This window comes from Mya arenaria, chromosome 5 (assembly GCF_026914265.1).
Source record: "Mya arenaria isolate MELC-2E11 chromosome 5, ASM2691426v1".
NCBI classification, from domain to species: domain Eukaryota; kingdom Metazoa; phylum Mollusca; class Bivalvia; order Myida; family Myidae; genus Mya; species Mya arenaria.
The window spans coordinates 7,455,592-7,527,022 of NC_069126.1; the positions used below are offsets into that span (position 1 = coordinate 7,455,592).

Here is a 71,431-nt window from a genome sequence, read left to right on the forward strand (position 1 = left end):
ATGGGTAAATCCCTGCCAAATGACCCGCACCCAAGAGACCTAGGTGAGGCCCATTTCCCGCTATATTTTGCGCGAAGACAAAACCACCGCATCCACCCGGCACTGCGGGGCCACCTGAATGGTAAAACACGGCCCAATTCCCCGGGTATCCCCGGTATACCCCAGACCTGGGAGGGGGGGGGGCTTGGTTACAATTGGCTGGTGCATGAATGAATAGAAACGGATACGATTTTGAATTAATTCGATATTTAATACGGCACTTTTAAAATGAGTGAAAAATATGATTTTGAAACACTTTTGAGTATTTCTGTGATAAAGGTGCAGGCCAAAATATCACAAGAATACTTAAGTCCTATCTCAACCGAAAACAATTTGAAAACTTTTATAGCATTTAAAAGAATGAAAATAAATGTGTATTTATCAATATTGAATATCGCAAGTCTGTGTTTGATCTCTGAATGAGTGCAAAAACTGTGATTAAAAGAATTCAGCGAAGTTTAAAAGGTATTTTTCACGTATTTATTTTTGTTCAAGAATGAATTTTCTTCAACCTATTGAGCTTTTATCAATATAGTACATAAGATTTTAAAATATTTTTAAAATGGTAAAATTTGAATTGTGCCATCTTGTTATCGTGGAACAAGACGAAAGTCTTTTCGTGTAATCGCGGGCACGTGTGTGCTTTCCAATCTCTTCAGCAGGTGCACGTGTTTTTCATGTCAGACTTCTATACCTTCTTGTAGTATTTTATCCCCTTTACGCTTGGGTCCCCCTTTACACACGTTGTCTGCAAGGAAGAAAAAGAAATGTACTGCGAGCGCGGACTATCTGTCATACAATGGCCCGATCGTTCAAAACTTTGTTAATTTTTTCAATGTTATTAACGACATCGTAAACTATCTATATCTGAATAAAAACAAGTACAGCTTAAACACTTGGCTTTATTAATGCCGTACATACTGTAGAATATAAGTGTATTCATGAAACTCTCAGAGCAATACAGATTTGATTTTTTTTGCGAAAATTTAAAATTAACAATTTTATTAACTTTATCAAGTCTGCAGTCGGCCCAATATGTACATTCCTGGTTTATGCAGCATGTCCGTAGTGTGTTGTTAAGACAGTTGACAGTAAACTCACGGAACACAGACTTTACCCCTGCCTCACCATTGAAACACTTTTTACCGTCTTCCGGCAGAGATTATTGCAACGTTGTATTTCGACGCGGATTACCTATTTAATACAATGATCATGTATACTGCTGACACTCTTATCATGTTACCATGCACCTGCGTTTTTATGTTTTTTCGGTTGCAATAATTGAAGAATAAGTTAATTTAACAGAACGTTTGCATACTTGAATGTCGATAATTAAAATGAAACTCATCGCATATCTGTGATCAATAATGCGAGTTCAAATTCAAGCACAAGTTGTCGCATGACGCATACTTGAAGGTCGAGGATTACAATGATCGTCACATATCAGCTTCATGCAAGTTCAAAATCAAGCACACGTTGTTCAGAACATAATCTCGTAAACTCTACTTGGTTTTGATATATCGGATAATGTTATCAGGTAGAAATGATTCGTCTGCAGATTTTATATACATGACTCAATAATATCTCCCTCTGTCAATTTCTTATCATAGATTAATCAGTGCTAAAATTTGCACGGATGAGGCGATGTTAAAGTTCTGGTCAGGTAGTATTGAAATATGGACGATTGAAGTCATTCACATGTTCAATATCATATTGAAATGTGATTTAAGCAATGCATCTTGGCAAATTATAATATACACAAATCGAAGCAATTTAATCAACAACGATTTGTGAGTCGAACATTTTCCACTTGAATTTACTTTGATTTTATATCGAATCTCTTATTTTTACAACGTAACATTTGCCTCCCGCTTAAGAATCCGTAAAAGGGGATAGGGTTCGCTAGACCATGTATAATATACCTACCGTGACCAAATAATCTCCCTCCATCTTGCCATCCACGACAAGGTCACATTTTCCGGGCAACTGGGAATAAATCTCTTGCACAAACACGCCGTTGGTGAACGATGGCTTCACCTGCAAATATCAGTAGAATGATTAAACATCATGTGAAGACAATTTTACAAAGTATCATCACCGTTACCAAGGCTGTTCCTGACGTATAGCTTTAACGTACTATTTGCGTAAACAGTCACACTCTATCAGTGGTTATGTTTACATTTGTGTTGCACCTCTATGTTTAGAGATGTAAATCGAAACATAGAGGACCATCTCTTTTTCTTTTGCCTTTAAGAGTCCGATAATGACAAAATATGTACTAGATAATGGGTGGATTCAACTTCAATTTTAAGAGAATGTGAGCAAAACTGTAGTGTATAAAATTCTCCTTCAATTACGATCAAAGCTTAAACAAAGAGAGTACAACAAATGATTTACAAATGTAGAAATTTTGACCAATTATCATTGCAGTAGTATATGTTTAGGATATGTCCTTCTATCTAACATAGAATACTACTGGGTATATCTCGACCATTTAGCCGATTTCACATCTAGAGCAGTGTCGGCAGAAGGGAGAAAACCGCACTGAATGAATTGTTTTTGTTTATCTCAATCGCAACTGTTGTATATTATTTATAGAATTATAATGCAATTTATAGTTCCTTTGAGTTCAAACCCATAACTGCAGGGAGTTTTCCAGCTTATAGGAGTTTTCCCTTTCATATCCGTATGACTAACTGTTAATATACGCAACATATTGCATACTCCTACATGAACTTATTTTGTAAACAAACATTATTCCAGGTATGTTTCACGGACTTAGTCTCATTGAAATCTGGTACTTTCGAGTATGATGTTCAACTCCAAGTGGACTCATGAATTTTTGTGGTCTATTACAAACTCTTGAGTTAAAGTCTAAAAACCATTGACCTTGTTATGCCATCGGGGCGGCTCATTGGTGTCCCTGGACTCGTACTCCTCACCGAACTTGATGGTGGCGGAGATTTCGACCCCGGGGGCGAGGCGGTACGTCTGCAGGAACGAGTCTCCCTTCCGCTGGAACAAGATGTCAGGGGAGATATTCATGAGCATCTGCTTGTCCTCCGGAGACATCTCTGAGATGGTTCAAGATATTTTTATTTAAGGTAATTAAGGTTCAGAGCATTTTAGAGATTAATTTAGTGGTTGACCTAGTTATATGCTGGTTTCACATTAAGGTTTTTCGTTTATTTCATTTAAAAGGAGCTTTTTTTATGGATTCAAAAATATTTGTGTGCGGTTACCCTGCTGTCAGGTGTTTGAGTAAATCGATGAATACGGTTTGGTATTGTTATATACCCTCTCCCTGTAGTACACACCATTTGGCTATTAACGCCCCTTTGTAGAAAAATAGAGGGGAAAAAGATGCTGACGACCAACACATTTTTGAGTAGGGCAGACGTTGTTGCGTCGGTCATGTAACAAACAAACGCCTTTTAAGGGTGGTCTTACCTACATGCATGCTTTAATCTAGATCAGACATTTCACATGTATTATCATTCATTTTCCCAATGTCAAATTGATAACCTAATTTAGAGTTACGGATTTAAGGAATGAAATATCACATACTTGCGTTGTTGCAAAATTCCTCTGCATTTTCAGCTTTATCGAATTTCCATTCTCCACAAAATAGTTTCTCAAACTGATCGTAAGCCGACATGATTTTAAACGTTCTTGTCTCTCCGAGTACGGTACGTTCAATGTGAGAATGTAAATATACGGGTCTGTAGGTCTGGGTGGTCGGTATATATTGACTATCTAGTATCTTTATTAAAGGGACAGCAAGAGATCCAAACGCAGACATACTTTTTTAATGATTTCTGTAGACATGTTTGCATTGTTAATATTTGTAATATTTCCATGCCAAACGCACTCAAGCACACACGCACGCAAAACATAACCACATATGTAACAAAAATCAATTAAGTGCAGTGTTTCTCCGTATTGCAAATGGGCAGAGTTGTTTTACTATGAGACATATTTATCTCCAATATTTCATATTATACAAAGTGGCATACACAATTAATCTGTGCATTAGGTTGTCCGGTTAGCTTCTCACCTTGGCGACCCGGGTTCGATTCCCGGCTTCGAGTGAGTTTGGTTTATGGTCACCAAGACGGACAAGTGTGTTTTCTCCGGGTTCTCCGGTTTTCCCCTCAACACAAGACCTCACTCTCGCGTAAAATCGTGCCAACGAGAGTGATACATATAATCTTGTAATAACTTGTTTGAAAATCGTTGTAAAATAAATTTGTTTAAACTAATCTGTACTTGTGACATCTGGTCAATCAAATTCTTATGTTCTGAATTAAGAGAGTGGATCAATTTTGCAAATATTCGCTTATTTACACATTCGGAGCTTTACATGTTTGGTTTTAGAATATATATATTAGCTTAAAGGCCCATAACATGCAATTTGTATTTAATTAAATAAATGGAGGGTAACTGTTCGATACAAATCCATTTCATACAGGGTCGGATGTGTTGTTACGCCACAGCCATATGACCACGCCCCCCCCCCCCCAAAAAAAAATAAATAAATAAAAAAAATAATAAAAAATAAATAAATAATATTCACAGGCTTGTGACTAATTACGTGGGAACTGTTACTGGTAAAAACTAACAATAACTATATTTTATACTATTAGTTTATAATCTGTGTAGCATGATACTTGATATTGAAAAAAATCATATATACAACGATTCGTTAAACTACGTTTATTTTTAACGTTGTAATGCTCTTAAATATATTATTTACTTCGACGAAGACCCAATCAGTATACTTCTACCCACAGTACACACTTTTCTAATATACGGCTATATCCAGTACACAACAATACTATACCCAGTCTATAAAATGTGATAATATCATGGTTACATCTTGATAGGGGGATTATTTTCACAGACAAGATTTGGCATAAAGCTACTTTTGGAGAAAAAGAATAATTTTAACAAGTCAGAATTTTATGTCAATGTACAGTTCAACTTTAAATCAGACGTATATTGAACACGTGTGTAAATTTCAAGCGAGCTGCTACGTTCCAAAAACGAATTGCACTACTTGCAAACAAATCCGAGCAGAAGTATCATGTAAAATCTTACCTTTTGTACACATAAATATTGCCATATCGCGTTGTTTACGTCTCGCAAAGGCTACTTTATCCGGTGAAAGTCGATCCACCGTCGATTACAAGGTGAATTTTATTACGATCTTACATTGAAATAAACATTTTTACTTGTTTAAAATAATTTTAATTGCACTTTATTAAAAATACGGGCCAAACTAATTGCGGACATAGCGTCATTTCGGAAGTGACGGCGTTGATATTGTGGCCCTGCCTTTTGTGCTCTGCTATTTGATTTGAATGCAGAACGGGCTTATATTTAAAAACCGTGAAAAATATTGAAATTTTCTGTGTTTGAAACAGTGAAATATCATTATTATTTCACTGATAAATCTCTATAAACCACCGTATGTATATATATTAAATTAAACTATTCTTCTGTAAAGATAACAAAAATCTGCCGGATACAGGATTTGGACCGATGTCCTCTATAAACACAACTTACAATTGCGGCGGAATTTGAAAACATTGAATAAAAAAATATCAACACTTGGATGATTGTGGTATCTGTATTAGTTGAATTCCGACGTAAGTACTATACATAATACTTACATTTGTATGCACCAGAATGAGCCTATGGTGTGGGTAAGCAACGAATTGTACTTGATAAACATACCTAGTTTTGTATATAGTATATATGCACTGTGCTGTTTGTGGAGTTTTGTGCTGTTCTTCCATGTTTCTTGTTTGTGATTTTTTTGGTGTTTTTTTTGTTCTATGTCTTTGGCGTTTACCCAGCGCCATTAAACCGGGTTTATGTTTTAAACATTTTACTACTGAGCTTGTTTCTGTAGTTATTCACATTTATATGTATTGTTACGAATGTAGGATTTTCGATAAACATCAATTATGAAATTTTGGTATGAGCAAAATCGACTGTGTTGGCCTATTCGTTAAAGACAATAACTCCTAAGCGGATGAGCTTCTTTCTCCGTTTCTGATATTTTTTGTATCTTGTTGAAAGATTTTTGCGTAGCACCATTATTATCACTGATGACCTTAACACCAATTTCTTCACCAGCTTTTGCAGTAAAGCAGTTAAAACAAAATAAGCAACGTAAATGTGTTTGATTTTAAAGTAGATAATTTCATGATGAATGGATCAGTTGAAGAAATATTAAATGACAATGATGACGACTTATTTCGGAATTTGGAATTGACATTTGGTAAAAATAAGGCATCTGACAAAACACGAAATCGAGGATATGAAACAATAACATATTGTAGTGCACCCAGCAACGTCAAGAAGAAAGAGCTCAGTTAAACACTAAGTCTTCTCGCGTCCTCTGGCTCCTTCGGACTCCATCCAACAGCCCCATTGCATACCATACCCAAATAAAATGCAACATGTCGAATTTTAATCCTTAAATATATTTGTGTGTATTCTCTATATGGTGTTTGTTTTTGTGTATATATGTTTGATATATGTTTGTGTCTCTAGTTCATTGTCGTTTTCGACCCTTGTGTCGTACCTCTAAAGAGGGTTTATTTCATTCGGAGCGCCTTGGCCATTATTATCGAAAACAACCTCGGATGTATTTAGACGGTTTACATACTTAATAAGCGGTACGTTTAAGTCCGCTGCAAGTTGATCGCGTGGTGATTTTTTAGCAGTTAAACTTTATTACTAAACTCTTGGGAATCTTAATTATGTTTGCAATAATATACTTCACCTGCAATTTTAAACTTAATTCAATTTATACAACTCTAAAACACAACATTACATTAATGATATAATTCAAAAATCTACGAACTACTTCAACTGATGTACCGGCAAACATCCGAGGTTGTTTTTAATAACAATGGCCGAGGAGTTCCGAATGGGTTTATTTTTGAAAATTGAATCTTGGGCTTGTCCCTGTTGTTTTTATTGTATTATTTGTATATATGGACAATATGGATTTTATGGAATATTTGAAATGGCTGTACATTTTTAGAGTAATTTCTATGTGCATTTTGTTGTTATTATCAATCTTGTGTATATTCTTGTAACAACATACTTTTTAGGTAAGGATTATTTGTTTGCTTAGTTCCTCGTGCAGCATCTCATTCGTTTAAAAAATGTATTATGATATATCGCTAATCGTTTTTTGATATATAAAAGGATGCTGTAGCAACTAGTCATTATTTTTTCTTGGCCTTATTTAAAGCTGATTTTTTAATTGTAATCTACATGGAACCTTTGTTGTCATTTGTTTCTAGTGTTGGTATTTTTTTGTTAAAGTTAAATTTCCGTTGACAAATGGGAATCTTGATTGCATATCTTTACATGTGCATCATGGTATTTCTCTTTGATGTGTCGGATGACTATGTGCTTGCCAAAGAAAGTAGGTTGACCCCTATAGAATAACGACCCTATTCTTTAGAAAAAATGCTTTTTTCTGTAAAACATTCAACCCCCCATCCCACCCAACCGCCCTATAAAATGACTCCCAACACTTGTGTCTATAAAATAGTGAACCAATGTACAGATCAATATTTCTATATTGTAGTATTTTTTCTTCATCTACTGCTACTACATCCTCTGTAAATAGATACCTGTTACGATGAATACATTAATAACAAGAAGTATTAAAAAAAAAGATACTCGGCCATGGTAAACCAGTGGGATGACTAGTGTCGGAATGGTTTAAATGTTAGACGTGTAAAAATAGATATTTTGGGTTTAATAGGGTAATTCATGAGCCAGTGCAGCTTTTTGAAAGTAGTATCGTTACTATGCACAGTAGTACAAGTTTTACATTGTTTGACTAAACATGTGTTTTTTTTCAATACAGAACTGTTTAAACCGTTTATTGGTTGCGAAACGCTATGTGATGTAATTTTAGATTTATTGTAGGATGTCAATATGACAAACAGGAACTTAATTTTTGAGAACATTAGTAGCATTATCAATTTTTTATTTGTCAAGCTAATAGTACAGAATAAAACCTAAAATCGCTCACCGTACTTCTTTCATTTTCACTAGCAAGAATTTCCTTCTTAAATTCATGCATAGCAATTGGTCAGCATAATTCTTCTACTTCTTTTTCGTCAGCTTATTGGTCAGCACGGTAGCACGACCCGAAATGACGTTGTTGGTAAATAGGCAACAAAAGAAATGAAAATGAAGCAGGACTTATTGCACCAAAAACAGTCTCGTGTTTACCATTTAAGAAAAAAATCGCTTCCGGGAAAATAATTTTAATTTTTAAACGATTAGGGATCTAAAGACTTCGTTTCCAATACTCCTTTACATAGACTAAGTATAGACTAACTATACAATGACCTAAAATTTCCAGTTTAAGTTTATATTGATAAATGAACCCTAATTTTATTAAATTTATTTCTGTTAATTTTACAGGAAGGCAAAGTGATATCTGAATAAAATAAATCATATTACATTCATTTAAATCTCTATAAAAACAATCTTCCTTTCAGATAAAGTAGAAGGTTCTTGATACATAAGTATAACCGTAGCCATTTGTCTTTATTTTTATCGATCGAGGAATCGTTTTTCTATGGGGTCGAAATTCTTCGTAGAATCACGACACCCGGGTCATCAATCCATAGAAATAGTGACCCCGATTACAATTACGACTCCCTCCTCCTACCTCGCCTACACAGTCCCCCAGTTCTCAGAAACCCCGCCTCAATATCCCCCTTAAGATTACCACGTCTGGAGTGTAGAGGACAATGAAAACAGCTTCTCGGAAGGCGAAGTAAAGTTAACTTAAAACACTGATCTGGTTCTTAACACTGTAAATTTGAATAATCTAAGCATGTTTGAATCCTTCATTTACAATGATTAAGAATTGTAAAGTTACTCTTTCAAATAAATACTTTTACATTGAAGTAATATCAGTCTGTGAAATTGTATTTTTAATTTGGCATGCGATAGTGAATCATCCATTGATGTGTTATCCTTATTGCAGACGGCAAATATAACAATAATGTCAGGCTGAATTGCATTAGTTTATAAATTATACATTTTACAACGATTGTGAAGAAAGCTATTATAGCTTATACTAAGTCACTCTCGTTGGCACGATGTTGCGCGAGAGTGTGATCTTGTTTTGTGGGGGAAACAGGAGTACCCGATGAAAACCCACTTGTCCGGCTTGGTGACCACTAACCAAACTTACATGCGTCCAGGCCGGGAATCGAGCCCGGGTCGCCTTGGTGAGAAGCGAGTGTGCTAACCACTGGGCTAACCGGACAACCAATGCTGATTTGCATTGGTAGGAGTGTGGTTTAAAAAGGGCTGTACTTCGCTGTTCCATTCATTGGATACAGTGAAGCGTGCTTCCCCTTTGTAATATTGAGCGTTTTTTAATGGTTTCGGGAAGAATTGGATTACAATTAAGTCTGCAGAAAACTTGTAATATAAGGGTGAAAAGTCATTTGGGGCATTAATGCAATCTTGAATGCCACGCTAAAAATGACAATTTACCCATGAAGCACTTCTTGTGAATTACCATTTTTGAACGGGATATTAAAGATCTCATGAATGCCCCGAAATAAACTTAAATCTCTTAAACAACGTTGAAGTTCCAACGTTTAGATAAGATTTTCACGTTGACGTTGTATCAACTTTGAAATATCGTCGGTGTTTTTATCGTCGATTCTCTTGATTGATAAAAATCAACACTTAGTCCTTCTTAAGTGCAACTTCAGTTAGGTTTCGTTAGAAATAAACATGTATTTGCCTTTTCCCAAAATAGCTTATACTACGGTGAAACAGATGCTTTCGTGGCGCATGCAAAGAGTGGTATCGGCCATTATTTACATTAAAAATACAGACGACAAAAGGGTGATTCACATTTAAATGTTTAAGTAATTTAAAGTGTCTTCATTTAAAGTTGCATGTGAAATTTGTAGAATAATACTTTAAAATTACAGCGCATTCGTTAAGTCAGTAATCAACCATTCTGCATTACATATTAAGATTTAAAAGGTTTTGGTTCACTCTCCAAGATATTCATTTTGTTTATTATAATCAATGCAAGAAAGTTAATTTATATGGACAAGCATGTGATTATAACACTTAGTTTCCGTTCAAAATATTCATTAACGTCCTTGAAAGGAAGGTTTTTTCCTTAAGACGTGCCAACATGTCATTATAACAATGTTTCCGTTTAAACAAAGCTAAGCTATGGTGGCATATAACTGCCGTAAGACAACCTTCGCGAATAATGCAACTTATTAAGTGGAATTCGCAAACCATAATAAGATAACCAGTTACTTATCGGAGACAAAAATGCATTTTAGATCAGCGGTAACACGAATATTATCTAGTTTACCAGTTATTATGTAACTTATTACGTCGAAATCGCAAACAATAACAACTTGACCTGTTAGTGTTGTATAGCTCAAAAGGGTAATAGGTGTATTATTATCATTTTTTGCATTATATTTTGTTGCAAAACATTGAATAATAATAATGTCTTTAGTATATATGTATCTTAACTTCTTAAATTCTGGATAATTCCATCATATTTAGAATGAAAATGATTGTCATCTTATAAGGATTTCGTTAATATTTTTTATAATATTGTACCTTTAAATTATATGCAATATTAGATCCATTTTGTTTATTTCCTTTAACATCTGAAGGGTTTCATAATGTTTTCATTCTAACAAACTGTTATTTCTGGTGTCTATATTTTCCTATATTTTTAGCACCTTTATTATATTATGCTCCAGATAATCTTTATACAAAAGGCTTGACTAGAAAAGTTTTGATAGCTAAGCCTGAGTGAGACATTTCAAAGATTCCTGTTATTTATTAACCTTTTAAAACAACAATATGTTGGACATAAAAGCGTTTTTAATGGTCACTTTAAAAAACCCCCGTCGAACTGTATGGTGTTCCATTACATTTTTTAAGACTTTGTGTGTTACCAAAGCAAAGACAATTAATTTGTGTTACAAATACATTTAGGAACAGTTTAATAAGGCATTAAATTTGTGTTACAAATTTATAATACTTATACACTTGTGTTACAAGACAATTTTGATAACTTTGTATGATTTATTTCTATTGGTGTTCCATAGAACTGCATACATATGTTTATATCGTGGAGAATAATAACACTTTAAAAACATTCATTGTGAGTTGCGTCAGGACTGAAAATTAAGTGGTTAAAAAAGTCGCGATCGCTATTAGGTTATCTTATGTCAGTAATATGCCACCATACAGAGATTATTACGTTTCAAAATCATATTAACGTCCTTGATTTTGCATAAAAAGATTGATGAATAACACATTAAAAGATTCCCACCTGCTTACGCATAATATATCATATTTCTTTAAAAATTTGTATTTTATTACATTATCATTGGAACAGTTGGATATATCGAACATAATACAAACATGGAGTTTTTGATAATTTTTCTGTTTGCATCCATAATTTTCAATGTCAGTGTTGTGGCGGAAGACCTTGCTGTATCGGTCACGGCTTCTGAGACTGAGCAAAACAAAAACGTGTGCCATGGATCATGTCATTGCGTCAACAGGAGCTTTAGACTCGTTGTTGATTGTTCACATGGTCAGTTTCAGGCAATACCCACAGATCTACCAGAAAACACGACAGAACTGCAGTTTTCGTATAACAAGCTCAGTGCCTTGAAGAGATCAATGTTTTATAGTCTTATGAAGCTTAAAATATTGAACTTAAGTTTTAACGAAATAGATGATATTGAGCCGAATACATTTTCTGACCTAGGAAATACCCTGACTTCTCTCGACCTAACATGTAACAAAGTTCCATACATGGAAAGGTTTAGGAAAGCGTTAACACCATTGTTACGTTTAAAATCCTTGTATATACAGCAATGCTTGAAAGGCATTAAAGACGGTGAAATGTTTCCAGCGCATGAATTGGAGCAAATGCCACATCTCACTAATCTTTCAGTGGATTTAATAAATAAAGAAGGGTTTCCTTTACACCTGGACAGCCTTAAATATATGGACATCAAGTACCATAAACTTAGCCCAGTCGAGGCAGATCCACATTTCAGAGGAACTAAAAGATGCAACTTGCCAACACTCACTAGGGATGTGCTTGCCAACTTGAAAAGAGTCCGCTTGCTGCGCCTGAACAGCTGCAATATTTCAAAAGCTGATATTGAGTGCCTTGTGGATTTTAACAATATAAAAACCCTAGATCTTTCGTTCAATGTGAACTTGGGGTTTACAGCATTGCCAGGAATAATGTCTGGACTTCAAAATAAAGACTTTAAGGAATTAGTAATTCATCAAATCCATGATACATTTGGTGACTGCACACAAATAACCAAAGAACAACTCAAATACTTCCAAAATGTTACAAGCTTACGAAAAGTAATAATGAGCTCGAACAGATGGTCATCATTTGAAGAAGATTCGATCAAGTATGTCCCAAAGGAGTTTCAATATCTTGATCTTAGTCAAAATTTAATGTTATTGGGGAATTATATTAAAGAGTTATTATCTGGAAAATATTTGTTAAACATGACATTTGTCAACATTTCTTCCCAAAAAATAAAATACGGCATTAACCCATCGTTCTTCAGCCAGTCTTTCTTCGTCCAAGATATGTTACAGAATCATGCGAATAATAAGCTCTGGTTTTGCGTACCGATACCGAAGCAAATTGAAATATTAGACATAAGTGAACTTGACATGGACATTTGGGTTCTCAGATTGTGCATGCGTGAGCCAAACAGTCTAAGGGAGTTTTACATGCGGCAAAACAAATTCAGAACAGTTGGTGGTCCGCTGACTGGTATGAAACATGTCCACCTACTTGATTTGTCGAACAACTTTTGCGCAAATTTATCTTTTGATGCGTTTCATTTGCTTCCTAATTTGAAGCGGTTGTTTTTGTCAGGAAATTTGCTAGGTTATTCATTGGGACCTGACAAAGCTGGAATAACATTTCAGAACTTGAATCTGCTCCAGGAACTTGACCTTTCGTCAAACAAATTGCGTTACCTTCCATCTGATATATTTAAGGGTTTGACAAGTTTGGAAATCTTGAAACTGAACAATAACGAAATGAAGACGTTTCTAGTTAATGTGAAGATGCTGACAAGCCTGAAAATATTACTCCTGAATAACAACAATTTGAGATATATCCTTGAACTTCAAATGAAACAGATCGACAAAATCATACAAAGTAGATCGCTGCTAATAAACTTGGCGAATAATAAGTTCAAATGCAATTGTACTGACATTGAGTTTGTACGATGGATTCAGCAAAGAAATGTGAGCCTTGTGGATGTTGAGACCTACATATGTACAAACACAGACGACATTACTAAAAATCTTACCGGTAAAAGCCTCGTGCACGATCTAGAAAAAGAATGTGCCAGCTACACCCTCATCATAGTCGTGGCATCAATTCTCGTTTCAGCGTTTCTGAGTATTTTGACTGGCGGCATCATATATCGGTATCGTTGGGATCTGCGATATTTGTATTATTCCGCGAAGTTCCGTGTCAAAGGATATAGGCCGGTCGACGATGTTGAAGATAGGTTTAGATATGACGTATTTGTTTCATACAGTGACCAAGAAAGACATTTTGTCGTTGTTGATCTGGTGCATGAGTTAGAGGAATCACGGTCTTTGAAATTATGCATCCACGAGCGAGATTTCTTTCTCGGTGGCGTGGTGACTGAAAATATCGTCTATGCCATCAACAACTCTAGAAAAACTCTGGTTCTTCTTTCAAGTGGGTTCATGGAAAGCCACTGGTGCATATACGAGTTGAACATGGCCAGGATGGAGGCGATCAAGACTGGAAGAGATGTTATGTGTATCGTGAAGATGGAAGAAATCATCAATGACAACCTGTCATTGGAAGTGATTGACGTCATTAGAAATCATACCTACATCCAACTTCCGGAGGAGAGAGAACACATGGACATGTTTTGGGACAGGCTTCATACAGCAATTACTGAATGAAGTTTATTTACCGTTCTTCAACAATCAACTTCTACACCACATGTTAATTCTTCTATTGAAAGACAGAAGAATGATGAAAGCATTTATGCTTACTTTTCGATTCAGAAAATGTGATTACCTATATAATAGCTAGTACATAAATATATATAAATATATATATATATGTGTGTGTAAGTGTGTGTGTGTGCGTGTGTGCGTGCGTGCGTGCGTGCGTGCTGCGTGTGCGTGTGTGTGTGGGTGTGTGGAGCTTATTATGTAATTAAAGTAAATATTCAACAATAATATTGTTTGGCTGGTTGTGCTTTGCTTAAATAAAACAATAACATCTAAATTTGATTTGGTATTTTTCTTTTATAATATGTGCATTTATTTTGCCATCTTAAAGACATTTTTGGTTCTACGGGTTAAACTGAATCATTTTAAGGTACGTATGCGTGTTGGACGGTGTATAACTTATGGTGGAAAATTACTGCCGTAAGATAACCTGATAGCGTTCGCGAATTGTTTCGTGTTAACCAATTAATTTTCGCGATAATTATGTAGCTAAGCAGTAAATATTCGCGATACCTTTTTGGTAAGTTAAATATCATAATACCAAAAACAGGTTTGAAAGTGCTTAGAACTGCCGCTTATTACCCTTTTCAGCTAAACAACACTAACTGTTTAACTAGTTATGGTTTGCAAATTTCACTTAATAAGTAACATAATAACTGATTAACTAAATAAAATTCATGTAACCACTTATCTATAAATGCACTTTTGGCTTCTAGCAGTAACTGCTTATCTAGTTATGGTTTGCGAATTCCACTTAATTAGTAACGTAAAAACTAGTTAACTTGATAACATTCGTGTTACCAATTATTTATGAATATATTTATACTGGTTATCTACTTATTATTTGCGAATTTCACTTAGTATGTGGTAACCAGTTAGAACGTTACTTATTAAGTGGAATTCGCAAACCATAACTAGACAACCTTCTAGTGCCTGAATCAGGAAGGTATTTATAGGCAAATGATATCATGAATATATGAACAAAATGGGAACTTATAAATATTGAAATAAAAGAAAAGACCATTGAATTTGCAAACAAAAATCAAAAAATATCCGAGATCTAGTAGTAAATGGTATAAATAATGACGAAATTAATAAGTTACAAACGAATGTTGAGATATTGTATACAAAGCTAGGAATGCTCAAATAAGATCGCATACAATTTCAAGAAGAAGGGGAGAAAAATACAAATTATTTTTTGTCTCTAGAAAATCCTAAACAAACGAAGTAAAATCGGACAAAATTAAATGTGGGAGGCCATTATATAATTATATAGAATCAAAATCCAATAAATTCGAAAAAATGATATTAAATATTATATTTATGATACAAATTATGTGATCAAAGTATTATACAAAATCATATTTAGCTTTCTGTGTGATAACAAAAATGAAAAAATAAAAATAAACGATACTGCTGCAAAATGTCAAATATATCAAAATGCAAAAGGTTTAAAAATGATAGATTTAGAATCTTATATTCATTTCAATGAAAAAATGGGTAGAATCTTTAATATCCGAAGAAGCGCACTGGAAAGGTATACCAAAATATATGATGCAAAATTTTAGGAGGGAATTACTAGGTTTTTTATGAATTTAAAGTGTCCCTATAGCATAGCAACAAATCATTTATCTGACTTCTATCGACATTTGATCATGCTTTTGATAAGGCTTAAAAGGTTAAACCTGAATTTCTACAGAATATTTTTGCCATCAGAAATTTTTAGTGCAAAAAATTCATTAAGTTTCACAAGAAATTTACACAGTTTTTTAATTGGATTAATTCTGACTTACTTCATGTTAATGATATCTTAAATCAAGACAGTAAAATTTGTGAGGAAAAAATACATATTTTTAAACATACTTGTCCCAAACATTGTTTACGTATAACCACTAGCGAAATATCAAAATAAAAATCAAGAGTTTCAATAAATAAGAATATTACAACCAATTCTACTCTGATAAACAAGGATATATATATTCGTATTTGATTGAAGACGATGTTATTAAGCCTTATACATATATATAAAACGTTCATCGCTTTGGAAACATTACCTTGATTAACAAATAGCTTGGATTTGATTTGATAAAAATATATAGGCTGCCAGTGAACGACAACAGAACAAAACAATTCAAATGTAAAGTCTTTAACAACAGTTTTCCTTGCAATGATATAAAGAATAAGTGGAGTTTTGTCGACTTCCCAAACTGCGGTATTTGCAACACATGTGAGACATAGGAACATGATGTTCTCATAGAATGTTCATCAGTATACAGTTGTTGCATGGGTATTTGTGTAACAGTCAAAACTGTTGTCCCGAGGTTAAAGGGAATATTTCTGAACTGTTTTCCCGGGGCAACAGTTTAGAATGTCATCCCCAACACCGAGGGACAACAGGTTTGACTGTTATCTAATTACCTGATTATATAGTTTTGTTCAAACACAAAAAAGACAAAAACGTTTGTAAAGCGAATATATTGAAGTTTCACAACAAACAACAATATCACATGAGAAATATTCACTTCATGTACAACTGCTATTTTTTTGTTTACGTCTGGTAATCTTGATCATATAGACAATTGAACGCTTGTAATTTCTTCGGTATTCTCCGTGAACTGATTAAAATCACAAAACCAATACCGGAAATTCACGATTTTTAGAATCTCGATAAATCACCTGAATTGACCTGCTGACTCAGCATTTTGTGTAAGGCCAGGACTGGCCAGGCCAGGCCAGACTTTATACGTATTGAGAGCAGAAGCTCTGATTATATACTGGAAAAAAAGATAAAACTTTATTTAAAGATTAAACTGCATATCTAATATAAAAATTTAAAAAAAATCTGAGTCATATTTGGATAAAAAAAATATGTACTGTTAATTGAATGCATGGGAATATTTAAAATAGTTAAATAAATTTTTGCATAGTGCATAGATCTGAGTTTAAAACTCAATGTGATTATATATTATACTTGTGATGATTTCAAAATTTATCTTAAATTTAGATGTAGAATGTCCATCTTATGGTTCATTTAGTTCAACATGAAGTATTCAAAACCACATCAATGGTTCAATTAAAAAACATGATGTTCATATAAGTTAATTATGATGGCTTTTAATCCCTCGGCCTCAGACTGGAAGGTTGAAAATAGTAGAATTCATGAAAGGTAATGAAATGTGCAACACCTTTCATGGCCCCTAGCACCGGTTAAAGCAGAATTTTATTTTTATCCATCCAAAGTAAGTTAAAGGCCCTAGCTCGGATGTGTTTGATCTGATATGGATGTTCAACTGCAAACGATTAAAATAGCTGAATTTATAAAAGCAATGCTCTCGATGGCCTTGAATACCCTTAAAGTTAGAACCTCGCTGGTGATCTTGGGTTAGCAGTGGTAAGGAAGCAGGTAGAGAGAACAATCAAGCGCATAGTCAATGACATTCCCCTTGAAAAACGACTGTTGTCAAATTATAAAGGTTAAAAAGTATAAATCTGGTGTAATTGGAAGATTTATATTGAATGATCTCAATAGCTCACCGATTTAGGCGGACAGAAAGGCAGACACATAGATGAAATTCACAATTCAATAACCGTTGGAGTTGTTGCAATCCACTTTCAAAATTAAGTCATTGCTTCTTTGGTAAATATGACAGTTTACTCGTAAATGTATTGTCGTTATATCAGTTTCCACTTGCAGTAGCTTATCATGTTATCTATTTCTTTAAATTATATTTGTTGTGGTTGGAAAAATAACTGTAACGGTAGCTAAAAGTCTTTCTCTTTTTAATTATAGTGTATTTAATTACAAAGCAAATAATAAAAATAAATTAAAAACACAGCAACATTTTAATGCAACAACTACATCATAACAGCCGCAAAACCATTTTGGAGGTCCTTAATAATGCATTGCGACAGCGGGTATAATTATTAGTCAGTGATTGCACGGACTTGTAAGGAGAGGTAGGGGTCAATTCTAGGGTCAACATAAGTTAACCTAACATGTTCAATTGATCAAAACAAACTTTATAATTTACTTCTCAAAGTTAATAAAATAATTATTATGTAAAACGGTTTTAAGAAGAACGTAATTACTATAAACAGTGCATTTTTCACTTGTTGTAAACATATTAAGATGACATTAAACATCATTTGATATTTTCACCAGACAAGAGAGAAAGCATATGTCGTACTTATTAGCACACGTTTTATTGGAATGAAAATATATACTTGATGGCTATGCTTGTTTAACTCTATTTTGTAGATATTCTCTTGCTCCTTTTGTAACAAGTATTAGATCTGCTGGTGGCACTGTATAACCGTTTGCTTAAAATTTGTTATTGCACCCATAACTTAGCTTTGATAATTATTACTTTCCTTATTTGTAACACAGTCATCAATATTAGATGTAGCTTTAAAAAGAATTCAATTCATCCACCTTATATTCCTTATATTTGTCATTGATCTGAAGTAACGCTCTACCAAAAATCTGGCTTCATCAAGTTGACTATTTACAGTATGGTGTAAAAGTGCGACTGCCTCAATCGGATTCAGTCTTTCCCATTTTAAATTCCTTTAGGTAAAATAACTTATACATTCATTAGCATTTTGATTGAACATACTTGGGGGAAACTCAAGTCCAACCATTGATCTTATCTTTGCGGGCATTGATTGTTTTATCAGGTCATTTTATAGGTGATAAAATATGAATAGAAATCCTCACCATTTGGATGCCTGTTGCACCCTGTGGCTTTAACATTTCCAACTTGTTGCTGAAGTTTTCTGCACACAAACTATGTACTAAACCTGGATGTTTTACTTCACCTATTTGCTTTCCAAATATGTCTGCATTATAACTCTTTGATGATTCTGTATATATATAAATGTTCAAATCAGACTGTTTATATATGGTATTGTCTCGCATATAAACATCGCAGAGTTAGTGTTTTGCAGAGCAAAAACAGGTATCGAATGAATCTGTTATATTTTTCTCCCCATCGCTTCCATACACAATCTAATGTCTTTAATCTGGACAATATTTTATCATTCCAGATGGAAGTGGAAATAGCTCTCAAAACAATCTTTTTTGGTGCAATAGGGCTTGACCAACAAATACAGGGTGACATCCAGATTTTGTTGTTTACATAAAATTTCTGTATGTTGTAAGTGCTAGGTAATATTGGCCAATGTTGAAAGTTGCATCTACACCCAAGACACAGCATTTTTTTTTGAATTTGTGCAATATCGTTTCACATCACTGTCTTGAAAACATGGAATTCAGCCGATCTAGTCACTTCTCTTACAAGCACAGAAATGGGCGTAAAAGACTGTGTTTTACATAACTCCATTAATTATTATAAAGGGCCAGAACTTCGTGAACTGTCTGTATTTCTGAAATTCGATACTTGTTTTTGGTTCCTGACATGATCTCCTAGATTATCTATTTCTTCTTCTTTCTTCAATACTGTATGCACGGTAGATTTGGGCGAGCTGTTTTTATTAGAATGTATATATTGTTTAATTGCATCTTTTGTTGATTCTGCTGTTCAAGTGGTTTATTCGTCTTTGAATGTCCATGTGAAGGCACACTTACATAATGTGGAGACCTCTAGTATAAATATTGCAATAAAGCAATGCTATGCAGCACTTCTAATTCACCGGTATGCAGCCATACATAAAGAACAACTCTGTGAAAATCAATTGCTGCTGAATGTCTTTGAGACATTCGTCTCGATTTGATGAATGAAGTATTTCTATACTCAAATTCACTTGATGGGGTGTAATAGTCACCCATCCTCTTGAAATATTTGACCTTTGTAGATGGCTGGTGCCAGGTACCATTTCCGTCCGCAGGAATGTCCTTCTCATGCCCCAATTTATCGATATTTATAAGGAATGCAGCGACTTAATTTACTCCTATTGGTATACTTTGACAAAGGTCACTCGGGTTTTCCCAGCATTTAAGGCAAGACATTCCTTGTATCCACTCCTTTTCTCAAATCGTTTGAAAAAAACAGGGATACTGCTATCATCCATGTAAGAATTGTCTGGTTCTTCTTTATTTAGCAACTCATCACATGATCTAAAAACATACGAAAAATAATAATAATAATAATAATAATAATAATAATAATAATAATAATAATAATAATAATAGCATTAATACATTTAACAAAGAAGTACAGGTTACAAACCACGGAGCACTTCGTTGTCCCATTGCGTCACGTCATTTACAGTTTTTCAAAATACGCTCCTTCTGCACGTACACACTTACGGTGAAAATCAACTCATTGCTTGAATATCTGTCCGTACCACCATTTTATGATATTATGAACAACTGTTCTTTTTAGCTGAACGGATTCGTCAATTTCCCTCTCTGTCCTCAGCCAGTCTTCTTGTAACATGTCCTGCACTGAATTTACGTCAATTTCACTCACGACTGACGGTCTGCCGCTCCGCTTCTAATCGCACACATTTCCATGCTCGTCACTGAAACGTCCATACCAGCGAAATACCAAAGCCCTTGAAAATGCTGGCTTTGATTTATCCCGTGTTAGAAACGTATAGGTATTTGTAGGAGTTATTCCGCTGCGAACACAGTGTTTGATCATAGTGCGCTGCTCCGTGCGTGACGTTAACGTTGTTTTTTTTCCGACATCTTCGAAATACCTCTCAACTTTCGCTGATCGTTACAACCATGTCTACTGTTAGATTGCGTCAATAATTTGCTTAGTGATGCAGCTGACGTCATCCTGTCGTCATATGTTTTGACGTGACGTTTTGGCGTCTATTATTCAGACGGAGTAGTATATATGAATTGTGAACAATTTTCAGAAAACGTCAATTTCAAAGTGCTCCGTGAAGCGCTAGATGGGTTGTCTTGACAACCATTTCCTTCCTTAATTTGAGATTATTTATTTTTCAAAAGGAAATTCGTGAATAGTCTATATACACAGCTGTTTATTGTTTGTTGATTTATATTAAAAACATTTTAAAATATAGACACAGTCTCAAAACTTTCCGGACAACCCTCGTATTATCAAAATATTAAAGCCTACATGACGTGAACGAATTGTGAGTCAAAAACCCCATATTTCCTTCAAAATCATTATAATTCAACATACAATTATACAATGGAAGCATGAGCTCCGGTCAACAGAAACTGAAATCGGACATTATTTAGCAAATCAGTTTAAATAAACCATATTTACAAACGCATTTTGAGCAACGTGACATGACTAAGATAAAGAGACATGTCTCAAGTGTATTGATAAGGGCTACCTCCCGATAAGTGTACGACGTATATATTTATATTAAATATGAAATATAGAATCAAAGCAAAATCTTCTGTTTTTCTCAGAAACAATAAGCTCGGCACTGGTTTCCCTTTCCCTGTACACGTTCATCAGGCCAAGACCTGACGGACGCCCAGTACCCTTTGTTCTCCTGAGTTATGTCGTTAACCCGTCGTATCACTGAAAAAGACCGTAAGATAAACTGATAGCGTTTGCGAATTGTTTCGTGTTAACCACTTAATTTTCGCGATAATTATCTACTTATCTAGTTAATACTCTTGATACTTTTTTTGGTAAGATAAATATCATAAGACTAAAAACAGGCTTGAAAGTGCAAATAACTGCCACCTATAACCCTATTAAGTTATACAACACTAAATTCATAACTAGTTTTGATTTGCGAATTCCACTTAATAAGTAACATTATAACTGGTTTACTAGAAAAGATTTGTGTTATCACTTATCTATAATGCACTTTTGGCTTCTAGCAGTAACTGGTTATCTAGTTATGGTTGGCGATTTTCACTTAGTTAGTAGTTACACGAATCTTATGTAGCTAACCAGTTAACATGTTACTTACTAAGTGGAATTTCAAACCATAACTTGATAACCTGTTAGCGCCTGAATCTGGAATACATGTATAGGTAACTGGTTACACGAATCTTGTCTAGTTAACCAGGGCCAGAGTTTTTTATCTTTAGATTTACGGGAGATTTTTCAAAAAGTTGGGTAAGGAGGAGGAAATAAAAATAAAAATAAAATGCATAAAATGTCCCAAAGGAGAAATAAATAAAAATAAAACGGATTTTTCTCCGATTTTTTTTTATTTTTTAAATCTTCTTATATCATGAAGACAAAACACACCTTACTTGTGTCAGCTATTTCATAGACTGAAAAAATGGTGATAGATCACCATAAAGTTTCAAAAGCATAATTAAAAGATCCTTTTAATGACTGAAAATATTGACCTCAACACTGTGAGTTCAAGGGCTCATTGAAATTAATTGTATATATTTGTTCGAATGCATCTATGCATATGAGGTGCATATATTATCAACCCATGGATTTTATGAAACATGTCAGTGTAATAAAGAAGTTTAAATGGCCAATTCTAACCTTTTGCCCACAATATAAGCATATCCTTTCCATTGTGAAGTAATCAAACATTGAACACAGTTTCAGACACGGTATAATAAGGAGGTCAAATGTGTTTTTCTGTCTTTAACGAAATAGCACCGTGACAATTTACCGTGATGTGGTTTTTATATAGAAAATATAACCAAAAAAAGTAGAAGCCCTGATGGAAATTCCTCTTCACTTCAAAGTTTGACAGGGTTTACGGATACACAGACAGTCAAAATCTACATTTATGTACTTCACCAAAGAAAATTCGGGAGCATTAAGATAAATTTTACAAGTGTTATATGTTTCAAAAAACCAGGTCTAAGAACTGATTTTAGAATCAGTCCTGAAAAATATCCTTCTAATTCCAGCTATGATCGTAAGTTATACAGTGAGACAGTTTTTAACACTGTATACTGCCACCTCTGTAAATAATATACTAGAGTATGTACGTAACAAGGCAATTGAAAAAGTGAATAAAGGGTTTATATTTCGTGGGATCTTGAATTCGTGGATCACCCAACCCACGAAAACCACGAACATTAATGCCCCACGAACATTAATGATTTCACAGTATGCCCGTTGGCAATAAGCAACAGATAAGTTTGACTTCTTGCACTGACTGCCAGATATCTTATGTTCAGATTTTTTCTCTTTTATCGGAAACACACACTATGTTATTATTACATCATTTTCAGTATTCTATAACGATTTAAATACTAAATCATTATTAAACTAATTAACAACTACGAATATCACGATACCTTGTGTTTTTCTCTTCAAATATGTGAATGTGAAGCAGTGTGTTCAATGCTCCCCAGAGTCAAATTCAGACAAAAATATCCATTTTGACTATGATGAACACGATATCATTTTGCAGTTTGTGTTTGTCAGAAGCTATACATTTTTGCGCTGTAATCCAATTCATCCTTGTTAATATACGACGTGCGCCAACGACTTTTAATAGACAATACAACCCACGAATTTCTGTCTCCTTATTTTGACCGGAAGTTTCGCAATCATTCCACGAAACGCGAACAACATACTGAATCTACAAAAAAATCACAATAAACACGCTCTAAGTTCACCACGGTTTTATTTAAATAATGAAACATAAACATCGGAACGTTTTTGTAGTAAAACATTTCTATATAGCTGCAGAAATTGTGAGAAATAAGGGGTATGACAAAAAGTACTTTCACTTTTGACAGGACGTTGTTATGGTAACGGGTACCTGTTCTGTTTCCCCGCGTATTTCCGACTGGTTTACGTGGTTTGTGCAGTAAAAAGACCGATAATGAATGACAATTAGTACACCAGTTGGTTCTGAGATATGGGTTATAGAACACTAATTTTATTTTTTTCTTAACCTTGGAGCAACGTTCGTCGGAAAAAATAAAAATAAAACTACGAAAATTAATTTTATTTTTATTTGGGTTTTGCCATATTTAGGTACGGCGCTCCCGTAAATCTAAAGATATAAAAACTCTGGCCCAGTTAGTAAGTTACTAACTAAGTGGAATTCGCAAATCATAACTAGATAAACAGTTAAAAGACAATTTACCTGTATTGCGATTCACGTGAACTACCATTTGTGAGCGGGACATTTTAGATCGCATGAATGCCACGCATTGATTTTTAAGCCTTAAAAAAACGTCAAATTACAACGTCTAGAAATGAGTTTCAAGTTGACGTTGTTTCAACTTTGATATTTCGTCGCTGTTTTTACCGTTGATTTGTTTTTGCTTTGAAAATGCCATCATTCATTCCTGCTTTTGTGTTACTGCAGTTAGGTTTCGTTAAGAAATAAATATAAATAAACATGTATTTGCCTTTTCCAAACAAAGCTTATTCTATGGAAACGAATGCTTTCGTCGCGCACGCGCAGAGTGGTATCAGTTAATATATCTTTAAAAAGAGACCACAGAAGGGTGATCATCATTTCATTATTTAACAATAATTTAAAGAGTCTTTTGTAAAGTTGCATACGAACTTAGTAGAATACATTAAAATTGCAGCACATTCGTTAAGTAAATAATCACTTCGCTTCAAATATTTAGAAGTAAAAGATTAATGCCCACTTGACCAGATATATATTTCTTGTTTATTATAGTCAATGCATGGAAGTTAATTCGTTTTATATGGACATACATGTGTTTATAACAATAAGTTTCCGTTCAAAATTTTATTAAAGTCTTTGTAAGGAAGTTTTTTTCCCGGATAATCATGTCATTATTATATGTTTCCGTTCATTCAAACACAAGTATACATTTCAAAATCCTATTAACGTCCTTGATTATGCATTGAAAGATTCATGAATTACTTATCTGTGTCACACATTCAAACAATCCCAACTGTTTACGAATAATATATCATGTTTGCTTAACAAATTTGTATTTAATTACATTATCATTGGAACAGTTGGATATATCGAACATTATACAAACATGGAGTTCTTGATATTTTTTCTGTTTGCATCCATAACATCCAATGTTTGTGTAGTGGGGGAAGACCTTGCTGTATTAGTCACGGCTTCTGAGACTGAGCAATACAAAAACGTGTGCCATGGATCATGTCAATGCGTCAACAGGAGCTTTAGACTCGTTGTTGATTGTTCACATGGTCAGCTTCAGGCAATACCCACAGATCTACCAGAAAACACGACAGAACTGCAGTTTTCGTATAACAAGCTCAGTGCCTTGAAGAGAGCAATGTTTTATAAGCTTACGAAGCTTGAAATACTGAACCTAAGTTTTAACGAAATTAACGACATTGAACCGGATACATTTTCTGACCTAGGAAAATCTCTGACTTCTCTCTACCTAACATGTAACAGAGTTCCATACAAGGAAAGGTTTAAGAGAGCGTTAACACCGATGTTACGTTTACAATCCTTGTACATACAGCAATGCTTGGAAGACATTAAAGACGGTGAAACATTTCCAGCGCATGAATTGAAGCAAATGCCACATCTCACTAATCTTTCAGTGGATTTAATAAATAAAGAAGGGTTTCCTTTATATCTGGACAGCCTTAAATATATGGACATCTAGTACCATAAACTTGACCCGGTCAAGTCAGATCCTCATTTCAGAGGAACAAACAGATGCAACTTGCCAACACTCACTAGGGATGTGCTAGCCAACCTAACGAATGTCCGTTTGCTGCGACTGAACAGCTGCAATATTTCAATAGCTGACATTGATTGCCTTGTAGATTTTGACAATATAACAACCTTGGATCTTTCGTTCAATGTGAACTTGGGATTTACGGCATTGCCAGGAATAATGTCCGGACTTCAAAATAAAGACATTGAGGAACTAGTAATTCATCAAATCCATGATGCATATGGTGACTGCACCAAAATAACCAAAGAACAACTCAAATACTTCCAAAATGTTACAAGCTTACGAAAACTTATAATGAGCTCGAACAGATTGTCGACATTTGAAATAGATTCGATTAAGTTTTTCCCAAGGCAGTTTCAATATCTTGATGTTAGTCAAAATTTAATGCTCTTGGGGAAGTATTTGACAGAGATAATTACTGGAAAATATCTCATGAACATAAAGTTTCTCAACATTTCCTCCCAAAGAATAAGATACGGAATTAAACCGGAATTCCTCAGTACGACATTCTTCGTCCAAGATATGTGGCAGAATCGTCTTACTATGGCGAATAATACGGACTTGTTATGTCCCAATTGTAATACGAATACAAGTCATGTCGTCGTACCGTTACCGCAGCAGATTGAAGTATTTGACATAAGTCAACTGGACATGGATATCGAGGTTTTCAATTTGTGTATGTGTGAGCCTAACAGTCATAAAGAGTTTTACATGCGGCAAAACAAATTCAGAAAAATTGATGGTCCGCTGATGGGTATGAAACATGTGCAGCTACTCGATTTGTCGGATAACTTTTGCGTAAATTTATCTTCTGGTGTGTTTCATTTTCTTCCTTATTTGAGACGGCTGTTATTGTCGGGAAACTTGCTAAGTTATTCATTGGAACGTGACAAACCTGGTCTAACATTTCAGAGCTTGAGTCTGCTTAATGAACTTGACCTTTCATTCAACAGATTGCGATACCTTCCTTCTGATATATTCAAGGGTTTGACAGGTTTGGAAATCTTGAAGCTGAACAATAACAAACTGAAAACATTCGCAGTTAATATGCAGATGACGACACGCCTAAATATTTTACTCCTAAATCACAACAATTTGAGATATATTCCGCAACTTCAAATGAAACAGATCGACAAAATCATGCACCATAAATCGCAGCGAATAAACTTGGCGAATAATAATTTCCAATGCAATTGTACAGACATTGAGTTTGTTCGATGGATTCAGCAAAAAACTGTGAACCTTGTTGATGATGAGACCTACCGATGTACATACATAGACGAAACAACTAAAAATCTTACCGGGTATAGCCTCGTGCACGATCTAGAAAAGGAATGTGCCAGCTACACCCTCCTGATAGTTGTAGCATCAATTCTCATGTCAGCGTTTCTGAGCATTTTGACTGGCGGCATCATATATCGGTATCGTTGGGACTTGCGATATTTGTATTATTCCACCAAGTTTCGTATGAAGGGGTACATTCCGGTCGACGTTGATGAGGATCGGTTTAGATACGACGTATTTGTTTCATACAGTGATCAAGAAAGACATTTTGTCGTTGTTGATCTATTGCATGAGTTAGAGGAATCACGGTCTTTGAAATTATGCATCCACGAGCGAGATTTCTTTGTCGGTGGCATGGTGACTGAAAATATCGTCTATGCCATAAACAACTCTAGAAAAACTCTGTTACTTCTTTCAAGAGGGTTCATCGAGAGCCACTGGTGCAGATACGAGTTGAACATGGCCAGGATGGAGGCGATCAAGACTGGAAGAGATGTCCTGTGTACCGTTAAGATGGAAGAAATTATGCACGATTATCTACCGTTAGAAGTGATTGATGCCATTAGGAGTCATACCTACATCCAACACCCGGGGGAGAGAGAACACATGGACATGTTTTGGGACAGGCTATATGCAGCAATTTCTGGATAAATTGGTAAACCGCCCTTACTGAAATCAAAAATCAACTTTCACGCCACATGTTAATTCTTATGATATACAGAAAAGATACTAAGGCATTTATGCTTACTAATGACATTTTTGGAGGTATTTACGTGAATAAAACGTTGAAGCAAAGCAATGGTAAGCAATCCCACCTTTTTTCAGAGTTCTCCAAATATGTATTGGCTGAAATAGATATTGTTTATAGGTAATGCATTTCCCTTTCAAAGGAACATGTTTTCGATCGTACCGCTGAAATATGTACGCGTAGGAAAATGAAGCAATATGATTACATGAAGATATGTTTGGACTTAAGATTGTCTTGTTTTTTGTTGCAGTGTGTTACTTGGCTGTCTTTTATGAATGACAATACATGCATATAAATAATGTAGATCAAATTGAAAACGATGGTTGTAATGCAAATAAAGCCTAATTCTGTTCAAAGGCAATTAACAAAAGCCCAGAGGCTCAATACACTTACACTTGTATTAAGTGTATTGATTTGACATTAAAAAATGCACACTTACTTTTAAAGAAGATTAACCAGAATTATTATTATTTTTTTTATTTTCCTAAAAGGATGAGTAGATGTCGAAAAAAACACGGCATTTCTTCCTTTTGCGACTATAGTACTCCACAGTAAATCAGTTAGCAGTCACCAATAATTTAATATTTTTGCACTGTCTGCTATTAAATACACGGTAACAATTGATATCAGTTTTTAATATTTTCCTTTAATGCATTATTTAGTAAGTAGTTAAAAGTTCATAAGTCAAAATTGATGTTTGTGATATTTATGTATGTATTGATTTTTAATTAGTGTGTCACTTTAATGGATGTCATTTTAGTTCACCAGTGGTTTTCTTAGTAATCACTTCTCCCATTACAGTTTGCCCATCCATGTTTAAGAGCAATACACACACACATATATATATATATATATATATATATATATAAGACCTTAATCCCTTTGCATTGTAAGAAGAAACTACTTAATAATATATAACTTTATTATAAACAACGTGTCATGAGTAGAACGCAAAGATAAAGAGACATGTCTCAAGTGTATTGATAGCGGCTACCTCCCGCTAAGTGTACGAAGTATATACAAAGTATATATATATACGGCACCGTTCGAACACTCGGTAAAACGTGGCTTCGTTCACATCTAGGCATGCACGGAAAGCATGGTTCACTTGCTCGATATGTAGGATAAGTTCAAGGGACTCGCTCATGTTTTGTAAACTGCACTCTCGACTTTATGACGAAAAAGTGTGGCAAATAGTTTTGGAGTGTTTAAACTAATAGTGGGCGGCTAAGCATAAACCCATATACTAATTTCAAATTAAACTCGCTATCATTTATTTAAACCATTTTTTTCAACATCTATTCATCCTTCATCCAAAAATATTAGGAATTCTGATTAAAAAACATGAAACTTTGCACACATATAAAACATCACCTACTGATTATTTTCAGATATGGACCCAAGTCAGCAGCGCCCCCTGGTGATCGTGGTCGTAAATTTGGAGTACTCAGATTATTAACAATATCCCACACGCCTACTGACATCTCATCTGCGAAAACAGATGTTCCTGCTTCTGAAAAGTGTTTGTGCAAAGTGACAATCGTTTTACTTTAATTTTTTTAAAACCGTTGTAAGAATTGTATGCATAATTCCACGCATATGTCGAGTAAGATGTTAAATTCATGTGTGACTGTCCTACTTACTCAGTTAATTTTAATGAGATTTCTTTTTAACATTAAGATACAAATTGATATGTTGTTAAGCATTGATGTGTTAAATTAATGTATTATATTCATGTATCTGTATGTTTTCGTATTACATTTTATTAAGTACCATTTTTGAAATAACAAAAAATCATGCTTACTTTTCCTTTAAAGCATTTTTAAAACGACCATTTATTTCAGTTAAATGTCATGATGAAAAACTGTAATGATGCTTTTAACAGTATGTATTTTTGCGGTACTGAAATATGTTTTCTCATATGTGTTTGATTATTATTTGCATCACTTGTTTTAATTGTGTGTGTGGGTGGTCTTTCAGAAGGCCACATTGTAAATAAGACGTGTGTAATGTTTCTTTATAATATGACGCATATGTCTTAATGTGTTACCTTCTTTAAATGAATACAATGCATCCGCAGATTGACAGCGTTTGATAACAAGTATTTAACGTTCCAAAACATTCCCTAAACTCATTATAATTAAACTTTTGCTCCATACTATTATGTTTACGTAATGAATTGACGTTGTACAATTCCATCAGAAAAAAAGGCCTGCTGATCTGTTGAACATGTGATTTGAAATGTATCCAACTATAAACAGTCCTGTATTTTACAAAAACTGTTAACTTTAAGCTAGATTGAGATATGAATAAAACGGCATCCGAGTCGCTTGTAGACCATCACAATCTCATCACACTACTTACTCTTTAACACAGACACCGGGCAGTATGAGTAAGAGCTTAAGTTTTGACTGTTTAGCACGTGATTGGACATAATATATCATGATTTAACCACAATATTTACACATACTAGCAAAGATAATATCATCAACAGTTATAATATGCCGACGATTGGAATCTTCACATTTTACGAAAAATGTAAACAGCTTGCTCAAACATGAAAAAACTCGATATAAATGCGAACCATAACCAGACGCAGATGCCGCTTTCAGTCATGGCAAGGCATATTGAAACCAACAATAAACAAGAACAACAATCTTATTAGTAAGGCTGAACAGTAGAAGAAATTCGCACAAACAAACGCACAAAGTCGGCTAAAAACGCAACTGTACGCAATTATCGGGAGCCTCATATATTTTTAAAATATATTTATTTTTTTCAAAGCGAAATTTTTCGCGAAGTTGCGATGATACTGTAAAAATTATTCTTGCTGAAAATGGCAGAAAATTGCTTAATAAATACCCTGTTAGTCCTTTTTAAAAAATATGGCCAAGTGTAGTTATAAAGTCAAAACAACAACGTCCGATGATACACGTTTTATTGTTAGCAATTATTTGTTTCTTAGTTCCAATTAATTTCATCTATTAAAGAAGAGCAAAGCTGACTCTGAGATCTTAAGCTGGCAGACTGTCTGATCTCGGTCCGTAGACCTGAAGATTTAAACCCAGTTCCATTCTCGACTATCCTAACGAGAAGCAGACTCCAAAACTCTAAAATTATCCCTTAAGCTCTTGATAAGTGTTTTTATATTTAAAGCATTTAAAGTATTTTTAGTTTTCGTGGACACGAACTCCTTTCCATTATCACTCAGGAGATATACCATAGACCCAAAAGTCTTGAATACCTCGTCTACTAGAATTGTTAATATCGTATCACTTGTTTTATCTGGGATTGGGTCACAGAGTATGTATGAGGAATACAGACAAATAAATGACAAAATGTAAACAGATCCCGCGATCGTGCGGCTATAAGGCCCGGACAAATCCACTGCCCATTTGCAACCCGGTAAAGTACGAGGTATATCCATTTCCCCCATTGGTGGTTTAACGGCTTTAAGATTCCTTTCCTGACAGGTAACACACTTTGAAACATAATCGTTTATCCTCTTGTACATATTGGGACAGTAATACCTAACTTTCATGTTATCGTAAGTTTTATCTAAACCCAGATGCCCAAAATCATGAAGCCCTTTAATCATTGTCATAACGAGGTGTTCTGGTACATACAGCCTTAATCTAGGGGATCCATCTGCGTCTGATATAAAATACATAATGTCGTTTATTACGATTAGTGATTTGTCTAATGTTTTGTTTCATTCACAACTATCAAGTTTGTTTTATCAATTCTGTCATGTTTTCATCTTTCCTCGGTTCTGTTTTGGTATCTAAATCGATTAACAATGGTTTCTCTCCAAATCATACAATGGCAATTCAGGTGCGACATATTTCGAGGGTCAACATTGCTACTATCAATGATATTAACGCTGTGGCAATCTTGGCTTAATTCAAAGTTTTCTTCATTCTAGCAATGGTTATTCGGTCTACGACTCAATAAATCTGCAATAAAATTTTGTTTCCTAGGTAGATGTTCAATATCGATGTTATAAGACGAGATTGTCATCTGCCATGAAGCAATCTTTCTATTTTTAAAGGGACTGCCGAGCAGATAACGCAGAGGCATGTGATCTGTTCTAACTAGAATTTGTGAACAACTTATCCAATGATGCAATTTCTCCAAAGAGTAGTGAATAGCATAACATTCTTTTTCTACAGTGGACCAGTTTATCTGACATTTAGAGAGTTTATGTGAGAGGAAATAAATAGGATTTTCAAAAATCTCGCCATTTTCTTTGTGTTTTGTACTAAAACTGCGCCTATCGCGGTCATAGATGCATCTGTATTCAAAATGAATCACATCTGGATATGCTAGCAACGGTACAACAGTCAGACTTTCATTCATAAAGTCGAACACCTTTTGACAATCTGTCGTCCACTTAAACCTAGCGTACTTCCTAGTAAGATCTACAATTGGTTGACTAATTTCAGCAAAGTTTGGGACGAAACGACGACAGTATGAACCAATTGCAACAAAACTACGACATTCCCTAACATTTGTGGGTGGAGCAAGGCTTTTAATGCTTTCTACTTTCTTAGGATCTGGCTTTACTCCTTCAGGCGACACAATAAACCCTAAGTGACTAGATTCTGATTTCATTAACTGACATTTTTTCAGGGACAATCGTAACTTATGCTTTTTCATAGCTGCGAACAATTTTTCGATAGTTGTAGGTGCTCCTCAAGAGTATTTGACCATACAATTATGTCATCCATATAGAAAGAGCAAAAGTGTTCTAATCCCTCCAAGGCAAGTGTCATCATTTCACAAAAGTACGAAGGATAATTTTTTAAGCCGTACGGAGAACGTGAGAAACTGAACTGACCCCTAGAACACGTAAATGCTGTGTAATCCCTACTACTAGGCTCGATCCCGACAGCGAAAAATCCAGATTTAAGATCAAAGGTACTTACGAATCGACAACCCCCTAGTTTTTCTAATATTTCATCAATTGTTGGAAGCCGATAGACATATGATTTAGTTACTGAATTTAATTTCCTAAAATCAACGCACACCAGTTTTGTACCATCTTTTTTTATCAACTACTACTACACTAGAACTATAATGACCCCGAGACCTTGAAATGATACCAGCCTCTTCCCACTCTTTAACCGTTTTGTCAACCTCTCTCTGGTCCCCCGGTGATAATCTGTATGCCTTATTTTAATAGGTTTGTCATCTGTTAATTCTATTTTCATTTCAATCAAACAACTGGGAACTACATCAGCATCCTTAAAAGCAAAAACATCTAAATTATCCAGTACTAGATTCTCTACAATTCTCCTGTGTATTGCATCAGCGTGTATTAGAGCCTTAATTTCGGAATTAAGAGGTCGGTCTTGTTTAGACTGTGCGTTATCGTTACATTGACTCCAGCCGGAATGTACGGCATGTATATAATATTTATCATTAATCGATCCTAATTTTCCCACGACCAGACATCGTTTCAACCTTATATACCTGTTTGTAAAGTTTGCTATTCCCACAGGGATCCTACGGGAACTCGTTAGTCTGACAATCGAATTATTGAGTTCTACAACAGGTTGATTAGATATATAATGGTCATTTAATGGTTCTAACAGGTAATAGTCCTCTGAAGATAAATCGCTTCTTTTCTTAACCCTGGCATTAGTAACATATGAACTGTTTGGAGGTAATGTAATTGAATGGGTGAGTCGGCAAATTGAATTTACATGTTTATCTAATTTTTAAGTAACATAAACACCTTTAATTCTAATGCATCCTAGATCGAAATACATTCGGACGCCATTTTTGTTTAACCATTCATCCCCAAGAATAATGTTCCTGTTAATCCCTTCTACTACAAAAAAGCTATGTGTGAGTTGTAAATTTTTCATTTCAAATGTGAGTTCAACTTTCCCTTTTACATTTAATGAATCACCACTTACGAACTCCAACCGAGCTGATATTTTTCGTAATTTTGGTTTGTTAATTAAACTTTGATAAAATCTCCAACTAATCAAAGATGTACTGGCACCTGAATCAATTAAAACTCTTACAGAATGTTTTCCCATTTTAAGTAAACAACTATTTGGATTCCCCTTTAAATTGATACCATAACGTTCATTCATTTTGACTGTGGTGTCGGCTTCATTACACTTTGGTCTTTCTAGTTTAAATTTATCTGGCAGTCAACCATTCTGTGACCAATTTTGCCACATTTCCAGCAGTTATTGTCCATGCGCCTATCCAAAGGCTTGTCATCGCGCCTATAATTCTGTCTGTCATCATGTCAAATTTGGCGTCTGTCGTCATACCTATTATTCGGTCTGTGGCGGTTAACGTCCCGTCTACCATTATAATTTCGCCGCGCATGATCAATTTCCATGGGGACTTGATCTCTTGCAAAACTTGGGCGGTCAACCCTTTCAAGTCGGTCAGGTTGCAATTTCCTAGCAGCGCATTTGTACATAATGGTCTGTTCTCTCAGCGCGATTGCGTACGCGTCATCAAATGCTCGCGGGTTATTTCTCTCTACTTGCGCTCTAATGTCCCTATCCCAAATTCCCGAAAGAAATACGCTCAGTAGTTGCGACTCTATTGTCGGCTTTTTTGAGATCATTTTGTTTAGGGTAAGCCTTTTCTGAGAGACCTAACAATCTTTCTGCGTAAAATTGAATGTCTTCGTCGCGTTTCTGGCGCATGCTAACTGGCATCTCGAATGCCTTCGGTTTATCTACTATCGGCGAGAATCTACTAGCGAGATTATCTTTTAGATTTGCCCATGTTGTCTCACCTTCATCCGAGTCTAAATATCGTTTTATGTAATCCAATAGGACACCCGTACTGAGCTGATATGATAACAACTGCTTTCGTTTGTCGCTACTATTATTGAGAAATGCGTGTTTATCTACGTCTTTTATCCAATTTTCAAATGCCTTCGGGTTTCCCTCAAATACCTTAATATGGGACACGTTTCCATGCGATTTTTACCTATATTCCTGGCCTTCACACCCTATATCTATTTCCCCAATTTTCTCGGTAATGACCTGCGCGCATTGTACTAAGTTTCTATTATTGGACTCAATATGTTGCGCATGCTTCATGAGACAATTAGAATTTTCATTAAGAGCCTGCATCATCATTTGTTGTAACTCCTCTGCCATTCTTAGCATGCTCAATAATAATAGGATGAACTAAGATATTTTAATAAAGTAAACCCAATTTAAGGAAACGTAATAGTGACTAATCTTCTGTCCTTCCTTCCTTCGCGTTGTGTTTCCGATCCTTGGTCACGGTCCACCAATTTAAGTCCTGTAGCACCCTCACTATTAAACCGCGTCCTATACACTAAGCCGTTCAATCGTATAGTTATAAAGTCAAAACAACCACGTCCGATGATATAAGTTTTATTGTTAGCACTCTGAGATCTTAAGCTGGCAGACTGCCTAATCTCGGTCCGTACACCTGAAGATTTAAACCCAGTTACATTCTCGATTAGCAGGCTCCAAACTCTTCCTTAAGCTCCGGATAAGTGTTTTTATATTTCGCAATTGACCCAAATTGCAGTTGACGATCAGAAGTGTTTCCTTATTTTCCTTCATAGTTTAACGATATCAGGTGATACATTTGACCTCACGTGACCATACTCAAAGTATCTTACTGGCTATCGCAACAAAGGGAGCTTGTCAATCAATATATCTAGTGACGTCAAAGTGGACTAGACCAAACCCCTTTGATAGGATTTTAGTAAACAAGGTAATTAAGCTCATCTCTAGACAGTATTTAGCCGTTGACCTTAGCCCTTGCTGATTGATCTTCGATGGTACCAAGTTATATATGAGTTTATCAGAAAGCAGATCATTTGATAATTATTATTCAAGCCTTAGGGTCGTAATTAACATATGATAAAGAGATTAACCTTTCCATCTATTCTTAGGATACCTAAATGACACCTGCCGGTAAGGGTAATGAAGCTCCCAATGAAAATAACGCTATGGCATTTTGACCACTTAGTAGCTAAAGAAACGAGTAATGACCTTAGCAGATTGGCGAGGGTCATTGTGTTACACCAAGCGCTGAAAGAACATCGGACACACACGGCTTTTTCACTAAATAGTTTAGTGAAAATTTTCATTTGATATAAATTTACTCTTCCTTTTAGTCAGTGGGTCAGCAGGTTTTAAAATCTAGTAAGCACAGTCACTAGTTCAAATTAAGGAATACCGGTTGTTTTTTAAATCAGTGGTAGGTTACTAGGGGGCAAAAAACACAGTTATTAGTTTAAAAAATGCACTATATCATTGATAACAGTTTTATTTGACCTAGGACCAGGAATTCCAGTACTAGGTCGCCATTGACAAGTAAATAACCAGCAGTCTTATCGGAACTCCGTTGCCATTTTCAATCAAAACCAAATCGGATGTATGATTGTACATCAGAAGTAGTTTGTTAATTGCATAATTAATGCTCTTGATGAGATGTACTGTTTAAACATGTAATTAGTATTGCTATGTTCAAATGATTCCAGTAAAGTGTAGCATATCATAAGTGATAAATATTTTGAGTAAAGTTAGGTTTATTAAGGTTAAACTGCTTAATTACTTTGGGATTTACTTGCTGCGTAATTAAATGTAAAGAATTCTTACATTACAAACTGTCATACACATCTGTGATTGTTTAGTCTGGATAATGGCCGAGAAATTTCGATTGTCCGCAGTCTTTTAAATGTTACAATTGACTGGATTTAGTGATGTGTGGACATTCAGAGACTCTTTGGTCAATGTGCTGCTTTTCATCGGACAATATTAACTCAGACTAATGGACCTCTACACTAGGCAATGGCGAGAGGGAGTTCAGGCGTCGTCTGCATTGTCACTGTTTAGTGCACTTAAACCAAACTTGAATATGTCTCGATATCTGTCAGTTAAGATAATGTTAAACATCGACAAGAGTTATGTAAACTTAGATTGTCTTCGCACAAACTATTCGTAGAACAAGGACGATAAACAAACATTGCAAGAAGTGATCGGAAGTACAGTATTTGTGGAAATAATGACATAGAAGAAGAATTTCATTTCGTTCTTATTTGTCCAACATAGGGAAATTCATGAAAAATATATTCCTTTGTATTATCGGAGAAGACCGAATATGTTTAAATTTTTAAATATGCTGAATACAACGAAACAACACTTACTTCACAAAATAGCAACTTATTTGATAAAGGCAAATAAGGTAAGGAACTCTGCAATCAGCATTCCTTTGTGATATGTTACAATTTGAATTAGACACTCTCATGTGAATTAACTTATTATTTTGTTTTCTGTGTTTGCATTTTTATCTATGTTATTATTTATCTGTATACCATTTACATACATGTATGTTTGAAAAAAATGTATAATTGATAATAAGCTGCACATGCTTGCATCAGATAAACTTTATGTTAAGTTATAATAATTTAGTTCGCATAATAAATCTGGAACTATTTGATATACGATCCTGCAACAATATATATAGTGGTATGTTGCAGATGATGACTATTGTTTTAGTTATTGTTTACCAAACACCTCTTGTAGTGAATTACTTTAAATCTCTCTCTCTCTCTCTCTCTCTCTCTCTCTCCCGCTATCTCGTTCGCATTAAGTACAGATGACTCATTAGGTTTTATCGAGAAAATGAACATTAGGCCTAACAAATGCTTTCAGTAAGGGAGGTTTATAAAGTTTATTAGGAAAGTGCTGTATGCAGCCTGTTCAAGAACATGGTCATGTGTTCTCTCCCCTCCGGAAGTTGGATATAGGTATGATTTCTAATGACGCCAATCACTTCCAATGGCAGGTTGTCATGCATGATTTCTTCCATCTTAACGGTACACAGGACATCTCGTCCAGTCTTGATCGCCACCATCCACGCCATGTACAACTCGTATCTGCACCAGTGGCTTTCCTTAACCATCTTGAAAGAAATCTCGCTCGTGGATGCATAATTTCAAAGACCGTATTTCCTCTAACTCAAGCACCAGATCAGCAACGACATAATGTCTTTCTTGATCACTGTATGAAACAAAAACGTCATATCTAAACCGATCCTCATCAGCGTCGACCGGCATGTACCCCTTCATACGAAACTTTGAGGAATAATAAAAATATCGCAAGTGCCAACGATACCGATATATGATGCCGCCAGTCAAAATGCACAGAAACGCTGACACGATAACTGATGCCACTACTATGAGGAGGGTGTAGCTTGCACATTCCTTTTCCAGATCGTGCACGAGGCTATACCCGGTAATATTTTTAGTTGTTTCGTCAATGTATGTACATAGGTAGGTCTCATCATCTACAAGGTTCACATTTCTTTGCAGAATCCATCGTATAAACTCAATATCCGTACAATTGCATTTATTATTCGCCAAGTTTATTAGCAGCGATTTATTGTGCATGATTTTGACGATCTGTTTCATTTGAATTTGTGGGACATACCTCAAATTTCTTGAAAGGTGCGTGAAAACATTTTTATGGTGACATTTGAAGCGAGAAATAATTAATTAGCATTTTAAATATTGCCACAAGACAAGGTTTCTATGATGCTACAAACATCAGCCTTCAACAAGGGAGGTATTACAATGTGATGACCATTTAAAAGGAGTTCCATACGGGTACTTGTTTAATCTTTGCCCGTGGGCAAGATAAGATTTTTTAGCATGATCTACTTATCTGAGGTGGGAGAAAGAGTTACCAAACTTATCTAAGTATGTTTAATTGTTGAGTATTGTTTCAAGTCTCAATGCAAGACATCAAAAAGTTGCTGTAAATATTTGCAAATGTGTAACTAGAATTTCTGAGGCGAATAATAAAGGCCCATGATTTGCATTATATTCAAAAAAACATTATCTTACTCCATTAATTAAATAGGTTGGATAGTTGGAAACAGATATTTTAAGTTTCAATGCAATTCATGGTGTATTTGCTGAACTTGCAAATTCCTAACCAGGGTGTAACGCAGCCACGGCCGCCAACACTGACGTAGCCGCAGCCAGGTTGTGTAGAATAGCTTTCTTATTCTTTGAATAGACAAGCTAATAAAAATGAAACTGGAATGAGCCAGTACTTTTATATGACAAATTTAAGGTTCAGCAAAGGAACATCATTTCAGAGTTAAAAGTTGAAGTATGACCTCTCGTGTTTGCCACAGATTTATTTCAAAAATTATATTTTTTTAAGGGCTAGTCCAGTACAACACATAAACAACAGGGGGACGGCAATTATTTTCTAAGTATATGGGTGGGTGACTTTTTGCTAATTTTAACCCCAAAAGGTGAATTTGCTTCTGTTGGGGGAGGGAGGGGGGAGATAATTTAAAAGCACCTTCCCCTCGGGAGCTATATGTTTAAATGGGATACCCCTAATGATTTCAGGACAATAGAGATGCTACTATGAGATATGAATAACAAAAGCTAGGGCCAGTTATTACATATGTTGATCAATACTGTCATATAATTGTAATAAGTGAATTAAAGTTAAGCCAGAATTCAGATATTTTAAAAACAAAATCAAGTTCATACCATCTGTGATGTTTCTACAGGGGGGGGGGGGGGGTGCGGTTAGGTTTCTATACAAACCCAGTGACACACGGGTGGGGCACTCACTTGTTTGTCTACTACCTGGGATGGCAGTGATGCAGGAAGTAAATTTAATGTTTGATGAAAAATGTGTTTTCATTTTCATTTAAATATAAACCCAAATTCACAGTTACATCACGCGATTGTGACATGAAATAAACACTGCATCTCAGTAAATGTAATGGCATTATTTTGCAACTGAAGAAAAATAATATAGGCCATACCGTAGGTGTAAACAATGTAATTTAACCATTTCAGCCACCATTTTGCTTATAGCGCACTAGCTGTACCTATTTATATAACAATAAGTTTTCTTCATAATTCCAAAAGATTAGGGAAAAATGTACAGTAAAGATGTTGAATGTATGGACTATTTTCTTGTTATTTATAAGAAAAATCGCATGAGAAGTTATGAACTGGGTGTTCCCATAGGTTCATGCCCCCGAAGGTGTACCCAGCTCAATTTCTTGTGTACGGGCTGTTACTTTCTCTTGTATGGACAGATTTTAAAATAACTTGCCACAAGTGCACCATATAAAGACGCTGTGTTCCTACATTCAAGTTTAAGGTTACACTTTGACTAAGTGTTTGAATACTATAGAATGCTGCATATAGGTCTTAGAGTATAGGTGGTTGTATCTGAGCTGTATGGCTTAAGTATGGACAAAGTTTATGATAACCAGCCACATGTTTTTGACATACCAAGAAGATGTGTTGTGTGCCAGACCCATGTCCCTACCTCACATACTATGACAGTTCTTGTTTATCTTCCATTTCAGTTGTTTGTTAAAATTTCATGAATGATCTTCCTTTATATTTGAATTTCAATACTTATTTTAAGTGAACACACATTTCAGATACGAGTGAAGATGAGGGCGCTGCTGATAATGAACTTGAAGAAGATATGTAGGATTGTGAAGGTAAACTAATAGACTATTTGTAAACTCATTATTTTAGGATCATTATGACATAAGGTTTGAGATAGCCAAGCACCAAATGCTTGTGGTCAGGCACAGCAAATAAGGGCTTTGGTTGTATTCACTAAGCATCTTGTTGACATTTTAGATCACAAAGCACCAAATGCCTAGGTACATGCAAAGCAGCCAGGGGCGGGGGCTGTATTCACTAAGCATCTTCTTTAATGACCATTATGACATAAGGTTTTATATCACCAAACACCAATTGCCTGTGTTCAGGCACAGCAAATAGAGGCTTTGGCTGTATTCACTAAGCACCTTGTTTAATGACCATTGTGACATATGGGTTTAGATCACCAAACACCAAATGCCTGTTTCCAGGTAGGTACAGCAACCATGGGCTGGGGCTGTATTCACTAGGCATCTTGTTTAATGACAATGAGTTACAGCAAAGTTTCTGAAAAGTTTGAAAAAGTGTTTTTTTCTATCTCAAATAGTTGTATGTAGTTATATTTTTGGAGATTATTATTTATTTATTTTAATTTATGTTATTATTTAATTGGTTAAAATTACTACATAATTAAATGAGTCATGCAACAACAAAGACTTCTTGGTTTTATTGTCCCTTGAATTAATTCTCAATTTTCCCTTTCACACAATCGCTAGCATTAGTTAATCGGCAACGTCCGGTACGTAACATTCCAATTTTTACATGAATCTGATTTTTTTTTTGTAATTTATTTGGTGTAACTAATGAAACTGCATAACTCTGATCATATGTCGACCTGAAAACTCGATTTTTGATGAAAATTTTCGATGTAACCGATGTAACCGGTTGTAACCAATGTAACCGCGTAACCCGCTATTTCAGATAGAAAAAAACAACACTTTTTCGAAACTGTGCTGTAACTCATTGTTACTAATGTAACTGCATAACTCTGATCATATGTCAAACTGAAAACTCGATATTTTGTGGTTGAACTTTGACTTTGTTTTTAGTGTATGTAATATGTTCTATTTATTTGGCTGTAACCCATGTAACTATAGCGTGAGAAGGGTTACAAAATTCGAAGCTCTCATTTTATGGGCCGATTTTGGGCGCTAATTGATCTCTTCTGTGATAGCTCTAGTTTTTATTAACTTTATTTAATATACATTCTTTTATGTTAATAATATCAATACACTTTTTTTAGTAAATAAGACAAAAAATGACTAAAGCTATGTATCATGAATTCCGGCGCAGAGTACAAAGTGCTTATGACGGGCTTATGCTTGAATAGTGCTATAATTTTGCTATATGAAACTTGCTCAAGATATGTGTCTATGAAATCTAGATTGTGTCTGATTATATATTGTTCGTATCAGGACAAAAAGATTGTGACAAGGTCAAATATTGGAAAACCTTTGTTACACTTAAGGCCAGATTTCCTATCCAAATAGCACTGAATCAAAGCATGGCAATCAAAGCATTATGCCAACTCAGTCCATGGATTAATTCCCATCTATATACATATAGGTTAAGAATATGAATTGTTTGTGATTTGATACTACCGGTACTTGCTGATCATGCTGGATCTATTTGGTCTTATCTTGTCCGCCGCTCACCTTGGAGATTTTGGGCTTGATACTTCTATCAAAATAGCACTGAATCAAAGCATGGTTAAACCATATCAGCCCATTGGCTACTTTCCAAACCATATGTAGGTTTTTCAGATGAATAGTTTGTGATTTAAATATATTTGTTGAACATACTGGGTCTATTTGGTCTTATTTCTTTGTTTTCATTTTCACGGCATTGGATAATGCCTTGGTGCATACACACCTTTGGGGTCTAAATAAGTGGTCCTTATAATGCCATATGGCTCTCAGTGGGTTTACTAGTTCTTTATTAATCTTTGTTCAGTCAGAAATTGGCCTTATTTAAGGGTAAGAGTGGTCTGGTCGCCTCTCATCCAAGATGTTAAGGGATTAAATACCCACCAGGGGGACTTTCTCATGGCCTCCCAAAATGGGCATCAATCTTGGTTTCTACCCAGAACATGGACTCAAGCATGATTAACTTGAGTCTAAGCATTTTGCATACGCAGCAGCAACAACCTTGGCAAGTGAACAATTAAAAATGGGAAAAAAGAATAAATCTTAACATTACTCTGGAAAGTATCTTTTAATTTACAACAGTTTATAGTTTATGTCACAAAGAATTGTTCTTGTGTTGTCATTTGATACATTTGTTTATAATTTAACAACTTTATGAAAATTGATAAAATCAGTCTTGATGATTAGGTAATTTGATGATTTATAGAAATAATTACCATGAATGTTGCTTAAGAAAATGTACAATTTGCAGTGCTTTATATTTGAAATGTCAAATCACAAGTTATCAGGCCTGTTGAAAAGTGTATGAAACAATATATTTCATGATGGCAAGTAAATAACATTTCTATAAATAGAATTGCTATGATTTTACACACTAAAGGAGTATATACATGAAAGTATTTCAATATCTTGTGGTTGAAACAAATGTAATTGACCTTTAATGCATTTATTACAAAGCAAACATGGTTATGTTTATTCAATAGAGTTGTGCACAAAAATACTATTTCAAGAAACTTAGTATTTAACATAACTGTTTTGTACATGTATTAGGGTCTTTGTCAAAGATTATACAAACATATTAATGATACAAAATTACAGATGCCAATCAAAAACACTTTTCACAACTTGTTAATGTTCATCTTTATTCACTCTATATCCTTGATTAACCACTAATTATTCCTGTAGTTCCATCACCAGAATGTCATTTTGTTCTCCCCCTACGATGAGCCTACCAGTGTGGGTGCTGTGCAAAACTGCCCTTGGTTTGTTGATGCCATCTCCCTCCCTGACCAGTGTGGCCAGCTTCTTCCTGCCTTCATGGTCAATCTGCACCACTGTATGGGATTTATGTGAGCACACAAACACATGTCCAGCCACACTCACATGTACTCTGCAAGGCCAGTGAAAGTCAGGGTCATTCAGTGTAGCCAGAATGTTGCCTGATATGTCAAAGGTGACAATCTTGTTTTTGCTGGAAGCTGGAACGTATAACTTGCTGCCATCTGTGCTCAAGGCAAATGCTTTCACTGTACATTTCCCAGATGTGTCCTCGTATATTTTGTTGACCAGGCTTCCATCTGTTGTGTATAGATACAGGGCGGTAAGGGAGCCCACATACAGCTTGCCCTCATGGTGCTTGATGGAGATACATAAATGGTCAACTGAGAGCTTCCTGGTCATCTTGATGGTGTCAGCAGACACAGTGAGAAAGTTGATCTCATGCCTGTCAGTCACATTGTCAACAGCTACAGCCACTTGATGGTCTGAGATGTGGCAGATGTCTTCTGGAGACTCAGGGATATCACAGTAGGATGTCAGCTTGTATTTACTGTCTAATACCTTTACTCTGAGATTGTAAAAGTCCGCCAAAACAATCTCTCCACCTGGAAGTTCTGTCATACCAGTAATATAACAAGTCAATTTGTCTTTCTTTATATTCACTGCATATGTTTTCTTTTCCTTCAACTTGAAAACCTTGGATTTAATAGAGGACTGATGGATTTTTCCACTTGATTGTTGAAACTGTGGATCAGAATACACCTGGATGTTTCCTAGTGCCTTCAAGTCAGACAGCAATTGTTGAGCGCGTGTGTCAGGCTGGAAAGTGATGGTTGCCTCTTGTTTGTTTTCTATCTCATGGAGAAGTCTGTTGGCCTCTTCCATCGTGTCCTTGCATTTCTTAAAGCCAATGTAGGAGCTGGACTCCTTGCCCTGGGCTTGGACTGTGTCCAGTAAGGCCTTAAGTTGGTCATGTAGCAGGTCACAGTGGTCAATGTCCTTCTGTAATGACCCATCAAGGTCAGCCAGGACACTGTCAATCTGTTCCACTGTCATTTTCTCCAGCTCATCAAGCATCTCGTTCAGTGATGACCTCAGATTCTTGATCTGTGTCAGTATGGACTTGCCTGATGTATTGAGGGAGTTCTGATTTTTCTTTCTGGCCTCATTTACCTGGTTCAATCTGTCTGTTACCTTGGTAACATTGGCTGGAAGCTGCTTGAAATTGGCCATCTTATGTATGCCCTTGGCCAGATCAGATATCAAGCTGATGCTTCTGCACATCCTGTTTAAGGTATTAAATAGAGTGAATGAATTCACTAGTTCTTGTTTATTATGTTTCATTACATGTTGACCCTAAAAATGGATTTGCATATACAGGCATATTTGATACTGGTCATGTTATTTTTCTATGTGTATTTCTTAGGGATGGCAACGAGTAGTGAAATTGGTACTCGAATACTCAAACAATCTTCCGATTGAGTACTCGGGTACTCGATTACTCAGAAAACTTTAATTGATTTTCTGGACAGACAAATTCATGTTTTTATATATTGGCCATTTTCATCTATCAATAAGTCCGTCACTTTGTAATTTACATTAACAGAAAAAAAAGATTAATTATTGTAATCTGCGATGTAGACTTTGCGAGCTGCATAATTAACACTACAATCTACTGCAATATATGTTCAGTTGTTTAATCTACAAAATATTATTTCTAACAGACAATTTTTCATACTGTTGTTAACATTATTGATATTCATAATTTCAAATTAAAAATATCCACCAATGAATTGGGATGATCATTGCAATAAACGCCCATTAATGACTGCTGTGCATAGTTCCCTCGTTAATGTGCATTGCTTGTTGAAAACTAATTGGTAAACAATATAATTGTGAAGGAGATAGACCGCTATCAAAACATCGTTAATTGATTTCAGTGTGAATTGCAATTTAGGGCCCTTTGTTGAAAGTTTGTACACCCTCACAACAACTGTCATTTAATTTTAGGGGTCAGTTGTGTACACAAAGGGGCTAAGAGGGACCGTACAGTGTCTTGTTGGTAACGCACGAGGACTGTTACATCGTCATGTTTTTGGCGAATTTTAAATATTTATTTCGAGCACTCGAGTAGTGAACTAGTACTCGGGTACTCGGATGATCGATCGAGTACTCGAGTACTCGGGTACTCGTTGCCATCCCTAGTATTTGTATTTCTTTATGCATACAATAAAATAATATGAACTTGTTATTATAAAGGGTACTCTTATCCCTCACCTGTGGTTCAGTGACACACAGAGGTGACAACAGAGCTCATCATGATCCTCACACAGCAGTTCTATGACCTTCGGAGGGTGAAGGGCGCACGCTACCAGGGCATCACCTTGCCCCACCCACATGTCCACATCCTTACGGCCCAATACAACATGATGCTTAAGTAGTTTGGCATGGAAGGTCAGGCACGTGTCACAGTAATATTTAGAGCAGTCCCCACAGAAATACTCGGCCTCTATGTTGAGATTGTCATCTTTGCACACAGAACAGGAAAAGTCGTGAATCTCATCACCTGCATTTGACACAGAATCTTTCCATGATGTCCCATGTTTTGAAGCCATTGTGATTAATGTAGATGGTGTATCCACTTTTCTTTGGAACGTTTAAATCCTTTTAAGATTTGTTAACATTTATCAGCATGTTGTGATCTCATCGCCAATGGAGATCTGAATAGTTTCTATCCCATAAGTCTTTGCTTATTCAATTCTCAACCAGGAAGTTTAAACCCCTCATGAAACAAATACAAAATGTGTGGGTTTTGTGCAGGGCGGTTATAACTTAATACAGAAATAGAAGGCATTAGAATCGTGTTTCACCAAGTCCTTATAATGAAGTAAGGTGCAGTGTTAATATCGTGGCAGATAGATCAATGCAAAATTGATTCAAAAGCAAATTGAAATATCTAACATGTATTCAAGTGAATGTTTTTTGAATGGGTAAATTTAAGCTCAACTGAATCCTGTCACTTCCAATACAATGAAACAGGTTTAAGTCTGCTAAAATGATATTGTCATTATGGAATATTGAAGGTAATTCCTGCAAGGCTGGATTTCCATAATTTTGACACATTTCCTTTGTTTAGACACAAACTAATTGTTAATATTGTTCATAACAGTTCAATTTGTGGCTTAAAGTCTGCGTAACGTTTTGACGTAGGACCCGGTCAAACAGTGATGTGTGTTAAAAAGTGAAGTGCAATCACTATTTGATTTAACGTTCATATAGACAAAACAAACACAAAACATGCCAGCAAACCAATACAAATGGCATAACCTAGCATGACACATGTTTTATTTTAACTGGGTGAGTAACAATTCACGCTGTCCATGCAAATCTGGGAAACATTGCTGGCAAACCAACACCACCTTATTTGACAGATGCACAATTCATGAACAAATAGTTGGCATGGCCACCAGCCTGGGTAAAAACACTGATGATAAACATTATGTTGCCTACAAAAACGATATCAGACCTGTAGCCACTCTTTCTGCGGCCTGAATCCATAACCTGTTGAATTTATAAATTTCCGTTTGTATTTCATGAAACAATGAATAAAATAAGGAAGCCTTTACATATTGGCTGAATATTACTCCACAGTATAAATAATTTGGATTTGTATATACTTAAACATGTTTTAGCAAGGGCCTCCTTGAGCATATTTTAATAAAAATATTACCCGACGTCAAATGAATGCACCCTATCCTGCCAATAAGTATCGTAATTGTGCTAGCCAGTAGTATCAACCCAACTCCTATTGAATTCTGCATATATTATCAATCTATGAAAAGCTGACCGTAATTATTTCTCTTGTTATGGCACTTCACATTCTTACTTGCAGATATTTTTATGTCATTACCACCAATGACTATAACTTATGACTGAGAGCATAACAAAACCTGTTTCCATTACTTGCCCAAGTCCAGATCAAGTGAGACGGCTTGTGCTTCACCAGCTAATGGTGATGGTGTATTCAGGTGTATTCAAAACAGGCAGACATGATATATATTATTATTAACATTGTCAATAAAACATTCATAGTATATATTTATACAAATTATCCTTTAGCATTGGGGGTGATTATTTATTGGAAATTGAAGAAATCAATATTGTAAACAGATTATCACTATCGGATGGTGCTGAACCTTTACATAGCTATAATTTAATCAGAGTTATGGAAAACAAATTGGGGTAATTGTCACTTGTTATAGTGAATGGGTCTGTTTATGCCTGTTCTGAACAATGAACAAGGAAATCGCATATTTATATTCTTTTTTTCTAATTTGATGATTTATTTAAAGCCGCTTGCTTTATCATATGAATAATCCTTAATAATTATTTCTGAATGTATATTAGATGGAAACTTTTTATTCCTATTTGAAACCTTGCATCATTGCTATCTACCCCCAGACTGGAGCGGACGAGCTAGGAGTGTTACACGAGTCCCTCGGCAGCCTGCGTCAATGTTTTTTCCCCGCCGACACTCACCAGGACACTCTGGACACGATCGAACAGGGCATATCTACGCTCCTTGAGAGACTGCCCTCCTTACATAACTCAAGCAGCAGTAGCTCCGGACATTTGGTGAGAATGTGTTCTCAGTCTTTTAAAGTTTGCTTAGTAAAAAAAAAATATTTGAATTTTCTTAAATATCTTAAAATGATTTTTATATGTATAATTTTGTACATAGAAAATTATCTTTTTTTTATTAAAGTATGCAGTAATTTTCGGCAAAAGTTATGTTTCATGAATGTCGTATCTAAATTCAAGCATGCATTAATATCTAATAAAAAACTTTTTGTAGGGCGGGTATGACCAGCATGTGTCTCGGAAGCTGAATTTTGACGGCATGGGTGATATACGCCGCTCCCGATCACTGCCATCCCAGGTAGTAGACAAACAAGTGAGTGCCCCACCCGTGTGTCACTGGGTTTGTATAGAAACCTAACCGCTCCCCTCCCCCTGTAGAACCACCACAGATGGTATGAACTTGATTGATTTCATTTCCTCTATTTTGTTTTAAAAATATCTGAATTCTGGCTTAACTTCTATTCACTTAAGTTATTACAATTATATGACAGTATTGATCAACATACATAATAACTGGCCCTAGCTTTTGTTATTCATATCTCATAGTAGCATCTCTATTGTCATGAAATCATTAGGGGTATCCCATTTAAACATATAGCTCCCGAGAGGAAGGTGCTTTTAAATTATCTCCCCCTCCTCCAACAGAAGCAAATTCACCTTTTGGGGTTAAAATTAGCAAAAAAGTCACCCACCCATATACTTAGAAAATATTTGCCGTCCCCCTGTGGTTTATGTGTTGTACTGGACTAATCCTTAAAAAATATAATTTTTGAAATAAATCTGTGGCAAACACGAGAGGTCATACTTCAACTTTTAACTCTGAAATGATGTGTTCCTTTGCTGAACCTTAAATTTGTCATATAAAAGTACAGGCTTATTCCAGTTTCATTTTTATTAGCTTGTCTATTCAAAGAATAAGAAAGCTATTCTACACAACCTGGCTGCGGCTACGTCAGTGTTGGCGGCCGTGGCTGCGTTACACCCTGGTTCGGGATTTGCAAGTCCAGCAAATACACCATGAATTGCATTGAAACTTAAAATATCTATTTCCAACTATCCAACCTATTTAATTAATGGCGTTAGATAATGTTTTTTTAATATAATGCAAATCATGGGCCTTTATTATTCGCCTCAGAAATTCTAGTTACACATTTGCAAATATTTACAGCAACTTTTTGATGTCTTGCATTGAGACTTTATACAATACTCGTCAATTAAACATGCTTAGATAATCAAGTTGGATAACTCTTTCTCCCAACTCAAATAAGTAGATCCAAAATTTTAACCACGGGCAAAGATTAAACAAGTACCCGTATGGTACTCCTTTTAAATGGTCATCACATTGTAATACCTCCCTTGTTGAAGGCTGATGTATGTAGCATCATATAAACCTTGTCTTGTGGCAATATTTGGCGTTTTATTTACCTCCAACTTTGTTTCGGCCATGTTTATTGTTCGTTTGTAACGATATACGTCATTTAATGTGAATAAATGACTTTTTTTTTCAATTTCCATCCTGGTTTGTCAATTACTCGAAACAAATGAACTCAACTCATACTTTTAAGAGAGTACTCATAAAATTATTTCTCGCTTCAAATGTCACCATAAAAAAGTGTTCACGCACCTTTCAAGAAATAATGCTTCACTCTCCTCAGAACTATTTAAAGACCGATTTGACTACTATTATAATCTGAGTCAATGCGTGCATATCCATGACAACCACGAATTATTACATATCCATACGCATTTATTTTCACTACGCACAAAAGAGTTCCAGCAAAAACTGCATTTTCACTGAATTTTGTTTAACTGAGGTGGGAGAAAAAGCATCTACCATAGCTCGTGTAAGACAGGTTCATCCCAACCCTCGCGCAGGCTTTTTTGCGGAAACTCGGTAAACCTTGTTTCTGCGAACCAACCTACGCTCCGGTCAGGATGAATCTTACACTCTCAGCCATGGTTGAGGTTTTGCACTTAATCTTATTTTACAGTGATCCATGCATGTGGAAGAAAAGTCGAGTGCACCGTCTCTGTGACAGCTCTTGTTTATTCTGCATTTTGTGATCATACAAGGCCTAGTTAGCTCATCTATATTTGTTCTGTCATAGTCTGATGTTAAAAAGAAATATCTATAGGGTTATATATATATATATATATATATATATATATATATATATATAAATTACAGTTATAAATAAACTTATACAAGAAAAAACACGATTTTAAAGTCGCGTTTGATCGGCCGTGCCAGTACAGATACCATTTCAAAGCGCTTGACCCCGAGTTCTGCACTGTGAAAGAAGAGGTGAGGGAATGCTGAGAGTGATGAAAATTTCATGAACGTTTTATATCTTCATCACTGAATGTCCTTTATTGGATTCTTATTTAACTAGTTTTTAACTAGTTTTTGTTTTTAAAAAAAGGCGTTCAGGTAATGTGATCGTCGTGGTATTGCAAATAGTTAAAACCATCCAAATTTTTATAATGAATCATGGTAGTACGCCAGAGACAATAGTGAAAATGTGTTTGTAAAGCACATCTTGCTAGTCTTGAATGGCTTTAAAATTATCGAGTTATGCCCCTTGGATTAAAAAAAACACATCCATGACACATCCATGACACATCCATGACACAACCACAACACATCCTCAATACAAACACAAAAACGACACACATCCACAACACACATCCACAACACATCCACAACACACCCATGACACATCCACAACATATCCACAACACATCCATGACACATCCACAACACATCCACAACACAGCCATGACATATCCACGATACATCCATGACACAGCCACAACACATACACAACAAATACACAACACATACACAGTACAAACACAAGACATCCACAACACACCCATAACACATCCACAACACATACAAGAGACAAACACACACAACACATCCACAACACATACTAAACACATACACAACACATACTAAACACATCCACAGCACATACACAACACATCCACAACACATACACAACACATACACAACACATCCACATCACATCCATAAAACTTCTACAACACATCCACAACACAAACACAACACATCCACATCCATAAAACTTCTACAACACATCCACAACACATCCACAACACAAACACAACACATCCACAACACATACACAACACATACACAACACATCCACATCACATCCATAAAACTTCTACAACACATACACAACGCAAACACAACACATCCACGTCACAAACAAATCCACATCACAAACACAACACATCCATATCACAAACACAACACAGCCACGACACAAACACAACACAGCCACGACACAAACACAACACACATCCACAACACAAAAACATTAATGCAGAATATTAGAAAATGTCTTATAATAGCACTTTGTTTTTTTTAATTCCTTCAGCAATGAAACACATTTTTTCAAATATTGACAAATATTCTAGAAACACAGCTATTGATATCATATAATTCTTACATTTCAGATTTCCAATGAGGAAACCATTATACCGGGGTGGGAGGGGAAAATTGTGGCCTGGATAGAGCCAGACACTGGCCAATGATTTCACTTCATGTATAGAATGACATTAAGAATGGGATTATACCTAATCCATACATACTTATTACCTCACCTGTTAACTTATTTTACTTTTTACTGATTATTGATTTTGGACTGAAACTGTTGATATCAGATCCAAACATTTAATATTGGAATATGAACTGTTACTGTTGAACTGGAACTGTTAATATAAGACTAAAACTGTTAGTATTTCACTTGAACTGTTTATGTCTAACTGAAACTGTATATATCGGTCTTAAAATGTTAATATTGATCTGAAAGTGTTAATATTGTGAACTGATGTGATTGGTTAATATTGAACTTAAACTTAAACTGGTAATATCTGGTGTGAGCTGTTACAAATGAACTTAAACTGGTAATATCTGGTGTGGGCTGTTACAAATGAACTTAAACTTGTAATATCTGGTGTGAGCTGTTACAAATGAACTTAAACTTGTAATATCTGGTGTGAGCTGTTACAAATGAACTTAAACTTGTAATATCTGGTGTGAGCTGTTACAAATGAACTTAAACTGGTAATATCTGGTGTGAGCTGTTACAAATGAACTTAAACTGGTAATATCTGGTGTGAGCTGCTACAAATAAACTTAAACTGGTAATATCTGGTTTGAGCTGTTACAAATAAACTTAAACTGGTTATATCTGGTGTGAGCTGTTACAAATGAAGTCAAACTGGTTATATCTGGTGTGAGCTGTTACAAATGAACTTAAACTGGTAATATCTGGTGTGAGCTGTTACAAATGAACTTAAACTGGTAATATCTGGTGTGAGCTGTTACAAATGAACTTAAACTGGTAATATCTGGTGTGAGCTGTTACAAATGAACATAAACTGGTAATATCTGGTGTGAGCTGTTACAAATGAACATAAACTTAAAATTTTATTTAAGGTTGTTTTTGGCTAATTGAAAAAGCTACTTAAGCCTGTTAAGGGTACATAAGAGTGAGATCATCATTAACTAAATAAATGTCACAAACTAATTTAAGCAAATCTCTATGGAAATCCGAGCAGCTGCAGACAAAATTTCATTTCTTCCGGGAACACTTTCCATCATGATTATGGGAAATATTTTTGACAGACAATAGTTTTGTGTAGAAATCTTTCGCATTTTCTAATATTCCCAAAAAGATTGATGCATAATGACGTTTTTTTCATTCCACATTATGCCAGAGGGCAATAAAAAATAGAGCAAATTATTTGACTTTAGCCAGTTTTAGGGGAAAAAAGGTCCAGTAAAATAAACTCATGAAAAGTTCTTTGCAATGTTATCGTCTCCTTGTACATGTATTACTGCAAGTGGAAAAGCATCAAATGCATTTTGGAAACATGCCATCTAACAGTCAATCAATGTCAATAAATGAATTTGCATGCTATTTGTTTATTCAATGAAATTGAAAATATTTGTCAATTTAATTAAGTTAAAAACATTTTGTTAAATAAGCATTTGTCAATTAAATTGGGCTGAATATCATTTCTCAGTTAAACAAAATTGAATATCATTAATTTTGACAATTCAAATAAATTGAATATCAGTTATTAATTCAGCGAAATTGAACATGTTTTGTCCGCCGTCGTTGTCGTCATCATCATCATCATCATCATCATCATCATCATCATCATCATCATCATCATCATCATCATCCCCATAAACCTTACAACTTCTGAGTAATTTAGTTTACATATTAATCAACTATTATAAATGTGATTAAGAACCTAGATTCCTAAATGATTATTATCACTAGCGTATGGTCCCCCACCAAAAAAATAAAAATCGTCAAGTGTATTTCAATATAGAATAAAAAAACCCAAAACATTTCGGACTAGAAATTGTGCTGGGGCATTTGGCGGGGATTTTTTCATCAGTTTGCCCCTGCCAGGCGGGGTTTTTACCAAAGTTTGGCTGGACTGAAAGTCCCCGCTATTTCCCGGACATGGGTGGCCATGGTTACAATTGGCTGGTGTATAAACTTGCATTAAATCTTAATCTTTGAGAAATTTTGAAATTTTGAAGTTTATTACATTGAGGTTTAAAGCATCTGTGCACCAGATGATCAATTTGCAAGATTTTTTGTTGAAACCTGACATAAACTTGGTATTAATGTGTACAATGCATTGAAACTTACTTACTGAAGTACCACATAGTTTACAATTTATTTAAGTTTAGCAGTTGAAGCCTTCGTATCACAGTGGATACAACTCTGGATTGCAATTTTGGGCGACACGGGTTCGAACCCGGACTCCGACACAAATTTTGTTTCCATTTTGGTACTTTTTTACAATTAAGATATCAAAGCGTAACCCATTCTATTAAATAATTGACCTGAGATTCGTTACAGAAAAAAAACTTTTTTTGTGCCAATCTGGTGTACAGTCCCTTTAATGTTAGACTGTAAGCTGTTAATATCGAACTTAAGCTGTTTATATTTGACTCACTTTGGTAATAATGGACTTAAAACTGTTTATATTGGACCTTAGCTGTTGATAATAGACTTAAACTAATAATATTACATACCGGTATACACAATAATCTTACTAGTTAACACTTTTACAATGTTAACCAGTTCCATTATGAAATCATTTCAACTGTTTGTAAAGGAAATCTTGAAAACCTATTGTTTTTAACGAATCCCAACTTTAAAACATGTGACCAGTATTTTGTGTTTATACCAAAATAATTGATTTATGCCAATTTATGGCCAAAATTGTCAGTATGTATGGTACCAGAGAAACTATGAAGTCCCAGCTTTGAATCTGATAATATGTTAATGTGTGTATGGAAATGGGTTTTTTTATTAATTGTATCGAATGTAACAATTGTCCTTTAGTTTATGATTTCAATTAGCTTTGGTTGCTGATTGCATTCCCGTCAGAGCTGTTCAGTATTAAAAGTTGACATTCCAATGTTACTACAAAAACTTACCATTCCTACATGTCCTTTTCAAAATCTAGAATGTTTATGAAAAGTAACCTGGGCATTACGCATATTCCTATTGTTTCATTAAGTTATATCAAACATATTATAACATAATCATAACATAAAAATATTGTGGTGGAAAAAGGGTTGAGAACGAAGCAAATGTCCCTGCTTTCAAAGATATGAGCTTTTGGCCCACATTATCAAGGAGCGTAGGTCAAATATTGTGGGGGAAAAGGGTTGAGAACATAGCAAATGTCCCGGCTTTCAAAGATATGAGCTATGGGGCAACATTATCAAGGAGCGTAGATCAATTACTGTGAAACAAAATATTTAAAGCCTTTTGGCCCGTCGTGTGTTGATATCATATCAATATCAGTGTTGGATAAAAACATTTTCCTAGGAAAGTATTAGATGCTAGTTGATCTGTCCTTACATAACATGTTACAGTGTAAAATGGACTTCTCACTTCTTCTTCCTCAGGATGGTGTAAAATAGACTTGTTCTCACTTCTCCTTCCAACGCAATATTTCCACAAAGTATTTCATTCCAATGTACACATGCTTACAGTTGTAGTTTATTTAAAAACCTGTGATGTGCTTAATATTGTAAATGCAAGTTCTTCATAAAACCAAAGCTTTCTTTTTCACAACAGACCACACAATGTCCTGGTATTATCATTGCCTAATTGTTTTCATTACTTTATACATTTTTATCTAGGTCATGACAGTGTCGAGTGATATGATTTTCAATGCGGGTAATTTGTGTGGCTATTTAATGTTAGTTTATTTATTTTGAACAAAGGGTAGTTTCATTTCATAAAATTATTGTTGAGTTTTGAATACCTTTGAAAAAGATGAGTAATTGTCATGGACTTGCATGGTGTTGTCCTCGCTGGCATTGTAGCGCAAGGACTTTAACCTTGGCCATGCCACTTAAAACGTTTGAAGATATTTAAATGAAACTTGGTACACATGTTACCAGATACAATAGGCACCTTTGTAGCAATCGCATACCTATGGCTTAAAGTGACAGTCTTATTCAAAAGCAATGTCTACGCATGTATAACAAACATCAATTTTGACTGATAAACCTTTAACTACTTTCTAAATAATGCATTTATGGAAAAGGGTAATTACCGTTGAGTGCATCTTTCAATAATAATGGAGTATTGTCCCTTGTTTGACTGAAATAACACGAACAGACAAGCGTTGAAGTTCCCTTCATTGGACTCTTGGTTCTTGTTACATCGGAAATGTAATGAGAAATGATCAAGTATCATTTTTTTTAACGATAAATGTCTGATACTAGTAAGTTTGTTCAGTTATTTTGGCAGCTTCTGAATTTCTTGCATACATGCAGTATTGTCGCAATGTGTAATCTTTTTCATGTGAGTAATCGTCTTCCAAGTATTGTGTTGCTCAGTTTTGGCTTATCTAAAATTATTTGAATTATTTTTCTCATCTTCTTTTCACATTCAGTTTTTATTTCTCACAATTGTTTAGTTTTATTGAAATACTTTTAATTTACAGCAAGTCATTACTTTTCATTTCAGTATTATGCTTTTTAGCTTGTCTATTGTTTGAGGTATTGTGATAGCCTTGATCTTGTTTACGGCATTGATATTTTGTTAACTGTGACCATTACTTAAAACCAAATCAATGTATACATCTGCAACTTAGAACACATGTTGCCATGGACAAAATGGACATGTGTGGTAATGCCTATTACTGCACCTTGTTGCCATGGACAATATGGACATGCGTAACACGGGTCATTACTGTACCTTGTTGCCAGGGACAATCTGAACATGTTTTGCAAGGGCCATAACTCTACCCTGTTCCCATGGACAATATGAACATGCGTAACACGGGCCATTACTGTACCTTGTTGCCAGGGACAATCTGAACATGTTTTGCAAGGGCCATAACTCAACCCTGTTGCCATGGACAATATGGACATGCGTAACACAGGTCATTACTGTACCTTTGTTGCCAGGGACAATCTGAACATGTTTTGCAAGGGCAATAACTCAACCCTATTGCCATGGACAATACGGACATGCGTAACACGGGTCATTACTGTACCTTGTTGCCAGTGACAATCTGAACATGTTTTGCAAGGGCCATAACTCTACCCTGTTGCCATGGACAATATGAAGATTTTTTGCAAGGGCCATAATTCTACCCTGTTGCCATGGACAATATGGACATGTGTAATAAGGGCCATAACTATACGCTGTTGCCGTAAGACAATATGAATATTTTTGTAAGGTCCATAACTCTACCCTGTTGCCATAAGACAGTATGAAGATGTTTTCTAAGGGCCATAACTCTACCCTATTGCCATGAACAATATTGACATGTGTAGCAATGCCAATCAATATACCCTTAATAATTACAGAGTTATGCCCCTTTCCATCAGAAACAACAACAGACATGAATGTATTCGAATGCTGTGCTTAGTTTTCACTGTCTGTCTCGTACGCATCTTAATTGTCATGAAATTTCTAGTCAGAAGTCATATCATCATCAAAATATATCTTGTGATACCGATTGCATTTTACATTTGCACAGCAAGGTAAATATTTTGATGGCATGATGTGGATATTTCTCTACTAAAGCCAGTTTCATGTATGTCAATATTATGATACATTTGTACTTGATTGTTGTATATAAGGCTTTCTAAGCAGTATTTATGATCTTGATATAAGTTAACCATCCTAGTGATGGCTTCATTAGCATATCTGTAATACCTGTAATATTATATGTAATATTGTAAACATGTATTAAATTGCAACAGCCTTGTTTTTATGGTATCAGTTTCATATTTGTTAATGATTTTCAAATGTTCATTACATAATAGTACACTTCCCATGTAAATACAAAGTGCAATTGTGTTGAAAGATGGTAGTTGAGAGGAATATTTATCACATCATTTTTGCCTTATTGTATGCACTAATTATACAATGTGTATGTTATTATTGTATACATTGCCTAACAAATTAAAACCGGACATATGTATTACAAGGTAGTGAAACAATTTTGATTTGACATACTAGTAGAGTATTCAATTATAATGGAAAAAAAAATATAGGACAAATTATCCCATGGACAAAACCTCCCATGTCAATTTTGACTAGGTGGAAAAACAACCCACATCATTTTGACAGGGTAGACAAAACCTCCCAGATAATTTTGAGACTCAAATCTGCCACTTTTGTTGTGATACATGTGTGTCTATACTGACAAACATTTATGGGATCTAATGTCCAAGATGGGATGTTTTGTCCACCTTACCAAAATGATGTGGGGGTTTTGTGTCTACCTAATCTAACATGACATGGGGAGGTTTTGTTCATGGGATATTTTGATAGGCTCCCATGAACAATACAACAGTCAATGAAAATGAGTGAATATATTGTGAACCCTGTCCTTTACGAAATGTATTTCGTACATTTTAAGGTATTGTCAATTGGTCATAGAGGTTGTTTTGCGCTAGCAGCATTGTTATTTTGTAAACTTTCTGAACAAAAACTTTAAACATGGCCATAACTAAATATTGTTTTAAGATATCCAAATGAAACTTGGTACATATGTTGCAAGATATGTCTTGAACCGGTATATCAAACCCTTAACTCTGGATATAATGATTGTAAAGTTATGTCCCTTGTTCAACTGAAACCTGACAAGCATTTATGAGGAAAATGTTATGCAGCAAAGAGTTTTAGTCACTGTTTAAATTTTTCTTTATTTTGGACCTTAATTATGTAGGGATAGCGTCCATTTCGTGCCTTACATTATTATTGGAAACGTGTTGAATGATATTTTTGTAGTTAGTTTTGTTTTTGCAAGATTCTTCATTACTTGTGAGACTGCTCATTTGTAAGCTTTCATTGCAGTATTGCGCTAAAAATATATTCAAGCTCTTAAAGAGTTTTATTCTTGTTTCCCCGATCTTCTAGTGAAGATTAAATCCAAGATGCCTTGCATCTTAGGCTGACCATAAAGTTTTCATCTTTCTGTTAAAGCACACACACACCCGAGAAAATATGAAAACTGCTATATATGGAATGTTTGGCTTTATTTGTGTTCATTATTCTACCAAGATACATACAAGAATATCTGTCTAAAGTTGGCTATATGATAACAAAGAACTTAAGGTCTTAAGCTTTGGCTATTTTTTGACAACCTGTCATTGTTTAGAACAAGTATGGTTATTTTTAGGATCGGGTTTAAGCTATGAAGTAATTATAGAAGATTGCAGCATCCAGCTATTTTTTGTTTTGGTACCACAATTCTACACTTATAGAATTGAATGTTGACAATAATCATTTCCCTTGTTTTGTTTAAATTTGACAAATTTATAACTTCAGTTTATAACACAGCCAGTCAAAATGTCCCTATTCTGCCATACACTGACGTTTTCTTCCAAACCTGTTCTGCCATACACTGATACACTGACCTTTTAAAACCTGACTATAACCCTAAAAATATATATCAAAAGGCTGGATAATTCGATTGAATTTATATCAAACCACATTTCTTACAGTACTGAAAAATGCGTTTTTAAATATCAACATTTCTCTGAATTATTTAAAGCATAGACAAGGGCCTCTTCTTCAATACCAGATTTTAAAGTAACAGTCTAGTTGTGTGTAACCGCTGATACATTGGGCGTGTGTTTTTAAATTTTAAGCGTTTAATAGATACAGAACAAGTTTTTGATAATATTTTCGATTTAATCGCATAAATCAAGAATAAAATGTCAGAAGACAGTGATCTTGATGAAAATGACAAGAACGTCGGCTTTCTGTTTAAAGCAATGCGTATGCAAATTTCGTTTAAAGACCATTGTGATTAAATTAAATTTACCTTTTAAGGCAACACTCTACTATTGCTTTTTTAGTTATAAATGCTTTCAAATACCGGTCTTAAGAGCTTCTACCATTACCCTAAAATTAGATAGTAAAACAATGTATCTTGTTTCCTGATTGAACAAGAGTTGTATTCTTAACATCAATTTTCAACACAGGTAAATAGGGTGAATATTTTATATAATTGCAGGTGAAGTTTTACTATTAGTGAGACTCAGAGTCAACCTAAAACAAAACTGATGAAAACAGGTAAAATGTAGGTATACAAGTGTAACGTCCGATAAAACGGTTACCGGTAACCTGGTTTGACAGAGAAACTGTTTAGTGTGTCGGAAAGTGGAGTCTGCTATTGTGCTTGTTCACGGAATAAAGTTAAAATAAGGATATTATCTTGTGTTACTGGTGTTATTGGAGTTGTTACATTGAAGGAAGCGACGAGATTATTTTAGCCGTTACCTTAAATATTAAGGGAAAGGTATTTCGGCGCTGTTGCAGGCTTGAATAAAGAAATCCATGAAAGGTTGGTAGACCTTGGATTTTGAACAAGGTTAGAGTCCACTAACATTCTTCCTTGTACGAATGCAATATCATTCGCAACTCCTCGGCCATTTTTTTCGTTGTTTTCGATAAAATGGCCGAGGAGTTCCGAATGATGCAATAAATACTGGTTGGTGATTCGAGGCTAAACAGTTTCGATTGTTATAAACAACCAAGCGGGTTTACTATTGCTTATGTGATTAAAAGAGGTGCAAAATTAGATGATTTAAAAGAAAGATTACTACATGCACATAACCAGAAAAATGTACAACGGTTGAACCTGATAGTAAGTTGTCGATAATTGTCTGTGCTGGCATAAATGAGTTTTTGGAGCGTGATCGCCATGCAGGTGGTAACGAGATGAAGTTGAGAGTCGTTTCGATTGATGATGTTATGCAGAAATTGCTATAAAACAAGATGTTAAAGATTTGTATTGCAATTCACAAAACTCAATAGGTACAATACCCCCTATGAGCTTCGAGAAGTATCAACGTAACTGTACACAAGGTAATGTGCTGAAGGCATCAAAATATATCCCGTCTGAACTTCAGCAGTTCCAGAACGAATTGAACATTAAAATATGCGAAATTAATAGATTGATAATTTCTGAAAATGCAAAGGACTCTGTAAAAACAGCATTTCTGCATAGCGATATTGTTTAGTCGCATACAAAACGCCAGGGGAGGCACAGAAGGAGGGTAAAACATCTGAGTTACCATTTTAGTAGGTTATACGATGGTTTACATGCCTGTTCAGATATATAAATGAAGTGGTTTGCCAAAATTGTAAAGTGCTTTTGAAGTAGTACCTTGGCGGACGCCTCGGATAGTGATAGCAGTAGTGGCACAGACAAATGTGACAGGCACTGGAAAAGGCAAAAAACGTTGTTAGTGAGATATAGTTTATAGTGGGTGGTGTTGCCGCTGACTATACAATACATGTACTTACAACTTTAAACAGTGCATGTTAAACATAAGCAACAGTGAGGAAACGGTTGGTGGCATTGTCGCTAACTGTGACTTGTAATCTGGTGTGTGATAGTGTAAACTGTCAATATGGCAACATGAAGAGAAGACGTTAAAGCCAAAATGGGGGGGGGGGGGGAGGGGGCATGATGAACAAGAAGCAACGAGACTCAGAATTCTGCTTAACAATCCATCGCCTTTATTTGAAGGACGTCAGGGAGATGACTTCGAGACATGGGTAAATCGATTTTAGACCTGGGCGCTGGTGTACGCTCCGAGACATGAAGATTTCTTGTTGTATTTTCCAACTCTTGGGAAACTCGGCATTTGCAATCTGGCGGGAGCTACCTTCAGGGATCCAGAAAAATTATGCCAATGTGAAAGAGAGCTTTAGAAGAGTATAATCATCGGAAGCTATAGAAGATGCTTTTCGGGCGGAGCTAAATGCACGAGGAAGACGACAAGATAAAAAAATAGTAGCGTATGCGGGTGAGTTAAAAAGTTTGGGCGGAGCTAAATGCACGAGGAAGACGACAAGATGAAAATTTAGTAGAGTATGTGAGTTAAAAAGTTGGCTTCTAGCAGTAACTGGTTAACTAGTTATGGTTTGCAAATTTCACATAGTAAGCGGTAACACGAATCTTATCTAGATAATCAGTTAGTATGTTACTTACTAAGTAGAATTCGCAAACCATAACTAGATAACCTGTAAGCGCCTGAATCTGGAATACATGTATAGGTAACTGGTTTCACGAATCTTATCTAGCTAACCAGTTATTAAGTTACTGCTAAAAGCTAAAAATGCATTTATAGATAAGTGGTATATGTGACCATTGGCTTCAGACCCAACAGGGCTGTCCCTGTAGAGGACAACGAAAGCAGCTTCTCGGAGAGCCGAAATTAGGGTTAGTTGCCACGTTCTCTATCTCTTGAAGGGGCTACTTTGGCTGCTTGCAGAAAAACATATGATTCACACGTACAAATTCAAGAAAAAGACACGAAATTTTATTTTAAGTCTCAACTATTTTTTTGTGTGTCTTTCAATGGCAAAAATGCGTGGATTGATTTTTACATCCTCGTTTCATCGCTTTTTTCTGCTTCTTTTTCCCGGACCAATTTTCGGATACCAATATACATATAAGCGATGATGTTAGAATAAAATTTAGTGTTTTTCACTATGAAAAGAAACACCCCAGTTAAAAAATGAATCAATATAAATGATTGTCGAGGATTTTCTTTGTCTAGTTCTTTGCGGCTGACTGTTGATCTACGATATTAAAAAAGTATATGCAAAAGCGTTCGTACTTCTGTGAACATAAACGAACGAAAAGAAACGGTGTTGATATGTTAATCAGAAGATATAGTATTTATGCAGTAACAAACAGGTCTTTTAGGATGGCGTAGACAATCTCCATGGAAACATCACTGAACTTAACCCGGCCACATTTTGATTCGTTTCACGTATCCTTATGCGACGGTCTTGTACAATCAGTTCATTGTTTGCACGGTGTTATTTGACGTACTCGACTGTGGTCAGCAGCATTGTTGCTCATCACTTACTCTCTTATGTCCATCTTGGAACCTTGCATAAGGCTATTTTATCGCTGTTGTTTTAGTATTTCTGCATCTGCATTTGCCTTCATTATCATTTGCATTCTTCTGTTATGCCCTTCTTTATAAAGCTTCTTTTCATGCCCCATCCCTCTTCAAAGCCATGGTGGTATATTGCGTCACGTACATAGTTTTGTCCGTAAGTAAACCAAAATATGCCAATTATTACCTTGAGATAACTTACGCCTAGATGAGTGACGATCCGATGATGACCATATTGGTTTTTAGGTCAGTATGTTAAAGGTCAGTCATCGAACAATACAAGTTTGCCAATTAAATTAACAATACCAATTTAACAAGATTAAAACATTTAATTAAATACTTCTCAAAATTTAATTTTCTATCAACTGCTTTCCATCATTCTCCCTCTTTTTTTAACACTTAGTTTATATACAATTCCACCTACGCCTACTGATATTCCAGCTTCGACATCAGATGTTTTCGCTTCTAAAATGGGTTTGCGCAAAGTGACAATCGTGTTACATTAATCATTTATAACCAATGGTCACTTTAGGTTAGTTTACATTTATTGGGTGCAATGCATCCGGAGATTTACAGCGTTTGATAATAAGTACCATACGTTCTAAAACAATTTGTCAACTCATCATAATACATTTTATATACCATATTATGATGTTTACGTTATACATTGACTTTGTAGATTGCATCCAAAACAAGGCATAATAAAACCTATGCCGTGTCGCTTGTATACCATCACAACCTCATCACACTGCCTACCCATTAACACAGACACAAGGCTGTTTTATTAAGAGCTAAAATTTTGGCTGTATGGCACGTAATTGGAGATAATACAAATGATCATGATTCAAAGACAATATTTTTACATACTAGCAAAGCAAAATCATCAAGAGTTATAATATGGCGACGATGGGAATCTTCGCATTTTACGAAAATGTAAACAACCGGTTCAAGCATAAATATTAAATACACTCGATATATATGCGACTCATAACAATACGCACAGGCTGCTTTCAGTGCAAAGACAATTCAAAACTACAATAAATAAGCGCAACAATCTAAGCGGCTGGGCCAAACAGTAGCAGAAATCCGTCTCAACAAACACACGTATTCGGCTAAAAACGCAATTATACGCAAATTCTCGGGAACTTCATATGTTTTTTTTATTAAATAGAATTAAATTTCCCAAAACCGGAAATTGTCGAGAAGTTGCGATGATACTGTTAAAGTTATTCCTGCTAAAATGGCAGAACATTTGCTCGATAAATATCGTATTGGTTCTTTTTTGAAAACAAAATATCCAAGCGCTGATAGACCATCAGACACACTCGGCTTTTTCACGTAGTACTATATCCCGAGTTTGTCTGAGATGGCCGAACTATCACCTTAATAGTTTAGCGGAAGTTTTCATTTGATAGTAATTTACTCTTCCTTTTTGTCAATGGGGTAGCAGGTTTTAAAATTTTAAATTAACAAGTAATGAGTATGCGTGTTTGATTAAAACCCGCTATTACAAAGTAGGGTCACCAGAACTTGGAAGGTTGTAGTTTTTTTCTATTCGAAATATGTTTCAATACTCCCACCACTTATATGAGAACTTGGTATCATTACTATTCACCGGCATAAGCATCTCATTTCAATACATTTGATTTAGCAAGAACAACATAAACAAATGGCTTAGTTATCATTGTTTACCCAGTCTAGATAATAAAGTAAACATACATGTACATGAATACAACACAAGTTCTTATTATGTAAGTTAAAGTGACAATTAAGAAGATACAAATGTGTACATGTAGTGTTTAATACCATTCAAAAGTACAGTCACTTCTAATCCTATGGTCTGTTCTATTTTAACCGCTTTTGCTTGAAACATGGTAACTTTCTACAATCGGGACAATACCATTTACCCTTTGGGGCATTTTCAATGCTAACACATCTATAGTGAAACCACTCGATCTCACAGGCTTCATTGTCACATCAGATCATTTTTCAATGTTCCACTTGGCAACAATAACAATATACTTCTTCCGTGCTGTCTTGTTTGTTTGAACACTTTTTCAAAGGCTGAATGTTTTGACCAGCAGTGGTATTTTCGACAGAATGAAGTATTCCGACAGGAAGTGAATTTGCTGTTGGCAACCTAGTGTAAAACAAGTTCTTAAAGAACTGCCGCATACATAATGTCTTTTGCACTGGCACAAATCTTGTCCCATAATTCATTGTCGAACATGTTTGCTTCAACATGCAGGTCGTTTGCTGTCCACACAACAAAGTAACCAACCGACTTCATGTTCTGAAACACCAAGTTGTGTTTGAACTTGATAATTATACTGGTGTTCAGGTTTGAGTTTAAGCTCGACGTCTTTTCTCTGTAAGAAATCAACAGTGTTCTCATTTATATCTTCATAGCGAGCATTGAATGGGCACCTCAACACATGCCGGTCCGCAGCAATCACAAATGAATATTCCATCAGGTGAGGCAACAATAAATGGAACATCCTGGCTGATAACGAATCCACTGTTCTGTAGCCGGCTGTTTTCATGCAATGGCCAAATCTCCTCCATGAACTTTTGAAGTGCATCTTTCTCATGGTCACAGCCCCATTTCGTTGCATTCGTCTGAACATATTTTTCGCTTGGGTAGCAGATTTCTTTAATCAAATTCTGCGCTGGTGAAGCTTTATTTGTTGAGTTGACTGCTTATGCCTTTGCTGCGGTTACCCTTCCTGCTCGAAACATTTGCCACAATTTTGAGCGTGCCTGACCTCTCATTTCTTCTTCCACATTGTCAGCTTGCTGTTTGAAACAGAGCACACTGATATTGGCATATTTGTCAGTAAGTCATCTCATTTTTCATCCCTCAACTTTGTCGTTATCATTCTAAGATCTGGTTTGGGCACATACTTATTAGCATACGGCTCTACAATCGAGAGTAGTGCTGGTTCAGATGTTAATTTGTTGAGTTTGCCACAAAACAACAGGAAATCCTCATTTGAAGCTCCAGTGACTGTTCGTTTTCTTGTAGACACGGCACCTGGTGTGACAGGAGTAGCAGAACTTGCAGCTTCTATCCTGCTGTCCATATGCTTCTTTGCTGTTTTTGCTGACATCAAGCTCCCTGACTTCCTTGTATTCAATTGATTTACAAGCTGATGGCAATAAACAGTAAGCTTTCTCTTCCGTTACTGTATTTGAGTCTCTGATTTCAACTGCAGCTTCAATGTAGAACAGAAAAGCTACTATATAGCTGCATGATTCACCGAGGCTTATGATACAGTTGAAATGGGCTGCAACTTTCTTGCCATCCCTCTTGCCGATAATCCATGGCCGTAAGGGTTTCTCCCGCATCCTCTGCGAATGCAGAACCTGAAGCGATAAAAAATATTTGACGTTAACACCAGTGTCACATTGGCATTGAATAACATTGGTCGTATATTGTTCCATTTGTAGGTAGTCGAAAGCTTCTGACGTTGAGCATGTAAAACTCATTTTTATACATAATAAATGTGTGTCCATAATCAGTCTACAGAAACATGATTAAAATAAATGAATAAACAAAAATAGCTACTGCAACCACAGCTTATCAGAGCTGGTTATGGACATAAGCAGAATGCTTGAATTAAAACTAATACAACGAGGAATTATATTATGGTTATCAATATCTTAAACACAATCCTACCTTAGCTGTCACCACCAGATGATCCCCCTGTACGATTCCTGCAGTGTCTCTGACCCATCCACAAACAAAAAGCTGGTGTTAAATCAGCCGCACTGTATGCACTTGGAGTGAACAACAGGTAGTTCACGATATCTGAATATGTTACTGACGGGAAAATGTCAACATTCTGAGTCCCAGCCAATTTCGCCTCATACGGGTCACAGCCACCAATGATCATCAATTTTCTTCGTATCGCTTTCTTTCCTCAATTGCATGTCTTTATAAGATAACGATTCAGGTTGTTTTGCAACACGTTTTGCCATAACTATTAGCGTTATAAACGCAGTCGAAATTTCTTAATCTGAATTTTAAAAATCAATATCTTATCTTTATCCGTTGTACTGGGCGAGTGTCTCTAAGATGGCGGACAAGGCGGTGTTAGAGTAAAAATCACCATCCGGTGAAATTACTCTTTGTTTTCAATAACAGTTTCACCTAGGACCAGGAATGCCAGAACTAGGTCGCCATTGACAAGTAAATACTGCGAAATCATTATATTCGTTGGCATGATTTGGTTTTCCGAAAATTTACATTTTCGTGGGTACTTATTTTCGTAGTTTTTCATTTTTGAAAAAAAATAATTCCGCACCTGCGATCGTCCTAGATCGTCTGCAGAATCTCCACGCGCTGGACACGTTATTTCCGTCTTTTACATCAAACTGTGTATGACACTCGCTTTAGTGGTACGACATGCCAGTTAGAGCATATACCCATTACTTAATAATGTGTATAAACTTTTAATATTTTTAAGGTCTCTTAAGTCACTGTACATCCAATAAACCCATGTCAATATGAATCAATTGGAAATGAAGGTTATAAAAGATTATGCACCCTGATCAAAGATGTAGACAGTCGAAGCCATTGAATGCCAATTAACAATTCTGCAAACTGTGAAAAACACCAATAAAATGCGTATATTTGAGTCAACAATCAATGTAATCGATTAAATATTTCATTAAGGAAAAAGATTGAGTACCGACACTCAACACGCACATCTTGTAAACCTGGAGATTTTCATATACAGCACATGTTTAAGCACTTGTTTCGGATCGAAGTCTAGTGGTAACACACTTAACAATTAATCCAAGGGTCGCAGGTTCGATTCCCCGTCGCATCACTCAAAAATACTAATCGTCTTCCGGGAGGGACGTTAATTAGGGATTCCGTGCGACTGTGCTGTACACTGGTGCACGTTAAAGAACCAGGGTAGCTCTAACCAGCGTTACATTCTGTCTGTGCACTATGCCCCAAAAACCTAAAATGACTAACAATCTTAACGGAGCACTCGCCGAATAGGCAAGGCCCGAGTGCGAGTATAAATAAGCTTACACACACCGCATTTGTTTCTGTCATTTGGTTCATAAAAACACAATGAATTGATTTTGTTGATTATTTGTTAAAGGCAGATTTAATATATTAACAAAACAATAGAAGTAAGATATACAGTGGGTTCGGTATTTACGCTGTATACTGCGACCTCTGTGAAGTATATACTGGCAGTTAAAAAAAGTGAATACAGGGTCTATTTTTTTGAATTCGTGATCACCCAACCCACGAAAACATCGATCATTAATGTCCCACGAACATTAATGATTTCACATCCGAAGTCTTATCGGAACTCCCTGGCCATTTTCCATCAAAAACCACATCGGATGTATGATTGTACATCAGAAGAAGTAGTTCGTAAATTGAATAATAATACTCTTGATGAGATGTACTGTTTTAACATGTAATTAATATTGCTATGTTCAAATGATTCCATGTAAAGTGTAAATTGCATAAGTGATAAAGATTGCTAAGAGTAAAGTTAGGTTTATTAAGGTTAAACTGCGTAATTAAAAATACTTTGCGATTTACTTGCTGTGTTATTAAATGTAAAGAATTCTTACATTTTAAACCGTTCATTTACATCTGTGATTGTTTAGTCTGTATAATGGCCGTGAAATTCCGATTGTCCGCAGTCTTTTTTCGCACAATAAATCTGGCCATGGAACTGTTTGATAAACGACCCTGCATCTATAGTGGTAGGTTGCAGATGATGATTATTGTTTTGGTTATTGTTTGCCCAAAATCTCCCCCGCCCTCTCTCTCTCTCTCTCTATCTCTCTCTCTCGCTCACATAAAGTACAGTAAATTATTTGGGCTTTATTGAGGAAATACATATTAGGCCTAACAATTGTTGTTTTCAGTAAAGGAGGTACGTATATTTTATTCGGAAAGTGCTGTATGCAGCCTGTCCCAAAACAAGGTCATGTGTTCTCTCTCCTCCGGAAGTTGAATGTACGTATGATTCCTTATGACGTCAATCACTTCCAGCGGCAGGTTGTCATGCATGATTTCTTCCATCTTCACGATACACAGGACATCTCTTCCAGTCTTGATCGCCTCCATCCTGGCCATGTTCAACTCGTATCTGCACCAGTGGCTTTCCATGAACCCTCTTGAAAGAAGAACCAGAGTGATTCTAGAGTTGTTTATGGCATAGACGATATTTTCAGTCACCATGCCACCGAGAAAGAAATCTCGCTCGTGGATGCATAATTTCAAAGACCGTGATTCCTCTAACTCATGCAATAGATCAACAATGACAAAATTTCTTTCTTGGTCACTGTATGAAACAAATACGTCATATCTAAACCTATCCTCATCAGTGTCTACCGGCATGTACCCCTTCATACGAAACTTCGAGGAATAATACAAATATCGCAAGTGCCAACGGTACCGATATATGATGCCGCCAGTCAAAATGCTCAGAAACGCTGACACGAGAATTGATGCCACGACTATGATGAGGGTGTAGCTTGCACATTCTTTTTCTAGATCGTGCACGAGGCTTTTACCGGTAAGATTTTTAGTAATGTCGTCTATGTATGTACAATGGTAGGTCTCAACATCCAAAAGGTTCAGATTTCTTTCCTGAATCCATCGTACAAACTCAATGTCAGTACAATTGCATTTGAAATTATTATTCGCCAAGTTTATTTGCAGCGATCTACTTTGTATGATTTTGTCGATCTGTTTCATTTGAAGTTGCGGGATGTATCTCAATTTGTTGTTATTTAGGATTAAAATATTCAGGCGTGTCATCATCTGCATATTAACTGCAAATGTCTTTATATTGTTATTGTCCAATTTCAAAATTTCCAAACCTGTCAAACCCTTGAATATTTCAGATGGAAGGTAACGCAATCTGTTAAATGAGAGGTCAAGTTCATTTAGCAGACTCAAGTTCTGAAAAGTTATACCAGCTTTGTCACGCCCCAATGAATAATCTAGCAAGTTTCCCGACAAAAACAAACGTTTTAAATTTGGAAGAAAATGAAACGCATCATGAACTAAATCATTGCAATTGTTGTTTGACAAATCAAGTATCTGCACATGTTCCATACCCAACAACGGACCATTAATTATTCTGAATTTGTTTTGCTGCATGTAAAACTCTCTTAGACTGTTTGGCTCACATATACACAATCTGAGAACGTGAATATCCAAGTCAAGTTGACTTATGTCTAATACTTCAATCTGCTGCGGTAACGGTACTCTGACAGAAAAGGCAGCCCCCAAACAATTTGCGCACGGCTTGCTCGTGTTATTTGTCAGATTTGCACGCTTCTGTAACTTATTTTGGACGAAGAATGCCCGGCTGAAGATTAATGGTTTTATTCCGTATTTATTATTTTGAGATGAAATGTTGACGAATTTTACATTCCATAAATATTTTCCAGAGAATATTTCTATCAAATACTTCCCCAAAAGCATTAAATTTTGACTAACATCAAGATATTGAATTGTCGTTGGGAAATACTGAACCGAATCTTCATCAAAAGACGACCATCTGTTCGAGCTCATTATTAGTTTTCGTAAGCTTGTAACGTATTTAAGTTCTTCTTTGGTTAATTTAGTGCAGTCACCAAACATACCATGGATTTGATGAATTACTAATTCCTCAATATCTTTATTTTGAAGTCCGGACATAATTCCTGGCAATGCCGTAAATCCCATGTTTACATTGAACGAAAGGTCTAGGGTTGTTATATTGTCAAAATCTACAAGGCAACCAATGTTAGCTTTTGAAATATTGCAGCTGTTCAGGCGCAGCAAGCGAACATTCGTTAGGTTGACAAGCACATTCCTATTGAGTGTAGGCAAGTTGCATCTTTTGGTTCCTGTGAAAAAGGGATCTGGCTCGACTGGGTCAAGGTTATGGTACATGATGTCCAAATGTGTAAGGCTGTCCAGATGTACGGGAAACCCTTCTGTATTTATTAAATCCACTGAAAGATTATTGAGATGTGGCATATGCTTCAATTCATGTGCTGGAAATACTTCGCCGTCGTTAATGTCTTCCAAGCATTGCTGTATGTACAAGGATTTTAAACGTAACAACGGTGTTAACGCTTTCCTAAACCTTTCCATGTATCGTACTCTGTTGCATGTTAAGTAAAGAGAAGTCAGAGTTTCCCCTAGGTCAGAAAATGTATTCGGTTCAATGTCGTATATTTCGTTGAAACTTAAGTTCAAAAGTTCAAGCTTCTTAAGACCACTGAACATTGATCTCTTCAAGGCACCGAGCTTGTTATATGAAAATTGCAGTTCTGTCGTGTTTTCTGGTAGATCTGGTGGTATTGCCTGAAGCTCACGGTGTGAACAATCAACAACGACTTTTAAGCTCCTGTAGTCGCATTGGCATGGTTCATGGCATACGTGTTTGTTTGACTCAGTATCAGCAGCCGTTGCCAACAACACATACATTTACTGTTATGAAAGCAAACAAGCACATTGTCCATAGCTCCATATTTGTCTTAAAGTGTTCTACCGATCCATCTTTCCAGTTATAATGTTATTAAAAATAAATATCCATTACGAACTATTGAAAATGTTATATCGACGCATGCATAAGCTGAACATATTATTTGGCCAAAGTAAAGAGAGGAATCATTCTTTAATGCATGAAACAAGGACGTTAAGAAACTTTTGAGATCCTGCACTTTTTCGAAACGGGAAATAAATAATTTAACAATCACACCTTTGTCCATATATAGTGAATAAACTTCCTTGCGCAAAATTAATGCTTTATTCGTTTTGAATGAAAGTACAATTATTTTTAATTTGTCGTTACATGTTTACGGTGCATAGCAGATAGATTCCGTCCGCATTCTCTATTTGCGGTTCTATGCGGTACAGTTACGGAATCTTTCCGTCACGTTTACATTAAAAAATGGAATGCCGAAGTATCAATCGGTTAAACAAACATCAAGTGTTGTAAGTAAGTTTGTGATTTGATACCTAAAGAATAACTTCATTTACTATCGACAAAAATTACAAAAATCAAGCCCAATGTATTTTTATTCATTAAAACGATTTACAATAAATCAGCGATCATAATTCTGATAGCAAATACCACGCAAAAGAAATTTTATTATTTTACTATTTATATTTATTTGCTACCAGCTTTTACATCCTGATAATAACGTTTATTTTTTTATAGAAGGTATTGAT

General features: G+C 35.5%; 5 protein-coding genes across 5 annotated transcripts; 2 read left to right on the forward strand and 3 right to left on the reverse strand.

Moving 5' to 3' along the window:
• Positions 1-505: 505 nt before the first annotated feature.
• LOC128236215 (uncharacterized) lies at positions 506-3,763 on the reverse strand. Its single transcript, XM_052951099.1, has 4 exons — positions 3,607-3,763; positions 2,929-3,113; positions 1,966-2,076; positions 506-787 (listed from the first exon to the last, which is right to left on the reverse strand). Exons 1-4 carry the CDS (start codon positions 3,695-3,697, stop codon positions 728-730), a joined length of 447 nt encoding a protein of 148 aa, XP_052807059.1. The 5' UTR covers positions 3,698-3,763; the 3' UTR covers positions 506-727.
• Positions 3,764-12,834: 9,071 nt separating this feature from the next.
• On the forward strand, positions 12,835-14,091 carry LOC128234416 (toll-like receptor 4). The gene has a single exon (XM_052948650.1). It carries the CDS (start codon positions 12,835-12,837, stop codon positions 14,089-14,091), a length of 1,257 nt encoding a protein of 418 aa, XP_052804610.1.
• A 10,833-nt stretch (positions 14,092-24,924) lies between these two features.
• Positions 24,925-29,305, forward strand: LOC128234417 (toll-like receptor 4). The gene is made up of 3 exons (XM_052948651.1): positions 24,925-25,566; positions 26,152-27,769; positions 29,108-29,305. The coding sequence occupies exons 1-2, from the start codon at positions 25,004-25,006 to the stop codon at positions 27,617-27,619; spliced, it is 2,031 nt and encodes a 676-aa protein (XP_052804611.1). The 5' UTR covers positions 24,925-25,003; the 3' UTR covers positions 27,620-27,769; positions 29,108-29,305.
• Positions 29,306-42,397: 13,092 nt separating this feature from the next.
• On the reverse strand, positions 42,398-45,856 carry LOC128234911 (uncharacterized). The gene is made up of 2 exons (XM_052949531.1): positions 45,381-45,856; positions 42,398-44,388 (listed from the first exon to the last, which is right to left on the reverse strand). Exons 1-2 carry the CDS (start codon positions 45,716-45,718, stop codon positions 42,999-43,001), a joined length of 1,728 nt encoding a protein of 575 aa, XP_052805491.1. The 5' UTR covers positions 45,719-45,856; the 3' UTR covers positions 42,398-42,998.
• Positions 45,857-68,062: 22,206 nt separating this feature from the next.
• On the reverse strand, positions 68,063-69,804 carry LOC128235078 (toll-like receptor 4). Its single transcript, XM_052949794.1, has one exon. The coding sequence runs from the start codon at positions 69,779-69,781 to the stop codon at positions 68,141-68,143; it is 1,641 nt and encodes a 546-aa protein (XP_052805754.1). The 5' UTR covers positions 69,782-69,804; the 3' UTR covers positions 68,063-68,140.
• Positions 69,805-71,431: the final 1,627 nt, after the last annotated feature.

Bases quoted from the DNA above. Each gene is read 5' to 3' on its own strand.
- LOC128236215 (XM_052951099.1), bottom strand. From the start codon at position 3,697: ATGTCGGCTTACGATCAGTTTGAGAAACTATTTTGTGGAGAATGGAAA. The intron at 3,114-3,606 runs GTATGTGATATT...GAACCATCTCAG, and splicing joins GGAATTTTGCAACAACGCAA to AGATGTCTCCGGAGGACAAG. The intron at 2,077-2,928 runs GTCAATGGTTTT...TGATATTTGCAG, and splicing joins CGCCCCGATGGCATAACAAG to GTGAAGCCATCGTTCACCAA.
- LOC128234416 (XM_052948650.1), top strand. From the start codon at position 12,835: ATGCGTGAGCCAAACAGTCTAAGGGAGTTTTACATGCGGCAAAACAAA.
- LOC128234417 (XM_052948651.1), top strand. From the start codon at position 25,004: ATGGAGTTCTTGATATTTTTTCTGTTTGCATCCATAACATCCAATGTT. The intron at 25,567-26,151 runs GTTTCCTTTATA...TTCCTCCCAAAG, and splicing joins GATTTAATAAATAAAGAAGG to AATAAGATACGGAATTAAAC.
- LOC128234911 (XM_052949531.1), bottom strand. From the start codon at position 45,718: ATGGCTTCAAAACATGGGACATCATGGAAAGATTCTGTGTCAAATGCA. The intron at 44,389-45,380 runs GTGAGGGATAAG...TACCTTAAACAG, and splicing joins TGTGTGTCACTGAACCACAG to GATGTGCAGAAGCATCAGCT.
- LOC128235078 (XM_052949794.1), bottom strand. From the start codon at position 69,781: ATGAGCTCGAACAGATGGTCGTCTTTTGATGAAGATTCGGTTCAGTAT.